The 71,798-nt window shown below is 46.0% G+C and overlaps 2 protein-coding genes across 2 annotated transcripts in view; one reads left to right on the top strand and one right to left on the bottom strand.

Annotated features, from left to right (window-relative positions):
* Positions 1-21,058: 21,058 nt before the first annotated feature.
* On the bottom strand, positions 21,059-48,421 carry CB1H8orf74 (chromosome B1 C8orf74 homolog). Its single transcript, XM_043565107.1, has 4 exons — positions 48,328-48,421; positions 46,593-46,785; positions 23,951-24,354; positions 21,059-21,433 (listed from the first exon to the last, which is right to left on the bottom strand). Exons 1-4 carry the CDS (start codon positions 48,373-48,375, stop codon positions 21,197-21,199), a joined length of 882 nt encoding a protein of 293 aa, XP_043421042.1. The 5' UTR covers positions 48,376-48,421; the 3' UTR covers positions 21,059-21,196.
* A 15,269-nt stretch (positions 48,422-63,690) lies between these two features.
* RP1L1 (RP1 like 1) overlaps positions 63,691-71,798 on the top strand; it is a 50,643-nt gene continuing 42,535 nt past the window's right edge. The window contains exon 1 of the mRNA XM_043565093.1: positions 63,691-63,931. The gene's annotated coding sequence lies outside the window, so the exon portion shown is untranslated. The remainder of the gene's footprint in view (positions 63,932-71,798) is intronic.

Raw genomic sequence — 71,798 nt, 5'->3', positions numbered from 1 at the left:
CATTTGATCTGAGAGTCTTCTAGAAAAAGGGATCTTTCTCTCTGGAAGCTAGTCTAACAGCATCCACCATCAGAAAGTTCTTTCTCCTACCTCACCTAAATCCTTCTTGCTGCAGTCCAAGTCTGTGTGGGCTTGGCATCACCTGTGGAGAGGGACACATTTGTCCCTGTCTTGCTCAGCTAGTCCTCATCCTGCAGGCTGGTGGCCACACTCTTTCACTTGCTGTGAGGCTGTATCTGAGGCCTGGGTAGGGTGTGGTTTCCTTCAGGTCCTCCCTGAGGTCTGCATTCCCCTTAATCAGAGAGTGAATGTTGTAGGGATGTGGGAGGGGCAGGAGGAGGAAAGTCTCATTGTAGGTTCCTTGTGCGAGAGAGGTGGGGAATTTCACCAAGGAGTGGGAGTGTGAGCTCTGGGCACTTGATGAATGTTCCGCATGCAGGCATAGGGTGTGGGCAATTCTCAGAGGGTCACACAGCTGGGTTGAACGGTGGGTTCCCTGGCCCTGCTCACCATCTTTCCACTGGTCACTCATCTCCCATTACTCTGAGGAGCTGCTCAGTGGGACAGTGGGTGGAACCTTAAAATAACAAATATGGAGGTGCCGGGGTGGCCCGGCTAGGTTCAGCCTCCAGCTCTTGATTTCGGCTCAGGTCATGATCTCATGGTTCGTGGGATTGAGCCGTGCGTTGGGCTCCATGGTGGTAGTGCAGAGTCTGCTTGGGATTCTCTCTCCTTCTCTCTCTACCCCTCCCCTGCTTGCTTTCTCTATCTTTCAAAATAAATGAACTTTAAAAACAACAACAACAATGTTCCACTGGATTCTGGAAAAACCACTGGATTCTGATGAATGAAGTGTTTGCAAGCTCCAGAGGCCTCAGGGTGCTGGCTGTTAGGTCTTAGAGGCTCTGAGGACAAAATCTAAAGGTGGGGCTGTGACTTCCATGGGTAACGGGTCATGTGAAGAGGTCAAGTAGCCACAGATGTCCACCTACTCCAGCCCGTGTCTCTCCAAGCTGACTAGTTCTTAGCATGTCAGAGAATCCGGAGAGCTGCATAGATGGCTCTTCCCTTCCTACCTGACAAGTCCGAGAATGTGCTTTTTCTTCATTCCCTTCCCTGAAAAGCAGAAGCACCACCCCCACATCCCAGGGTGCCATGAAGGTCAAGGAAAGTGTGCAGCTTTAAAATCTGCAACACAGAGTGTGATCAGCTGATTTGTCCTCATGATGGCCGTCAGTCCATCCAGGTACCCTCATATAAACAGAATAGTTCTGTTTTACTGGAAAGAACATGAGGCTTGGAATTAGGAGATTGTTGCCCCAATTCTGTGACCTTCAAAAAAAATCACTGGAGGTCAGAGCTGGAGGGAATCATTGTTATCATGTTGTCAACCCCCAGGTTTGATTAGAAAGGAAGCCCAGAGAGGTTAGGGGACGGGCCTGAGAGCAAAAGCTGGTGCAGGGCTGTGGAAGGGAGAGCTGTAAGGGGGGGGGGGGGCAAAACCCTTTAGGACTGAGGTGGTCAGTCTTCCTTAGACAAGCAGGGTGGCTGGGATGGGGCTGTTGAGAGGCTACCCCCATGGCTCTCTCTGATGGATCAGGGGTTTTGGCAGTGGTCAGGGGCTAGTGGCCTAGGTGAAGGGATGCAGGGTAATGGGAAAAAGTGGCTGTGGGAATGAACATGTCTTTAGGAGACCTCCAAAGAAGTTTCTTCTTGTGCTTCCTGAAACCCAGCAGGTCTTGATGGGTGCTGGCCCAGGAGAGGAAGGCTGGGAACAAGCCTCCCACAGGACAGAATTCTGGTGCACATGGCTTTAGGGTTACCAGACACTTCAGGGAACATGTGGTGGCTTCCGAGGGCCAGGTGCTGGCCCAGAGGGGCCCAATGAGCCTACCCAGATATCTCTTGGAGACATTGGAGACCTGTGCTGCGTTTCTGCCATCCCTGCCTTCCCTACCCTGTGTCCAGGTTGTAGGGACCCCGAGAGGCAGCAGAGAGGTCAGGGGCAGCAGACGGGCTGGAAGCCAAGGTGCCTGGGCAGAGCTCTGAGGGCAGCAGAACACAACACTCAACGCTACCTCTCCAGTGGGCTGGAAGATGAAGAGGCGAGCAAAGGCGTGTAGGAGGGGCCTTGAGAGGGCAGAGGAGTAGCCGGCTGCTGAGTGTTTTCCTGCCCATGGGAGCTGCTGAGACCAGGAGGAGAAGGAGGATGTGGCCGGAGCCCAGTGTTTCCTGACTGATAAGCCAGCCCCTCCCTGGGAGCCCTGACTGGCCCTACCTTCTTGCCCAGAGCCCTGCCCAGGGAGGGACTGGCTGAGGAGGAAAATCACTTCTCCAGATTAGCTCGCCCAGGCTGAGCCTTCCTCCCCCGCCCCTATCCCTGCAGCAGCCACAGGAAATGAGGCTGGGGCCCAGCAACCCAGAGGTCCCCACCTTCAGAGTACTCAGGCTCCAGGCCCAGGGACTCCGGTCTGTCTCGGGGCCCTACCGTCCAAGTCCCCCAAGAACGGAAGCCTTCTTGCTCCAAAGTCAACCATTTCCAAGGGGGGCAAAGCTTTCATGTGTTTGTCAGATCTCATGCCTGGAGTTTGGGCCTAGAAAACTGATCAGTTTATTCACAGTCAGTCCACAAACCAGCCCCCTCCCACCCGGCCAGCCGTCCAAGGGCAGAGTGCAGAAGGCTTGGGAGGCAAGATGTTGGGCTGATCTCTGAGACCAGCCCCTGCCCTGCTCTGCGCCAACAGGCTGTGTGGCTGGGGTGAGTCTCTGACCCTTTCTAAGCATTGCTCCCCACCTGTAACCAGGAGAGGAGAGTCACATAGAAGTGAAAGGCCTCCCTTCCTCCCAGCATTCATGATTGAGGACTGGATTTGGGGTACTTCCGGAGCAGCAGGGATGGTGGTCATCCCTGAGAAAGTTTGGGCACCCTGAGGGCAGTCCGTCCCTACCGAGGTGGGGAGGAGGCCAGAGGGAGAACACTCACCCTTCACTGTCTTCCTGGCTGATCCCACTTCGTGTTCCCCTCTCTTTTGCCCATAAAGAGCATCTTCTTCTGGTTTCCTACCCACCATCTGGTCCTCCCAGGGCTAGACTCCTCCCTGGGAGCCAGTGTGCCTTGACTCCAGGTTGGGGGCAAGGGTTGTGTGTAGGATCCCAAGATCCCAAGGCGAGGGAGAGATGCTTCTCGGAGAACATCGTTTCAAAAGGAGGACAGAGTCCCAGGCTAGGGCACTTCTCAGAAACACGGTCACAGACACAAGGCCCACCAGGACCTCAGAACACCAGTAGCAGCTGAGCCCCCACCACGAGGGGCTGTAAGCTTATGGCCCAAGCATTCCTTCCTCACAGTCTGGACCCCAGACCAGCTTCCCAACCCACTCCCTGGCCCCTGCCTTCATTGGGAAGCTGATTTTTGGTAACTAAAGTGTACAAATGGAGTATTTAATGCCCAGTACAGATAAACATGTACTTGCTTAGGGGAAAGCATTTACACAGGTGTGGACAGATATCTGAGTATGCACACTCATGTGGATGACCAGGAAGCCCCTCTACCTTCACATTTGGGGGTGTTTTGCCATTTATAAAGCACTTTTGGGGCACCTGGGTGGCTCAGTTGGTTAAGTGCCTGACTTAATTTTGGCTCAGGTCATGATCTCACAGTTCATGAGATCGAGCCCCTCATCAAGCTCTGCGCTGACAGCATGGAGCCTGCTTGGGATTCTCTCTCTCCCTCTCTCTCTCTGCATCTCCCCTGCTCACACACATTCTCTCTCAATAAATTAACATTTAAAAAAATTTTTTTATTTAAAAAATTTTTTTAATTATTTATTTTTGAGAGAGAGAGAGAGACAGAGCATGAGCAGGGAAGGGCAGAGAGAGAAGGAGACACAAAATCCGAAGCAAGCTCCAGGCTCCGAGCTGTCAGCACAGAGCCTGACATGGGGCCTGAACTCACAAGCTGTAAGATCATGATCTGAGCCGAATTTGGATGCTTAACTGACTGAGCCACCCAGGCGCCCCAGTAAACATTGTTTTAAAAAAGCACTTTCATGTTTGGTATTTCATGTGATCATCACAGCAATCCTGACATAGGAATGATTACGTCCCTTCACAGGTCCTGGAGCTGATGCTCAGATGGGGCAAAGGGGCTGAGTAAGGTCACATCACTGGTAAGCAGACAGAGACCCTGCTGAAGGAGCAAGAGACAAACTTGCTCTTTCTTGGTTCCTGCCCAGGAGTGTGGGCTGTTTCTCAGCCTGCTCCTGAGGTGAGAATCCACACAACCACAGCTGAGCCTGAGTAACCCAGGTGCAACACAGGGAGGTAAGGAATCCCCTAGGCAGCGAGATCACCAGCATCCAAGCTGCCAGGCCTTTGCGGTCCTCTCTGATATGTGGTCTGGTCATGGGATACCTGGAGATGAGAGAGGTGGCTGAAGGCAGGGAGACTGGGATTTACACCTTTTCATTTTATGCTCTGCAGAGCTGGCCCAGCCATGCACCTGCTGTGTGACCTTGGGTAAATCACTTTCCCTCTCTGGGCTTCCATAAATTCAATTCAACAGTTTTCACAAGCTAGAATACCCTGCTTCTCTGAGCCTGTGAAAGAGAAGCAAAAAAAAAAGGGGGGGGGAGTTCCCCTCCTTTGTATTCCTGGCCTCAGCCCAGAGTCGTCTCTAGGGAGGTGGCAGTGGTGGGGTGTCACCGGGCAGGGTCACCCTGAGCAGAGCTATGGCTCTGACATCCAGGCCCTGAACACCTCCTACCACATCATCCAGTCCTGTCTCAGCTGCCTTGCACTGCTGCCCACCCTCTGTCACCAGGCTACCTCATGAGGCCCCCAGATACCTGGTCTGGCCCCATTTCCATGTGTCACACAGCCCTGGCCCCTCCTCCTTGGAACTTTGCCCCACCTTACTCACATCACCTGATCTTTCTACCTCTCCACACAGGGTGCTGGGCCAGACAGGATGAGGTAAGAAGCCTCTGTCATCTGAGCCTAGCCTGGCAGGTCCTCATGTAACCCTGACACTGAGGAGCACCTCCCTGTCAAGTCTGACCTGGTACAAAGGCTACAACTGGTCTCCAGAGGGATGCTGGGATCCCACCATAGTCTGTAGAGACTCCTGGATGCTGTCCCCTCAACCCCACTCTAGGCCCTCACCACAGCCACCCACTGGCTATCCTCCTGAGACTCTCCCCCTTCAATCCAGTTAGAGGTTCCATAAGTTAGATAGATCACCCTTTTGCTTACACTTTGGCCTACAGGGTGAAGCTCAAACTTTTCAGAAGACATTCAGGCCCTACTCTCCTGGCCAACCCCTTCTGCCCTGACTCACTTCCCATAGCACAGCTTATGTTCTGGGCACAGCACATTTCTAAATAGGACTTGTTTCCTCATACCCCAGTGCCTTTGTACAAGCTGCCTCCTCAGGCTGGAATGTACTTCTCCACATCTTGGCTCTGTGGATTCCTCTTCACATTTAAGGACCCAGCTCAAATGTTCCCCCTCTCAGAAAGCCTTTTCCACCCAGTCCTCACCCCAAGTGAGTTTGCAACCCCATCGTCTGCATATTCCCACAGCCCTCTCACACAGCACCCATGGTGTGATGAGGCAATCTCTCTGTTTTTAAGCCTCTATCCTCCCACTAGTCTGGGAACGTGTTTATCTGGGAAGACATCTTATTTATCTTTGATTCCATGGGACCTATTTCATGTCAGGCACATAGTAGGTGTCCAATCAATATCTTTTGGATGATAGAACAGCTACTCAGGGTTCAGACACTTACAGGTCTGTCCTCTGCTCGGTGTTCTTAGACAAGCTGCTTCATTTCTCTGTGACTCAGTTTTCTTGCCAGTTAGTGCTGGTTTATGTCAAGGGTTTTCAGAATATGGTAATAAAGAGAAGCCATGAGAATAGTTCAGGAGATGATCAATGGTGTGGTACAAATTTCTAAGACAGTCACCTTTTGATGATCCCTGGAAAAATTTAATTCTACACTGGCTCTCTGCCACCTCCTAGCCCGCATTCAGACCCCACCCTTGGCCATGGGTCAGGAATGAAAACTATTTGTAATATTGTCCCCACAAGGGCAAATTAGGAAAAAAATTGGTGCCACATGTGGGAAAATGATATATATACATATATATGTGTGTGTGTGTGTGTGTGTGTGTGCAGAGCTGGCTGCTAATTCTATAGTAAGAAGGATGCTAGATTTGTTTTAGGAGTAAATTTAGCTCTTTGGTAAGTTACCCTCTCCAGGCCTAATGAAAAAACCTTTAATTATTCCCTTTATGAACCATGCTATAGAAGTACATACGGAAAGCTTGGAAATGCATAGACGCAGCAACAGAAAGAGAGAGAGAGAGAGAGAGATCACCCCTATAATCTCCACGCAAAGGACACCTTCTGTTAACATTGTGTTGTATTCCTGTCAGACATTTTTTGTTCTAGGTGTATGTGTACACTCACATGAATGTGTTTTTAAACTTTATTTTGGAATATTGGGATTACATTTCTTTGTAAACCATTTTAACCAGTGAAAAGGTAACCCAAATATGTTTGTGTATCAACGCGTGCCTCTAAATGGATGATACACATTCTGGTGTGGGCTCTTGGAGCGCTTCTCTGTTCCCTATGCTATCAGCCCCCCATGAAGGCCCCGTGGCTTGCTGAAGTCCGAGTTGCCCTAAATGAGGACCCATCTCTTCTTTCAGAGAGCAGTTCACCTGCTCGTCACACCTGATGAGCAGAGTGTACAATCCTCACTTTTCAGGCTTTCTCAACCTTTAGCAGGACCCCCTTTCCAGAAGTAGAGCCACCCCTAGGACTCCCTCCTGTGCATGTTCCCCAAGAAGTGTGCAGAACTTTCTTTCCAGTGGTGTGTGTTATGAAAACAAGTCAGCACCGGTTTCACTTTCTAAGTGTGGGTTATATCTTCCCGTTGAATGTCAGTTTTCAAACATCACGTTCCCTCCTCTCCCATATCATCCAGCCCCCTCCCCACTCAGCCAGCTGCCAGTCAGCTCTTGTGGGAAGGGCTTCTCTGGTGCAGGGAGTGTAGGCTCGGATCTGGGCGGTGAGGGACACAGGGATGCCCACTTTCAATGCCACGCCGGTGCCTGGGAGGGAAGTGACTTGTCTGAGGTTTGCTTAGTGAGTCAGCAGCTTGGCCCAGCTGCCCTGAGAGTGCTGGGAATCAGCCCCAGGCCCAGGGCTGTGAGGCCTCAACCTCTGACGTGTGCTGTCTTGCTCAGGGCGGAAACCTCTCTTCCTGGGAAGGAGGGGCAAAGGCCCTGGGGTGCCCCTGAGCCTGGAGATGCCTCCCTCTGCTAGAAACTGCACAGGGTGCTTCTGGGTGGTATTTTCCTGTGTGCGTCTTCTTTGTCCAGCCAGACTGTGACTGTGCAGGACGTGGCCTTCCTGTCTCCTGTACCTTTCCAGGTTGAACTCCTTCCAGCCCATTGCTGCAGGGGAGAGAAAGTGTGCACAGAGGGCAGAGACTGGGACCCGGCTCTCAGCTCCTCCACTCACTAGCTGTGAGAGGCAGTGTGAGTCACTGCATTTCCTTGAGCCTCAGTTTCCTCAGCTAGAAGAATGGGGACCCCCTCCACTCCGCCACAGGGTGGATGATAGGTGGACTGAAGTCTCATGCTGTCATCTAGTGACTCAAAGCAGGCGCTTAACAAATGAGCACTGTTCCTTTTGTCACTGCCCATCTGGGAATCACAGTGGTTCCCCACCCTGGAAACATGGCTCTAAAGTCACAGCCTCATGTTGAGTACCCTTTCCCGTATTCTCCTCCCAATCCTTGTCTGCACCAAGGCTTTGTGAAGGGGTCATGGTGCCCCAGGGAGCACACAATTTATAAAACAAAGAGCTTGCTATGCAGATGCAGCTTCTGGACAGGGTCTCTAGTTCCCCTTCTTGAACTTGGAGTACAGGAACCCCCCAGCATTCCCACACAGTTTTCTGAGCCCCTGGGATTCCAGCAGCCAGCCTTACCTCAGACACCACTTCCTCCCATCCACCCTTCCTCCCAGCAATGAGCCTTTGCTCAGGCTGCTGCTATGCCCACTCATGTGGCCTGCCCACCTTCCCACTCTCTGAACCCTTGCATCCCTGAGGCCTGCCCTCTGGGGCCCTCCTGGGCCTGCATCCTGCCTCTCCTGTGATCGGTCCGCCCCTGCATGCCTATGGGCCTGACGCCTTCTGTCACATATTGCCCTGTGGTGTTTTGGCCTCTCCTCCAGATGGAACCCTCTAGAGGAGAGAGATCAAATCAGTGTGATGGCTGATTTAGAGGAAAGGGTGGACAGTTAAGTTTAAGTCAGGGTTTGAATCTTGGAAAGTTACTTAATCAGCTCAGGTGAGAACTATAGGGCAGTTCCCCATCTCCTTGGAACCTGTTTCCTCATCTGTAAGGTGAGGATAATGAGATAAAGTGCCTGGCACTTGGTAGGTACTCAGTATTAAGGTAGAGATGACTTTTATTGCACTATTTTGGCATCCCCTCTGGTCCTTGCACATTCCAGGGGTTCCTCAGCTGCTCCAGAAATGAGGAAGCAGCAGATTGTGGATGGGTGGCAGCTGGCACCAGTTAGGGGCTGGGGAAGTCGTGATGGGCACAAATGCACAGGGAGACCTGATCAGATCCAATCTGAACTCCTCCCCCACGTTAGCACCCTCAGCCCTCTCACGGGCTCCCCTCCCTGCTCAGTTTGGAGAGTTTCCAATAGCTGTTCACACAGATTGGAGTGTGGCATGTCCAGGGATAGAGACTGGATAGGGATCATAGGCAGAGTTTCCTGCACTCTCCCAGCCAGCAGCACAGTGTGGTAGGAAGAGCGGGCCTGGAGAGTTGAGCCTTGGGTTGGTGTTTTCCTTGTCAATGGCCACGATAGTGACCTTGGGCAAATCCCTTCCTTTCCCTGGGACTCACTTCCCTCCGCTGTACTGTGAGGTGGCTGAAGTGGCTCCCTTCAGCTCTGGCATTCTATGACTCCTAAGTCAAAAAAACCTTCTAGTCCCAAATAAGTTAATGTCAAGGTAATATTATATTCTAAAATTTCAGATAGAGTGACAGTGGCTGTATGGGTGCAGGGAAGATTATTGTTGAGTAATGGTTGACAGCATTAATTAACCATTTATTTAACCCTCATTTACCTAGTGTTATGTGCCAATGTGGCAGATCAAATAGGACTAAAAATGCTTTGTCACTCCCTGCTCAATTTTCCTACTCCCTCGATTCTGGGCTGGACCTAACACTGCTCTGGCCAGTGTAATACAATGGAAGTGATGCTCTGTGTGCCCCTTTCATTTTAAAAGGGCTGTCAGCTTCTACTTCCTCCTTCTTGGAGCCCAGCCACCATGTTGCAAGAAAATCCAGGCAACCACATGGAGAGGCCCATGTGGAGGAGAATCAGGGCTCTGTGTCAACAGTCTCAGCTGAGTTCCCTGTCAGCTGATCATCAACTTACTGGCTATGGAGCTCAAGCATCTTGGGAATGGATCCTACAGCCCCAGTTGAGCTGCCCTAGCCGATGTCACGTGGAGTAGAGAAAAGCTGTCCACATAAACCTTACTCAAGTTGCAAAATCATGATTATTTTTTTGAGCCTCTAAATATGGGGTTAGTTTGTTATGCAGCAATAAAGAATAGAAATAGGCAAAGCTGGTGCTGGTATATGGGGATCCAAAGATGAAGACGTGTCTCAGCCTATGCAACTCCCCAAAATAGAACCCAAGACAAAGGTTTGCTGGAAGCATGTAGTGGTTTGGAAAGTGATCGTAGAGAGCAGGAATGAAGACAAAATAGAGGAACAGGAGGGAAAGCCAATCTAAGGTGTGCTTCTGAGTTGTCCACCATTGTGGGTGACTGATGCTTGATCCCCCTGGGACTTTCTGAGGAGTCCTACAGGTTGTGTCTCAGAATTGTCTGCCTGAGATGGAAGAAAGAGGCATTTATCCACAGCTCCTACTTCCAACTGGCTGGGTTGTTCCATGGATGTTAAGCCCCCTGTACTTCCAGGATGTGCATGCATGAGTGCTGTGCTGGTTCCTGACGGTGCCCCATGCAGTGACATCAGAGAAGTCCCCAGGCAGGAAACAGGAGACATTTGGCATATGCTGGCGGTAAGGTGTTGTGAGCACGAAGTGGACAAAATCTGTATGGAAGAGGTTTTTATAGCCCTGGCTCAAATCAGAGATGAGACCATAAGAAGAGGACGTAGCTCATAAGAGGTATCCAGGATAACAGGACCTTTGAGGATCTGTCTAGTGTCCCTTCTCAGCACATGGCAGTGGCTACTCCATGAAGCTGTCAGGCTATCTCAATTGCCCCTGAAGGCTGGGGTTTATTCTGGGCTTTGAGTCCCAACCACCAACTATCTCCTGGTTCAGATTTTGAAAGTAAGTGCCTCTAGACAACTAAGATGGTCAAATGGTGTTGTCATGAAGACAGACAGCACTGACTCAAGTTAGCGCTTCTTGCAGAGTCTTGAGCAGCACTGCTCGACTTGCACCAATAGCTCTATCCTTTTGCTAGAAAAGTTCCAAAACCTTTGTCTACCTGTCTGGCCTAAGTCATTCGCAAATGCATGAAGGACATTTGGAATCCTCCATAAGAAAACACCCAAGGCTGGTTTACATGAGAGGCTCTGGGCCGGTTTGAGCTGTGCCACTTCCTTTGCTCTGGGGGTCATGGAGGTGGCATTTCCAAGTTCTGCTAGAAGCCTGAAACCCACAGGAAGAACAATATCCTGGGAAACTCTTTGGGAATGATGGGGACTGGGTAACATAGTCTTACTGTATCAGGTTCAGAAAACTATTTCTCTGTTCTCACTCTGGCCAAGGTGCCCTGGAGCCTTGACTGGGAGCCATGTTGCCATGTTCTTAGAGTGTTAGAGCAGGAAGGAGCCTCAGAAAGGATCCAAGGGTTACCTCTCTCCTCATTTCAAACATGTGGGTACCGGGAGTGGCCTCTGGCTTCTCAATCCTTTGAATAGGTTAAAAATGTTAGAAATGTTAGAAAGCCCTTTGAGTTCTTCAGAGGACATTTTACAAGTACCACTGTGAGGAGGTATAATAAAGCATTTACGGTTGATAGAAGTTTGGATGTAATGCATTTTGTGGTAGACACCCTACTGAATGAGTAGGGGGTGATGACACTGCTGTTGGGGTAGACATTTTCTGAAGAGGGAATAATGGTGGGGTAAATTCTGTCCAGTGTTTCTCAAATCCTCCTTTTGACTTTGTGTGCACAAATTCCAAGGGCAGAGGTTCTGTCCCCTGGACCCTGAATGGTTTTCCAGCATCAAAGAGTGGATGCTGTGGCCTCATTCCAAGTCCAGAATAAAGAGTGGCTGTCACTCTTACACCACTACACATTTTCGCAGAGTAGTATACATGTGTACAGGGATGGTGCCCTTTGAGGCAGCGGATGAGACAAGAGTTCTCATTTAGAGGGTAGAAATTCTGGTCGCTTCTGCTAAGACTTCACCACGTGACCTTGAGCAATCATTTCACCTGTCTATTGGCTCCGTTTCCTCATCTGTCATGGGGGAAGCATTCTCTGTCCTGCCTGTCTTACTGACCTCAGTCAGATAAAGGGTGTGTGCAGACTGGCTCAAACCACTGACGGGGAGAGATGACTCTAGGGTGACTGGATAAAGGAGCAAACCCTCAATCAATCTCTCCTCTTTCTCTTCTGGTTCCCTGTGTATATTGTCTTCCTTCTCTCAGGCTGGAATCACAGTTACTGCTGCTCTTATCAGAACCCTGCTTGCCCTCTAAAAAAATCCATGAATCACTCACCAAGGCTGGGGGCATGGTGGGTGGGGTGAGAATAGAGCATTTTGATTGGTCCAGCTTGAGTCATGTGTCTATGCATGGCTCAACCATTGTGGCCAAGTGCAATGGAATACTATGTGTTCATCCTTTGGCCCAGAAGGGAGGCACTGTGTCTAGGAACCTCCATCACAAACACTTGATTGGAGTAGCAGGAGGAAAATAGTTCTTCAAAGAAGGAATTATTGATTTGGGCAGTCAAAACTGTAAATGCCCACTGAGGTGTGGAGCTACTTTGTAAGCTTACTTGTAAGCCAGGTAAGTGTAAAGTGCCATCAATGTTTCTGTTGTTAGTCCTGTATCTGACTTTCTATGAGGAGGAAGAGGGACCGGGGCCCTGCTCCACTGTGAGTACCTTGGCCAAGAAGGATGGGGACTTAATTTCTTACCCATCACTGAAAATGCTGATGTCATTTAAATAAAACCGTTCTCCCCTTTAAAACTGAGAGCACAGGATGAGTGCTTCTCCTCAGGATGCTTCTCCTTTTCTACTCCACCCACATAGTCACTTTTTCCTGAACAGGTGGTCTTTGGCAACGCTCAAGTCTATGGGTCTGCAACATGCCCAAATGTGTGAGGTGGAAGAAGACATAACAGAGGTACAATGGCTCCTGGCTCTCAAAGGAGTTACAGACTAGCTGGAAGCACAGCTGGCCAACAAGCAACAACAGTGCAGAAGGATGAATGCTCAAGAGCTGGTGGGGGAGAGGAGCCTGGGATGCCTGGTTTGGGGAGACGAAGGTCTCTGCTTTTGTGGACTTCCCTTCCCTGCTCCCCTGCCATTGCCAGACCACATGGAAAAGCAGTAAAACTTGGAGGTGAAGAGGATGAGCTCCGTCTATCCTGCCTGGTGTTGTTTAACCCCTGCTCATCAGCTTTCTCATTACACAGTGGGGATGATAATACTAGTTCTTACATCATACGATTGTCATGAAATTATAAGATGTTGCTACATAACAGTGTTTACAAGAGTGCCTGACACACAGTATATGTTCAGTACATGTCACCATGTGTTACATTCAATATTTACTTGTTCACTTTCTCTCTCTTTCTGTCTTTCTCTCTCTCTTTCTCTCCCTCCACTAAATTATAACCTTCATGAGGAGGGATTTTTTTATTGTTTAGTGTAACAATCTCAGGGCTTGGAAGAGGTGCTAGCACACAGGCACTTACTAAATACCTGTGTATTGCATGTAAGGTGGCTAATAGTATACTTGGCTTGAAATATTTTAGTAACCTCCTCCCAGCCTCTATATCCCCCCAATAATTTTGCTCTCCTGCCTAAATCTTTTAAAGGCTCTTGGTGCTCCTGGGTGGCTCAGTTGGTTAAGTATCTGACCCTTACTTTCAGCTCAGGTCATAATCTCACGATTTGTGCAATTGAGCTGTGTCAGCTCTGTGCTGACAATACGGAGCCTCCTTTCACTCCCTCTCCTCTCAAAATAAATAAATAAATAAATAAATAAATATTAAAAAAGGATAAAGTCTCACAGATGAACATAGGGGAAGGGAAGGAAAAATAAGATAAAAACACAGAAGGAGGCAAACCATAAGAGAATCTTGATTACAGAGAATGAGCTGAGGTATGCTGGAGGGGAAGTAGGTGCGGGGATGGGTTAAATGGGTGATGGGCATTAAGGAGGGCACTTATTTGGATGACCACTGGGTGTCACATGTAAGAGATGAATCACTGGGTTCTACTCTTTAAGCCATGACAACACTGTATATTAACTTTAATTCAAAAGAAATAAAGTCCTCTTTCTCCTCATCCTTGCCAACATCTGTTGTTGCCTGAGTTGTTAATGTTAGCCATTCTGACAGGTGTAAGGTGGTATCTCATTGTGGTTTTGATTTGTATTTCCCTGATGATGAGTGATGTTGAGCATTTTTTCACGTGGGCATCTGGATGTCTTCTTTGGAGAAGTGTCTATTCATGTCTTTTGCCCATTTCTTCACTGGATTATTTGTTTTTTGGGTGTTGAGTTTGGTAAGTTCTTTATAGATTTTGGATACTAACCCTTTATCTGATATGTCGTTTGCAAATATCTTCTCCCATTCTGTTGATTGTCTTTTAGTTTTGCTGATTGTTTCCTTCACTGTGCAGAAGCTTTTTATTTTGATGAGGTCCCAGTAGTTCATTTTTGCTTTTGTTTCCCTTGCCTCTGGAGACATGTTGACCCAGCAATTGCACTACTAGATATTTATCCAAGGGATACAGGTGTGCTGTTTCAAAGGGACATATGCACCCTAATGTTTATAGCAGCACTACCAACAATAGCCAAAGTATGGAAAGAGCCCAAATGTCCATCGATGGATGAATGGATAAAGAAAATGTGTATACACACACACACACACACACACACACACACACACACACAATGGAGTATTACTCAGCAATCAAAAAGAATGAAATCTTGACATTTGCAACTACGTAGATGGAACTGGCGGGTATTATGCTAAGTGAAATTAGTCAGTCAGAGAAAGACAAATATCATATGACTTCACTCGTATGAGGACTTTAAGAGACAAAACAGATGAACATAAGGGAAGTAAAAATAATATAAAAACAGGGAGGGGGACAAAACATAAGAGACTCTTAAATATGGAGAACAAACAGAGGGTTACTGGAGGGGTTGTGGGAGGGGGGAGGGGCTAAATGGGTAAGAGGCACTAAGGAGTCTACTTCTGAAATCATTGTTGCACTATATGCTAACTAATTTGGATGTAAATTTTAAAAAATAAAATAAAATAAAAAAGAAATAAAGTCTCCTTTTCCCACAAATCAAGAGTTCACACTCTTTCCCTATTCTGTATAATTGGCTTCAGCCTGTGTGGACAGCTTTGTAACTTTCTCTTGCTCCAATCCCTACAACCACCTGGCACAGTCTACTCACTGTCCTAGCTCCTGCTTTTTCTCCTCCAACCTGAGCCTTTACATATGCTTTTATTTTCTTTCTGTATAACGTGCCTTCCCCTATTTCCCCCTCAATTAGAATCCTAATTCTCTTTCACAGTCCATTTCACACTGTCTTTCAGTTGAGAGCCTCTCCTTGACCTCTCCTATAGTACTACATTTCTCCCCTTGGTGTGTCTATTTTGGCATTTGTCTTGTTCTTCCTTGTGTTAGCATTGGTGGGGTGGGTATACATCTGCCTCCTGTTTAGACCCGGAGCCGGAGCTCATTCAGGGCACTGTGTCTTTTTTGTATCTTCATATGTACTTGTTGAAGAACCTAATATGTTCTTCATATGTGCTTAATATGTGCTTGTTGAAGAACCTCAAAGTTACCCCAAATCCTGTCACCTCAAAGTTATTGGAGTCCTTTACTTGCTATGGCCTACATATTTCACATCCCAGCCCATGAGTATCTTGCTTATTTACTTGCTTATTCATGTTCTGCCTTATAACATGAATTCAGAGGTGCCTGGGTGGCTCACTCAGCTGAGCATCCAACTTTGGCTCAGGTCATGATCTCACTGCTCGTGGGTTCGAGCCCCATGTTGGAGTCTGTGCTGACAGCTCAGAGCCTGGAACCTGCTTCAGATTCTGTGTCTCCCTCTCTCTCTGCCCCTCCCCCAGTCACACTCTGTCTCTCTCTCTCAAATATAAATAAACTTAAAAAAAAAACCACAACAAGAACGTGAACTCAAAGATGGGAACCTTGTCTATCTTGTTTACATGTGAGTCCCTAGTGCTTAACAGTGTCTCGTCTGAACAACTGGTCAAGTGATATTTGGGGGATGAATAAGTTCCAACTGGCTCTGACATCAGTGTCTTTGTGGGGGGAGTCTGACTCTGTCCAACTGAATTGCTCATCACTTTCCCACATCCCTCCTTCTCCATCATTTCTGCTTTCTGACTCTCTCAGTGCAGGTCTGACTTCTATATGCCCAGCAGCCAATTCTAGGTACATTTCTGTTCCATAGTTTTTTAACGTGGTGAGAACAGTGCTCTTACCAACACTTATATATTTCAAATGATATCACCTCAAAATCAATTACTTTTGTCTTTCATGTGGAACTTTAAAAAAAGCACATTCCCAGTAGTATTCACAATATTGAGAGATGTTTCACCTTGAACAGAATGAACTTCTAAAAGCTTTACTTTGTCTGGATTAGATGAAAAAAAGTGAGTTGTTATTGGAATTAACAGATTTTTTCCCATCAACACATCTGATTACAATAATATAAAACTGGCATCATTTAATCATGTTTACCATTCTTCCCTTGGTGGTGGTTATCAGGTAAACAGCTATCACTTCACTCCTAGCATGTGTGCAAGAAAACTTGGAATTGACAAATGTATTGGCAGCGTTGTCTAGAAAAACACAACCAATCGATAGAAGATTATATATGTTTATTTAAGAGTTGTATGGTAAGGAGTTGGCTTGCATGGTTATGGAGCCTGGCAAGTCCAAAATCTTCACAGTTGATGTCTCAGGCTGGCAGGCTGCTGTAGAAACAGGAAGAGCTCACGGTCCATTTCAAATGCTTCCAGGCAGGGAGAATTCTCTCTTACTTGGGGAGAAGGCAGCATTTTATTTTATTCAGGCCTTCAACTGATTGGATGAGGCTCACCCACATTAGGGAGAACAATCTACTTTATTTAGTCTGCTAATTCAAATATTAGTCTCATTCAAGAATGCTCTGACACACACCAGAGTAACATTTGACCAGGATTTAGACAGTGTTCTTAAAATCACTGATGACCTTGGAGGTAGATGCTGATGCTTCTGGAGCAGATCTGTGTCCTGCTTTTTATGTAGTCAGTGCTATCACCACGGTTCTCTGGGAAGATGGTAAATGCTGATAACCATTTTGTGCATGTTACAGTTTTATCGTTAACTTTATTGAAAAAAGATATTTACATTTCCATTACTCATGCAGTTTCTTTTTTGTTGAACTTATTGCTACTGAAGGTTTATTGTAAAATGAAAACGCCATAGCAAACACTAAAATAAATAGTTCTAGATTTATACTGCACAGAATGTGGAAAAGTTGCCGCAGCAAGGCTGCTCCCATTACTGTCTATGGGCCCTTGAGCAAGACCACTGCCTTCTAGCTTCTGCACATCATACCTCTCACCCTGACTTTCCCCACTGACCCGGGGGGCCTGGTGGCCTGTGGTTTCCTGCACCTTGCAGGGCACGGCACAACTGGCAAGAACAGAAATACTGAGTCTGTATCTTAGCACCACTCCAGAGGGGGAATTACTCTCCTTAGTGGCTTGTGTCTATGTGCATTTCAACGTCTAGAGGAGAGCTGCACGCAGTGTCTCTGAGATGGCTGCACTGAGTCAGGAAAGGATTGGGAAGGAGAGGCAGGTCAGCCCTCATTGTCTTCCAGATATATCCTGGAGTTGAAGTGAGAACTCACTCACTGCACATGTGACTCCCACTCCAAGAGATGCAATTGTGGCAGAAGCCAGAAGTACAAGTGAAAGGGCACCAATCCTATCTTGGCTTCTTTTAAAGCAATCATTTTTTTTTTACAATGTTTTTATTTTGTTTTTGAGAGAGAGAGAGAGAGAGAGAGAGAGAGAGAGAAAGAAGGAGAGGGGCAGAGAGAGAGACACACAGAATCCAAAGCAGGCTCCAGGCTCTGAGCTGTCAGCACAGAGCACAATGTGGGGCTTGAACCCACAAACTGTAGGGGCATGACCTGAGCTGAATTCAGACGCTTAACCGACTGAGCTACCCAGGCGCCCCTTAAAGCAATTCTTAAGAAGAGTCCATTACACAATAACAAACTAGGCAGGGCACTAGGACAATATGGGTCAACAGTCACCATCCATGACAGAGCATTTGGTCACCCTACCTATAGGTGCTTTATCTTTGGGCTCTAAGGGATGCTCTGATCTCAACTCAGTTTTTAGGGTCGTTTCTCTGTTTGGAGTTTCCACATCTGTGTGGTGTCAGTGACCAGGACTTGCATGAGTGTGGGGGCAAGATGGGGATTCTGCCCTCCCGCAGACTTGGGGTCCTCCAAGAATTGCTGCCGAAGGCTGTTCAGTGATGCTTCCTAGGTTACTGGGAGGGAAGGGCTTCCCAATGGGACCACCCATTCTCTGTTCTTACCTTGATGTAGAAAGCCCAATTTTAACTCCTGGCCTATATGGGGACTGAGGCCTCCACTCTTGTCCCCACAGAGGCCTTAAATCCACTTGTTGTTGTGGCGTCTCTCCTCATTTCTGATCCTTGTGACTTCCCTGTCCCAGCTTCCTTCATAAGTGCAACTCAGCTACCCATGAAACAGACATGTACTGAAACCAGAACTTCTGTATGTTTGAGTAGGAGCTGAAGGGGGAGGATTGCTTAGGATGTCCCCTCCCTCTCAGACATCAAACCTCTAGGCCTCCTCTGCTTGTCCTTGAATAGAAGGCACCAAATGACTGTGGAAGTCAGATGGGCATAGGGGTGTTCCCTGCTAATCGGAGACAACTTCTTAAAGGCAGAAACTTCTAGCACAAGGCTGAGCCCGTGGAAGATTCTATAGGGAAGGCCAGGGCAAGAGAGTTTTCTACCTCTGTCATATGGTAGAGGCTACAATTCTGCTTTTGGCCTTGGAAGGAAGGAGGACTGTTTTGTATCTGAGGAGTTTGATAAGATAGGTTCTCCATACCTCTTTGGGCAGAGGAAGTAAGTTCCAGGATTTTCTTAACATTTTCATTCATTCATTCATTCATTCTTCCTTAACTCTCAAAACATTTATTAAAAGTGTATTTATTTATTTTGAGAGAGAGAGAGAATGTGGGGGAGGGGCAGAGAGAGAGGGAGAGAGAGAGAATTTCAAGCAGACTTTACAATGTTAGCATGGAGCCCGATGACAAGATCATGACCTGAGCTGAAAGCAATGGCCGGATGCTTGACACCAAGGTGTCCCACCCCCCAAATACTTTTTTAACATCTACACCTAATGTGTGGCTGAAATGCTAGCTGTGATGCCAACCCTTCAGGTTAAGGAGAAGAGCTGCCCCTGAGGGCAAAGGAGGGCCCTGCAGACTCACTGTGTGGACACAAGGCTCTAAGAACCACTTCTTCCCCCTTCACAGCCACTACAGGAAACTCTTATGGCTCCCATCTCTTTGCTAGAGGCCTGACTATTGCTGGGAGGAGGACCCTTGGCCAATCTGTGGGCCCACCAATGGGGGTGGTGACTAGGGGCTCTCTTGGCAGGAGAGCTGGGGAAGGTCCAAGTCCAATGGGGGCAACAACACCAATAGAACCCTGTCAACAGCTCAGGGTCCGAGTGGCCAGAAACTGAAAAGGTTCAAAGCTTCAGGGGTCCTGAGGGTCGGTTGGGGCACTGGCAGGACAAGGCTGGGACATTGGGTGTGGATGGGATGGTTGAACAACCCCCCTTGACCTGGGAGAAAGGCAAGGCAAGAGGGAGATATTAATCCTTTTATACTTGATTGACCCAGCCTAGTGTTGACCACTGCTTCCAGCGTCTTCTGGATACTCTAACAGTACTCTCAGCAAAGCTTCTTCCCAGGCTGGCCAGGGTAGCTGATTCTCTCCTGCTCCAGCACTGTCTCCAGCGTATGACCTGGAAGAGTGCCCATCTGCCCCTTCCCCCTCCCCCCAAACACACATACATACACACACATACACGCACACACACACATATTTTAAGCATACATACACCCACGCATGCACATGTGGGTGTGCACGCACACACACATGCACAGACACACACACACATCTCATCCACACAGGCTTCAGGAGTGTTTTGCAATTCTGGTCAGGCCTGGGCAGGATAAGATGGCAGCTCTCATATTTCCCTCTAGGTCATAGTGGTTTCAGTCACATAGTAGATGTGGATGTTTAAAAAAAATGTGAAATATGAGTACATGAATAAGTGAGTGAGTGAACGGATGGAAATTTAAGAAGAACCTGGAACCTCCTTCCTCTATCCAAAGAGGTCTGGGAAAGCTTACTGTATTTCCGGTATAAGGCACACTCCCAGTGGCCTCAACGTAAGATGGAAAAGAGTGGGGCAGTGCTCCTTGTGAGGCGGCTTCTCAGCTGGGGCACACCTGTCTCCTGGACTTCTCTCAGAAGGTGCTCCAGGCCAGTGACATGCCTGCTCTGGGGCTCCCTCTCTCTACCTGAATCCAGCTTGACCTCCAAGAGCAGGCTGACTGCATGGAAACACATGGAGCCAGGCACACTTTGGATGGCAAGACCCAGAAGGGAGCAGTGGCAATGGTGAGGTGATGGGTGTGATCCACTGTGGCCCATCCCATCATCAACAAATAAATGGGGCAGACCACAGAGGTGGGAGAGCAGACCGCTGGCCTGGGAAGAATCAGTGAGTGGTAATGTCTCTTCTGTCTTAATCCTGGGGGCCACAGTCCCTTGTCAGTTACACAGCTGTGATAAGCTGACTACTACAGGATTTGTGCCACTGTGTGGATGAGGCATGAGGCTGTAGGGGAAGCAGCACAGAAATAAGAATCCAGGTACCCGAGTTCTAGTCGTGATTCTCTCATTGCATCTTGTGTGACTTTGAGATAGGTACTTGACTTCTTTGAACCTTGAACTCCTTGAAAAATGAGTATAGCCAACCTTGTTTCATCTCTCTTCTAGGGGAGATGGGACCTCCCAGGGTTAGAATGAGAGAGAGACTTTAGACACCAGCCAGCAATGCCCTCACCTGACACAGAGAGCTGAGGTCCATAGACAGAAGGGACATGGGCAAGGTCACACAACAGACCAGAGGCAGAGCTATGCTCCCAACCATGTTTCTGGCCTCTCGGGCAGCGCTGGTTCCCCTGCCTCAGTCTAAGCAATGTAGGTCCTCACAAAAGGAAGAGTTTTCTATAGGCTCTAGGCAGCTCTAGGTCTTCTAGCAGGGAGACCAGCACATGAATTAACAGGCTGCAGGAGGTCAATCCTATTGTACAAATTGCAGAAAGGAAACAGAATCCCAGGACCTGTTCCCACACTAGCCAGAGAACCACTTTGTTAGCTGGAAGTCTTTCCTGGTGTCTGGTGTCACCCTCACCCTTATTCATTTAAACCCACTGGTGATAGTTCTGTCTTTAGTGTCTAAGCTCAGCCTTAGTCAACAAGTGATGTTTGCCTGTCTGAGCATAAACTCTGTGCTTAGCAGAGAAAGACAGCTTTCTTCCAAGATGCAGGGAAAATTCATTTGGGTTGGATTTTCAGGGGGTAGAAGGTGGTTTCCAGAAAAAAGAGAGAGGAGATATGATGACTGCCATTTTATTTATTTTAATCACTAGAAAGCTCTGATCTACTGGGTGCTGAGCACATCACATAATACTTTCATAATTGTCAATGGCTTTTCCTCAATCATAGTCTTTAGTCAGTGGACACCAGGAGCTCTCTACTTCTTCTTTGCTTTTGCTTTCTTTCCTTTGTTTGTTTTGTAGAAGTTAAGAGATTCATCTTGGCCTGGCTGGCCAGTGATAGAGAGAGGGGAAGGGATAGGAGCATTGAGGCTCAAAGTCTTCTGAAGTTTCAGGTCCAAAATATCAAAAGTTATCTGTATCTCATATTGCAGCAGCTCCTTCAGGCATTCAATCTGAATGTGAATGACCTCATCAATGAGCTTTTCTAACTCCTGGAAGAAATATAACATGGCTGGTGATCAGAACTCTGGGGAGACTGAGGCTATCTGCAGATATCCAATTCTGAACACGTCCACTCCTTTTTCTGTGTTCTAAACCTTACATTTCCCCCACCAGATCTCTTGGTCACCCTTCTCACCCCTACTCTGTTCTCTGAGAGGCTAACTTATAAGGGCTGCCTCAACCAGCTACCTTGACCTATGGCTTTAAGTTGAGTTCAGCCAATGGGAGGTACTGGCAGGAGATCTGAGCCTGGGAAGAGAATGAAGTCTCTCACCTCCTTCAGGATCCACTGTAGATTGGCCATGACTCTAACCCTCTGCCTACAGCCTCCTAACCCACAGCCCTCTCCTACAGCTCTCTTTTTGGATTCCAGTGACTGTTACTTTCCTTCTCCCATCAGGCCTCCTGTGGCAACAACCCCGTTGGACTGTGTCATTGACTACTAACATTGTTCTGGGCCCATAGGCTAGTCCCATCTTCTCCTATCTTCTGGTCAATGAACTTTCCATTTGGATATCATCCCCCTTCCTTCCCCTCCTGCCCTCATCTCATTTTTACATCTCAAAGTTCTAGTAGCAGCCTAGTAGCAGAACTGTCAGAAGGGACAGTGCAAGTTGCTCAGAGAGTGGGAATGTCCTCCAGCCAGCCAGCCATGGAAAGAATGGAAACTCAATCACCATCTGCCATGTTAAAATGAGACCCTGTCTGTCATCTCAATCAGGATTATGGCACCATGGGATCCTGGAGACATGGACCATGTAACTGTGTGTCTCTAAATTTCCTGCTTGAGGAACCAAACAGCAGAGGAGAGTTTGTGCTTGTCTTGAGGGTGTCAGGGGACATACTTAGAGTAGCTGATGCCTAGACCATTTCTTTGAGATCTCTTATTTTAACTAAAACCTAGTGTAAAATCTTATATTTGCCCCAGAATATCTCCTTGGTTGTTTTATATAAAAGTAATGTTCTTCCCCTAAGTCCTTGGGGAGGACTGTGCTCCAAGAGGATGTACTGTGCTTATCCTATGGTGTTCAGTGTCCCCACCTCTGGCACACAACCAGGGGCACACAGTGGAAGGGACTCTAGTCCACGAGCTCCACCAGGCAGGGACCAGCAGCAAAGTAATGGGGGCTGGAAGAGGACCTGGGAGGGGCAGGGAAGGACAGCAGGAGTGGGAGGGAAGGCAACACCTCCCATCCATCGCCTTGTCCACATGTTCTAGAGCAAGGCCCCCCAGAGGAGACAGGCTATTGCTTAAGTTCTTTTTTTCCTTAAAAACATTTTTTGATAGAAAGCACAAGCAAGGGAAGGGCAGAGGGAGGGAGGGAGAGAGAGAGAGAGAGTGGCAGAGAGAGAGACTCTTAAGCAGGCTACATGCTCAGCATGGAGCCATACGCAGGGCTCGATCCCATGACCCTGGGATCGTGATCCAAGCTGAAATCAAGAGTCAGATGGACACTCAACTGCCTGAGCCACCCAAGAGTCCCTGTTGTCTAGGTTCTGTTGGGTCTTTCTTTGCTGGACATCTTACTGCACTAAGATTATCTGGCAGCCCAATGTGCTATTTCTCTGGGAGACTTGACTTAACCTTAGAAGAGTATCATTTATTCTATTGTGTTAATTGCTTTTTAGAGATTTTCCCCATGTTATAATTCACAGGGCTGTTCACTCTTGGCTGACTTTGAAACACACAGGCCCTGTGACTCTCCACCTCCACCCCAGCATATACCAACATACGCCCTCATGTGTACACATATACAATACTTGTCTCTGTGTTCAAAGATAATGCAACAATGATGATATTAGTGCCTATGTTTAGTTAAAAAATAAATTTGGACTCTTCCAGGCCCTTAAGAAGTTGATTGCCCTGGGGCCAAGATAGTCACCATTTAGTAAAGAGCTGGTCATTGAGACTCTGGATCCTCGAGCCTCTGTGGCCTTAAGACTGGTCAAGAGGGCAGCCCAATTTCTTCTATCCATGCCAGACTCTTCTAGGTTCTCTCTGGACCACTAGCCCCACCCCTTTGCCTACCTCAGCATATCACCCACATTGGGCTGTCCCCAGTGGACCTTCCTTTGTCATCTTCCCCCACCCCCAGGCCTCAATGGATGCCAGCCCTGCAAGTAGATGAAGGGCACTGAGACCATCTGTGGTGGTTCAGATCCTGGGCTCTTCATTAGATGTTGGGATCCACCAGGCCTCAGTCCAAATGTAAACAATTCTACTTGCTAGCTTGGTGACCTTGGGCAAGTGGATTAAATTCTCTGAGCCTCAGTTGTCTCATTACTAACATGGGGACAAGAATTATACCTCACAGAGATGTTTTGTGAAACATGCATGCAAAGCCTGTGGCTAAAGCTCAGTGACTGTCCCCTTCTGCCCCGTCCCATGTGTGCAGACCATGGAGTCCTGTCTGTGAGTCTGACTCCAGCTTAGATGTGCTCTTGGTAGGAATGCGCATTTGTATGTGGTAGGTGAGCATCCTCCCACTTCATGGGTCCAGCCTTACCTCCCTCTTTAGAACCCGGCTGGGCTGCTCAGACACCTCAGAGAATGTTTTCTGTAGCTTGTGCTCCTGCTCCAGGTGCAGCGCCTCCTTCAGGAGCAGTACATTGGTGCGTTTCTGCACCTCAGCCGTACGGAGCTCCACCATCTGCTGCTCAAGCTGCCAGATGTCCTTGTCCATGCCCTTGGCCAGCGGGAGGGGCTGGGGCGGTGCACATACTTCCAGGTGGTTGACAGTCAGGTTGACTTCCTGGTCCTGGCCCAGGACAAACTGGTAGAGTTTGTAGTGGCGGATGAAGGTGTTGTGGAAGTAGTCACAGAGGGCCAGCAGGTGGGTGGTATTGAACTGCCCCTGGTAATCTCTGAGTTTGTTCCCTAGGATTGTCACCGCCTCAGTGATGGAGCAGCCTGTGGGCACAGAGGGGCTGAGCATTGAATGTGAACTGAGGTAAAGCTGCATTGATAGGTGATCAACATAGGTTCTGAATCTAGGCACCATCCACCCATCCACCCATCCATGCACCCATCCATTTCCCATCTGTCTGCCCATCCATCCTCCCATTCATCCCCCTACCCACCCACCCATCCATGACACCCATAACCCCAGAGCCCATGTCCTACTAGTTATTCTATATTACCATTTATCAGTTCTTAAAAATTATGGAGTAGAGGCACCTGGGTGGCTCAGTTGGTTGAGAGTCTGATTTCAACTCAGATCATGACCTCATGGTTCATGGGTTCAAGCCCCTCATCAGGCTTACTGCTGTCTGCACAGGGCCTGCTTCAGATCCTCTGTTCCCCCCTTTCTTTTCCCCTCCTCTGCTCATGCTCTGTCTCTCAAAAATGAATTAATATTTTTAAAAAATCTTTAAAAAAGGCTATGGAGTATATCACATTTCTCCTTTTACCTTGGCTTCTAGGAAGTTCAAAGCCAAATTTAAGTAGTAACTTACCTTTATCTCATTTTTTAATATGATTATCTCACCCCTTACCAATATTTTGACCTTTAACTCTTATTTTGAAGGTTTACTTCAGCTGTTCTTTATGTTGTTTCCACTTGAAACCCTTTGGAAAGGAAATGAGGGTGTAAAAAAAGGGATTCTTATAAGAGTAGGCTATGAGATGGCTGGAGAGACAGATGTCCAGACAACTGTTATGTGTGTCACAGATTTAGGCAAATATTGCTTCTATCATGCAAACAAAGATCAGCTCTGGGGTTACACCATGGGCAATGCTACTGAGCAAGCCATCTTTTCTCACCCCCTCCCATACACTCCTTTTGCTCATAACTTTATCAAAAGCTCAGGGTAGTGTGATCAAGGAGGAAGGATTCTTCCCAGCATGTGATTGGGTCTTAACACAGGGGGAGGTTCAGTAAAGGGTCATGACTGAATGATGGGTATGCCTTGATGAACAGACGTTGGGCAGAGAGAGGGGCAAGAAACAAGGGACAGAGAAAGAACATGCTTTAGCGTAAGGAGACCTGGGTCCTCACACAGATGCCATCCCTGAAGTGCACTGTAAATTCAGTCAAGTGTCTCTTGCTTCCTGACTCAGTGTCTACCTCTGTAGAATAGGAGCTTGGGCCAGCTGACCACCAAGTCACATGATTTGGGTGATTCAGTTTTATCTACTGAAGGGAGAGATCAAGTATTGCATGCAGGGAACCTAGCTTTCCTCTTGGAGTGGAGGCCCAACCTGTCTGTAGATCCCCCTCCTCGTCTCTCCTATATGAGGCTCCCATAGGCCCTAGTGAAGTCTCTTACCTTCCTAGCCAGAGGGCTCCTTTCTCCTTTAGGAGGAGCTGTCTCAGTCTTGCCCTTGTAGTTGCTTGTAAAGTCCTCCACACCCCACCCCCACAATGAACATTGTATGTTCATTTTGGCTTCTCACTCTTGGCTCTGTATGGGAATATTTACCTCAAATCTTCCCAGAGTGCTGAGATGGTAAGTTATTGCTGTCTTAGAAAAACATTAGTAGATGGAGCACTACTCCACTTTTAGCCTCATTTAGAATGTGCTTGGGAGTGTCACTTGGATTTAGACTTCAGTCTTCTGGGCGAGGGATGAATAGAGGTCTCTCCAATGTGCAGAACAGGAGGTTGGTAGGCTGTGTTTTCCCCTTCTTTCAAGGCAAATCATCAGGCTCAGAGGTCCAATAGAGTGCTTCTGTTTCAGGATGGTGTAGAGGGAGGGCACTGGATTTGGAGGCCTGAGACAGTTCTGTCCCGTTTTAGTTGTGACATTGGGCCTTCATTCCCACAGATGTAAAATGAGGGATAATATTTAGTTGATAGGATTTTTTGAGGATCAAATGGGATGACTTGTCCAAGTGCCTGATACAGAGCCTGCTACAAGGTAGTGATCAATAAACAGTGTAGGGAAAGAAGAGTTTGTTTCTGCCCTGTGAGAAAAGTCTCTCCTGGCCACATATATCTTTCCTTCTTTCCATTTCTCCATCTACTCATCCACCTATCAATTCACCCATCCATGCATCTATCCATGAATGCATGCATGCATCCATTCACCCTCCATGCATTGCATGCATGTATCCACTTTTCCATCCATCTTCCACCCATCTATCCACCCATTCATCCACCCATCCAACCACTCATTCATCCATTCATCCATCCATCCATCCACCCATCCATCCACTCATTCACCCACCCATCCACCCATTTATCCATTCATCCATCCATCTATTCCCCCTTCCACCCATCCATGCACCCATCCATTTCCCATCCATCTGCCCATCCACCCTCCCATTCGTCCTCCTACCCACCCACCCAACCATCCACTCAAGATTAATTTGTCAATTGTTACTGAGTGCCTATTAATTACTAGGAACTATGCTAAGTCAATACTATGGCACTACTGTGACAAATAAGACACATTCTTTGTTTCTAAAGTGCTCACAGGAAAGACAAACAAGTAAATGTTATGATATGTGTGTAAAGAGAAACAGAAACAGGTGGAGAGGAAGGTTCAGTTGAGGATAGGGATTCCCCTGGAGGAGATAATGCATGAGCTACATCTCAGAGGCTTAGTGGGAGGACTGAGCCAGTGAAGATGGTGAGGGAGGCATTTTCTGGGTACAGTCTGGGTGAAAGCATTGGGGCAAGAAGCTGTATGGCATGGGTGGGGAACAAACCTGGGTTTGTTATTTTTGGCATATAAAAATGGAAGCAGAAAATGGCAAGTGTTGTGTGGAAAGGTAAGCAGAATACAGATGGGAGGGCCTTGAATGCTGCATTCAGAAGTATTGCATTGTAGGAAGTGCAGAGTCTGTCTAGCATTGTAGGAAGATTGTACACATGGCCATGCTTGCCTTGAGCTAAATAACATTGATGGTCATGTGGTGTTGGTGCATCACATTGTCCGGTCCAGATGGGATTGTTGTGGCCTGAGAATGCCAAGTCAGCAGGTGCGGGCAGATTTGAGTGGCAGGACTGATGGTCCGATGTGGAGTGTGGTAGCGACCTGCAGATGCTTACATAAAAAGAGTGGTGGGACCACCAATAGAATATGATACAGGTGGCACATTCACCTCTGACATGACCCCTGCCCTCAGAGAGATTCCAATTTGTAGAAGAGGTGACAAAAAGATGACATTCCCCTTTTTATGCTCAGTCCCCAGCACAAGGCTTTGTGCACAGTTGGAGCCAATGGGTAGCTAGTGAGTAAATGAGCAAATTCTGATATTAAGTGCAGTGACAGAGTTATTCATTTATACATCCAAAAAGTATTAGGGAATTTTCATGTGTTAAGACCTGTTCCAGGTTCCAGGGAGGCAGTGAAGGGCTAGGGAGAAAACACACAGAGTATAACTGTGTTCAGGGTTCTGCAGTCTGGGCGGACACGGAATAGGAAGAAGTGACTTTGTTAGGGAAGTAAAAGAGCAGTTCTCTGAGAGGGTGATGAAGAATCTGAGATGAAGAGTGTCAGAGGAGTTACTGGGCAAAGAGAGGTAGGAGAGAATGAATCAGGCAAGGGCAACATCATGTGCCTGCAGTTGGAGAAAGCATGGCCCATTTGAGAAACCAAAAGACTGGGGGTGAGGGGCTGGCAGGCTAGAAGGCAGCTGGTGAGAGATTCCCTGGTTCTAGAAAAGGTTGGGTGGTGGACAGCAGCCCAGTGGTGCAGGACCTCCTAAGACCCTATGGGAGGAATTTGGTCTTCAGCCTAAGAGTGATGTTAAAACAATGACCCTTTCGCAACATGAGTCAGATCTTGGTCTTCCTCTGCATAAAACCCTCCTTTCCTCTTCTCCTTATGCTTCTGCCTGGCACACTGGCCTTCCCTTATTTTTCCACCATACCCTGTATTCCCTTGTGCCAGGCCTTAGGCTCGGATGCCATTTCTGGCTGATGACGTATTCTTCACTCCCAGGATGCCACCTTCTCACAGACACCTCTCAGACCACCCTACCCCCAGCCCATCCTCCAAATATTTAATGTATGAAGGAAATTTGAAAGTTAAGCTTACTGAAAACAGTTTAAAAAATTAATTTTGTAAATTTTTTGTCAAAGAAATGGCAGTTTTGAATGACATTTTAAGATTTGATTGCATTGCTATTATCGTTATGCATCTACATAAATTTCTTCTTTGCATGTGTAATTTGACAATTACAATTTACATAAGTGAATAAATTATATTAAAATTACTTAGAAGTTACAGTTGTAACATTAAATTAGATGTTGATAGCTTTTTAATTTTGAATTTAACTTAAAAATTTTCTTTAGTCATCTTTAACCCTGCATTACATACAAAGAGTAAGCTTTATATGTGTATAAAGCAGACATACATACAACACAAAATCAGATATACAAAATATTTATGATATTAAAACTAGATACTAGGTCATTAAGGAGTAGGTCATTAGGGAAAAATGTCTAGAATGCCTCCTCAGTATGATCCAGCAATTCCACTTCTCAATATATACCCCAAAGAAATGAATTAAAGATCTTTAAGAGGAATCTGTTCTCCCATATTCAAGGCAGCATTATTTACAGCAGCCAAGATATGGAAACAACCTAAGTGTGCTAATGGATGAATAGTTAAAGACATTGTGAGATATATAGATATAGAATATACATAGAATTCTATTCTATGATCTATATAATCTCTCTATATATAGGATATGTAGAGAGAATATCTATCTATCTATCTATCTATCTATCTATCTATCTATCATTTATCTAGAATATTATTCAGCCTTAAAAAAGGAGGGCACTTGTTGGGATGAGCACTGGGTGTTGTACATAAGTGATGCATCACTAAATTCTACTCCTGAAATCAATATTGCACTATATGTTAACTAACTAGAATTTAAATAAATTGAAAAAAGAAGTAAATCCTGTCATTTGCAACGACATGGATGGGCCTGGAGGACATTGTGCTAATTGAAATAAGAAGGACACAGAGAGACAAATACTGCATCATCCCACTTATATGTGAAATCTAAAAAAAGTGGAACTCATAGAAGCATAGAGTAGAACGATGGTTGCCAAGGGCTGGGGGGAGGGAGAAATGGGAAGATGTTGATCAAGGTATATAGAGTTCCAGTTATGCAGGATGAATAAGTTCTGGGGATCTACTTAGATAGTGCTTAGAGCTAGCAATACTGTTTTGCATATTTGAAATTAGCTAAGAGAGTAGATCTTAAATGTTCTCACTACAAATAAAAGTGGTAACTATGTCAGGTGATGATTATGTTAATTAGCCTGATTGTGGTAATTTCACAATGTATATCAAAACATTATGTTTGTACACATTAAATATTTTTCAACATTAAAAAAATGTTTATTTATTTTGACAGAGAGGGGGAGAGAGAGAGAGAGGAAGGAGTGGAGAGGCAGAGGGAGAGACAGAATCCCAAGCAGGCTCCACACCAAGCATGGAGCAGATCCTGATGCGGGGCTCGAGCCCATGAAACATGAGATCATGACCTGAGCTGAAATCAAGAGTTGGATGCTCAACTGACTGAGCCACTCAGGTGCCCCTATTTTTCAATGTTTTTATTTGTCAGCTATACCTCAGTAAAGCAAGGAGGGGGTATTTCACACACACACACATTCAGGAAACAAATAAAACAGCTTCTAAGGGAGGCAATAATGGCAAGAAAAGAGATGCTGCTTTTGCATGGTAGGGTGTGAGATGCATTCTCCCCATTTTCTGCTTTGCTTCTCACTTGTGTCACAGATACTCTGCAGCCACCAGGACAGCGACCTAGGCATTGCTTGACTTCTCTCTTGTGCTGGGAAATATCTGGCTAGGTGGCTGAACCTGAAGACCCTTTCATTACTGAATAGTGGGGAGGGGCCCAGGGCCAGTGGAAGCCCTGTGTTCCACAATCACCTGGATCTTTCTAAAAATACAGAGCACCCCACATCTCAAAAGAAGGAAGTGCTGATTCCAGGGTGGGATTGGCTTGGGAATTGTTGCTCCTCAGTTATGAACCAGATTGAGCCGAAAGAACTCAGATGTTGACACACGGGAGCCATGGAGTTATGAAATGCCCAACTTGCAAAAGGATGAAACCAAAGCCCCCAGATGCTCTGTTCTGCTGAGTGACCTTTACACAAGACACCTGTCTCAGGACCCTCTCACCTGTCACATGGTTGCCAGGTCCCTTCCTGCACAGATGTGAGCTTTGTGCTGCTGGGATCCTGTGGGCATTTTGTTCTTTTCTCTTTCGCTTTTGGAGAGGGTTGGTTAAAAATGACACAAAACGTACAAGTCTCTGTTGTTGTTGTTTTTAAGGTGCTCAAATACATTACATAACGACATAACAAGAGTTGAAGATTCCTCTAAAAGCAGCATGCAAGCAAGTACCCATGTTTAGAATAAAACTGGGCACCGAGGTGCAGAGAGGAAGAAGTGAAAGTACAAGGAGATGGGGTAGGTGCTCTCATGGGGAAGGCATCCTGACGCAGGATGTGGGGGGACAAGGAGCCAGGGAAGGTTTCCCACAGAGAGGACATTGGAGCCCAAAGGAAGAATGGGGAGTTTGGCAGAAGATGGTAGGGAAGGGCCCTCCAGGTGGAGAGCCTGCAGAATAAAGGCTGGAAGCAAATAGGGTACAGTGTGGGCATGTGCTTGATCCACATGGTTCAGAGTTTCTGGGAAGAAAAGCTGGAGTCTGGGGGACTCCCCCAGGGGGACAGAAGGGCTTGGCATCATCAGTTTGCAAAGGGCAAACTCGTATATGTCACATGAAAGAGCTGGACTTCAAAACAGAAACCGGGCTCTTTAAAGAGGATTCATGGACCCCAATGTTGGGCTTCAGGACCAACTGGCATCTTCTGAAATTATATCCAGAATTTCACATGAACTTTTTTTCCCCTGGGGGTGGGGTGTGTGCATAGAAAGAATCATCAGATTTCTGAAAGGAAAATTAAGAACCGTGGCCAAGAGCTGCAGAGCCACTCAGAGGTCTTAAGCCGAGAAGGGAGAGCTCAGATGGGCATTTAAAAGGGATGGTGGTGGTGTGTGACGGCAAAAATAATCAGTAAAGGAATCTCAGAGACTGGGGGACCAGGGTTGGTTTCTGATAATCAAAGCTGGACTCCAGGTTGGTGTTGAGCGACTGTGTGAAATTTGTGAGGTGAATCGTTGCCTCTTCTCTGGGCTCTGCGGAGCCGAACAAACATACTGGAAAATGCCGTCCCTCCTCCAGCCTGGCTTATGAGTGGACGGGGCTGGGATCACCTGCATCCTCCAGATGTGGGTGGCCACAACTGCCTCATTTGTCAAGGCCATGGTTTTCTCTATTCAGCCCCTGGGCAGCCATGCATAGAGGCCAGGTTTGAATCAAGAAGTCTGAGGGCCCAGTTGTGCTGAGTGACCTCAGCAAATGTTGGCAAGTGCTCCCAGCTGCCTGTCATCCTGGCAGGTGCCCAATTATGGGTGTGAGCTATGGTCTTAGTCTCAAGGTCATAAAATGCAAGAGTGGACCTCATCCAGGGTCACTGGGGAAGGAGTCCCTGGGCTGGTTTCTAACTTCCAGCCCCAAGACTACTTGGCCAGCTCTGGTTTTCAGCAAAGATCATCCTAAGCTGGCTCATGAGACACACTTTCTTGGCCCTCAGACCATTCTCTATTTGCCGCAGGTTGAGAAGTTCCGATGACTCAGAAAGCCAAGGATTAAGTCTCAGAGAGAAGCCTCTGGCTGCCGGGGACAGATCTGTACGTGCAAGTTGCTCTTCAATAACAGGGAGTGGCTTTCATTTGCATTGGCTGCTGGGAACTTCCTGAAGACAGTCCCCAAGCCCCTGGAGGCCAGCACCTGCACGGGGACGCAGGCATGGGAGAGGAGGAGAGCAATGAGGAGGGGAAGAGCAGGGGGTGGGATGACAATACCAGATGCTCCAGAATCAGGGTAAAAAGGCACTGGGCTTGGACCAAGCACTCTGTGTGCCTGCCTCCCGCTGCCCCTCATGTTCGGGGTCTGGGGCTGGATGACAGCAAGGGAGATGTGCCATGTCCTGGAAGTGTTGGGAATGGTGAAGAGGCATTGTTCCTTCTGGGTGGGTGTGAGGGGGAGGATCCAGGTGCCACCAGTGCCCCCTGACAAACCAGTTTGGTTGCCCCCGCCTCGGCTCAAAGGGGAGGAACAAGTCAGGCTGCAGCCTGGCTTGCTTACCTTTCTGTGCACCTACCAGGGCTGACCTGGGATGGTGGAAAGCAGATGAAAGCACAGAACCTTCATCTCCACCCCCATCCTGCATCCTGAAAGCTGCCCCCTGCCCATCTTTCTGCTCATGGTAAGGTTCTGCCAAACTCATTTACACCAAGGTGCCAATAACAGTGACAGCTCACGTGCTTTCCTTGAGGCAGCGGAGGACTCTTGTTGAGGGAGCTCCCGCTGGGTGCCGCATGCCCTGGGTCATCTCGTTCCACCCAATCCCTCCTAGCTCTGTAAGGCAGGGGTACAGGCACTTTACTCATGAGAGAAACTGAGGCTCAAGGACTCAAGGGATTTGATTAAGGACACACAGCTGGTGGAATGGGGAAGCCAGAATTCAAGCCGCTGCCTGGCACAGCCATCTAGTCCCAAGCAGGCTTGGGCTGTCTTTGTAGACCCTTAGAGATGGACACTGGAAGGGGCCCCCAATCCTTTCGGATACAGTTTTCCAAAGGATGTTTTGCAATAGGTATTACATAGAAACCAGTACTTCAAAGACAGAGACCTTGAAGATATGTTGGATCAAAAGATATGAAATAAGGCCCTTAATATGCTAGTGGGCTCAGCAAATGGCCCAAAGGGGTTGAGCATCTGCAATATTTCTCAAATTTATTTGAGGTAAATGGTCTTTCAGACCAAGGAGCATATTTGAGCAACTATTGAGCTAGTCTAGTCCTTTCATATTAGAGATGGGAAACTGAGACCCCTCTCTGCCTCTATGAACCTGACTGCTCTAGATACCCACACATAAGTGGAATCATAAGGTACTTGGTTTTTTGTGGCTGGCTTATTTCATTTAGGGTAATGTCCTCAAGGTTCATCCGTGTCAGAGTTTCCTTCCTTCACCAGGCTGAGAAATATTTCATTTTATGCATAGATCACATTTTGTTTGTCCATTCATCTGTTGATGGACAAGTAGCCCATACAGATGGGTTGCTTCTGCCTTTCGGCTATTGTGAACAATGCTTCTGTGAGCACAGGTGTGCAGATATCTGTTCAAGTCCCTGTTTTCAGTTCTTTATACAAAGAAGTGGAATTACTAAGTCATGTGGCAGTTCTATGTCTAATTTCTTGAGGAGTCTCCCTACTATTTTCCTGCCCATGGTATTTTGTTTTTGTTTTTAAGATAAACCAAGAGTCACCTTAAAGAAAAAAATCTACTCCAACAGCAGGACTGGAAAGATTATGTTGATCTTTTAAAGATTTCCTTGCTATTCAAAGTCCTGGGACTCAAAAAGGGCAAACACAGGGCCATGTATTTTAGATTGTCATGAACTTTGGCCGAAGCTCTTCTCATTGCTTAAAATGGTCCCCTGACCTTGTCTGTTTAGTAAATGCACCCCTCACTGTTCCTCACTTCCATTCCTCAAGAAGTTTGCATGATTTTTTTTACTTTAAAACATTTCTTAATGTTTATTTATATTTGAGTTAGAGACAGAGTGTGAATGGGGGAGGGAAAAAGAGGGGGAGACACAGAATGTGAAGCAGGTTCCAGGCTCTGAGCTGTCAGCACAGAGCCTGACCTGGGCTCGAACCCACAGAATGTGAGATCATGACATGAGTTGAAGTCAGATGCTTAACCAACTGAGCCACCCAGGCGCCCCTGGAATGCTTTTTTTGTTTTCATTGAAAAGGAAGTGTTTTTATTTTTTATTTTTTTAAGTTTTAATTTTAATTCCAATTAGTTAACATACAGTACTATATTAGTTTTGGGAGTCCAATATAGTGATTCAACACTTCCATACACCACCATGTGCTCATCACAACAAATGCACTCTTTAATCCCCATCACCTATTTCACCCATCCCCCTTCCCACTTCCCCACTGGTAACCACTAGTTTGTTCTCTATAGTTAAGAGTCTGTTTAAGAAGTTGGCACGCTTAATGCTACAGAGCTTTGGCAGGAAGAACAGATCTGGGGCCAGAAGGTCTCAAGGTTAATGCTGGTTCTGCCCTTATACTGTGTGATAATTTGCAAGTTACCTAACCTCTCTGAACCTCAGCTGCATCATTGCTAAATCCACCTACAGTTGCTGTGGACTTTAAAGGAGATGATTCATGAGGAGAGCTCAGCACATAGGGACTGCTGAGTGGATGTCTCATCTTCTTCACCCCCTAGCACAGTGCCCTGGAAATGTTTGCTGGAGGATGGCTGACTGAGGGCAGTGGATTAGGCTGATTCAGGGAGGAAGGTTCAGAAGGCAGAACAGAAGTCTTCAGATGGAAGTCTCAGACAGGTTTCAGCTCAGCAGCAGAACATTCTAGAAGCAAAAGCTTTATTAGCAGAGCAGTCTAGCTTGAGGAGTTAGGAGGCATTTGGCTGGTAAGAGGATTCTCGAATAATGTGTTTGTTGTGGTGGTGGTAGTGGGGCTTGGATCAGGTGAGATCTTGGGTTTCTTTTTGATTCTCAGATGTTATGGTTATTTCCATGGAGCTGACGGTCCTCCATAGCCACATCTGGGGCACTGTGGGTACCTCGTGGCCAAGCTCTGCAGCTGTCTTAAGTTTAGTGAAAGGAGTCCTGACTTTTGATCTTCATCATCCCTGTTGTCATCATCCCTGAGTTGAAAACGACCAAGGAATCCCACTGTCTCAGGGACTTAGACTAAAAATAGACTATATTGTATCTGTACCGTGTCCCCTCTAATGTTGGGGGCTCTGAGACTGACCAGTATGTCCAGCTGACTGAAGAAGGACATGGGAAGTTAGAGGTAGAGCATGAGGTCACTCCAAAGGGCCAGAGGTTGGGTTTAAGGCACCAGAACCACCCACCCGCACACAGGTGGCACATCCAGGCCAGAACACATTACCCAAAGGGCATGGCTCCTCTTTGCAGCTGGGCCTGTGCCACCCACCACATTGGAGCCATCCTGTTGAGGGTCAGGATCCCAGGTACATGCTGTAACTCCAGGTGACCCACTTAGGAACCCCACCCCCAGGTGTTCCACACCTGGTTCTTCCAGGTGTCTCCCTCTTCCTGCATGCAGGCAGCCTCATTCTTCTCATCGCAGGATGCTTTCCCAGGCTTCATGCTTCTCAGAACCTCATGTGCTCTGTGTACAGATCCCTTTAGTCAAGATAGAAGGGTCACATGGCAGGGCATGTGCTCTGCTGTCAGACAGACCTGGGTTCAAATCCATTTACTGGGGGTGTGACTTAGGGCAAGTTACTTAACCTCTCTGGGCCTCAATTCATCATTAAAATAATGGGTATGATGCAAGATCATGGTGAAGATTATAAATGCTACATGCAAAAATGCCGGGATCATAAAGTCCTCACTGTTGCTTCCTCTATAGGATGTATGCTCCTCCAGGGAAGTTTGGGGAAGGTTTCTATTGCATAGTCTTGATTTCTGGCTTACTAGCTGGCACAGTCTCACCTGGAGAGCTTTGACCTTACTTAGCGTTATGGGCTGAATTAGCACAGCATCCCACACAATTCATATGTTCAAATCCAAACACTCCGTGCCTCCTAATGGGACTGCTCTTGGAAATAGGGTCTTCAAAGAAATAATTAAGATTAAACGAGGTCATGTGGGTGGCCCTAATTCATTATGACTGGTATCTTTACAAAAAGAGGTTAGGACACATACATCCACACAGGAAAGGCCATGTGAGGACACAATGAGAAGATGGCCATCTGCCAAGGAGGGAGGCCTCAAAGAAACCAACCCTGTTGACACCTTGATCTTGGACTTCCAGCCTCCAGAAATGTGAGAACAAAAATGTTTGTTGTTGCAAGTGCCCCATCTGTGGTATTTTGTCATGATGGTCCTCACAGACTGATACGCTCAGGCAGGTATCTATGAAATGGCAGTTGCCCATTTGCCCCCACAAAATGCTCTCTCAGGATTTCAACCAGTGGCCTCTGTGGCAGCTTCCATTCTCCATCAGCAAGGAAGTTGCTGCCAAAGGCCCCTCCTTAGAGTCTAGTGGGAGAGGCATTGAAGTCAGGCTGCCCCAAGGAAGTTACCTTCCAAGAAGAGTGAATGTGCATTTTCTCTCTGGGCTGGTCCTGAATTGCTGGAGGCTCTCCCACATGGGATGCGGTACTTGGGGGCTGGTGGAGTAGACCCTGGGCATGGCCATGAGTATTCTGGTAGGAAGAACTCACACAGATGAGCTTAGGCAAGTAATGCGTCCTGCCAGCCCCAGGCTGCTGGGGGAAGGTGGGGTGGCTGCCTTCCATGCTATGGCTGCCCAGATGCCATTTTCTGGAGAATCAGGAGTGGCCATGGATGGAACTACAGATACAGTGCTATGACCCACTTCCATGGCCACCTCATACCTCTACCAACTGGCCAAGGCCCACTTCCTCATGGCTTCAGGATATGAGGGCCAGGACAGAAGGAAAGAGGTACTTCTAGCCCAGAAGTCTAGGTAAAGTATCAGAGAGACCAGGGCCTGCCAGACACTGCTGATGACAGATGCCACAGAGGCTGTTCCCCTCCAACCCCTCACCTGCTGCTACATGTGAGTCAGAGATAGGATGTGCAGAGCCTTCTGGGCACCCTAAATCTCTGCCACTCGTGTATGCAAAGTGGGAGACCTCAGGGTTCCCATATGTCCCAACACCTCTCTCCAGACACTCAACAGGGTGTGCAAAATCTGTCCACTTCCTGCAATTTCTTCCCACCAGGACAGAGTTGGCAGTCTTCTGTTCCTCTGTGTTGTTCCTGGTGACTTCCTCCTAGGCCCTACAGAGACAGAAGGATGGGATCTGCCCAGGGCTTCCTGGAGGCTGGCAAAGGAGGTGCAGTTGACAGGACTCTCACTTCTAGCTTGGAATTGAGACCAGAACATCCTGGTGAGCCATTTGCCAGGGCAGAATCAGCTTATGCTTTTGAATTAGGGCCACTCTTTCCCTCCTGGTACTGAGGACTGATTGGGCCAGGAAATAAGCCCAGCTGGCAGCTGGCCTGTCAAAGCTCTGAATCATTGTTGTACAAACATGACCCTCCTTAAATACTGTCCACCAGCTTTGTTATCTAGTATGCAAACAGAACTCAACCATCCTTAGCCCCAGATTAACAAAAACCAAACAAATAAACAAATCCCTGGAGAATCTCCCTTCCAAGAAGAGTGACAATCCACTGTGGAAATCAGCTTGCGCATAAGTTGGCTGGTCAGTAGGACCCTGCTGTCTGCATCCTGTATCCCATGACCTATGAGGAACTGACTTGCTGTCTTACCAGCTCTTCCTGCCCCTTGCTGTCTGGGTCCCCTAACAAGGGCAGTGAACAGATGCCTTCTCCCCTATGCTGTTGGGCAGTGGCACTTCCTCACATATGTGCCCAAGGGCAGGTCATGGATGCTGGGTGTCTCCATTAGGGGCCAGGTTTGAGGTTCTCTGGACCTCCATTCTGTTGGCCCATGATTTGAATGCATCTGCAATCCTGCCTGCAAGGTGAGGGGAAGACAATAAATGGCACAGACAGCGAGTTCTCCGAGGGGCAGCATGTAGCAGCTTCTAGCCCTGGACTTCCAGCACCTTCTATTCATCTCACCTCCCTTCCATGTGTGATGGGCACACGGGAGCTAACACTTGTTGAGCACTCACTATGTGCATGTTACTGTGCTATACATTTTGTAGGCCCTGTCTCGTTTAATCCTCCCAACTGCTCTATGAGTTAGAACTATTATGCCACTCATTCTAGAGCCAAGGAAATGAAGGTGTAGAGAGGTATAGTAACACATTAGTAAGTGGTAGAGGTAGGATTTGAACCCAGATCTTCTGACTTCAGAGTTTGGTGCTAATCACCCCACTGTGCAGCCTCTAATATCACCTGGACATGCAACTCAGTGAGGTCACCCTGGATGAGTCAAGCACCCTAACTTCCTCTCTGCATACAGGGCATATCATCTCCATGGGCATCAAATATCTATTCATTCATTCATTCATTCATTCATTTTCTTCATTTAGCACCCACTGTGTGCCATATACTGTGTTTGGTATGGGGGTATTAATAGAGGGAAAAAAGTGAAGTGGGCATAGACCCCTCTCCAGGAGATCCAGCCTCCCCAGGGTCTAGCCTTCCTTGCTGTCTAACTATAGCTCTTTGGGGGAAGAGTTTAGATCTGAATAGAGTACGAAGGAGGACACCTTGATATAAACAGCGTTTGAGAAGGATGAACAAGGTGGCCACCACAAGCAAGAGGGTGCTTGCAGGCATGTGGGTGCCCAGAGAGATGTAGCCACAGACATCCAGGTATAAAGTGTTGAGGGCATTGGGAAGGTGTGGCCATGGCTGGGAGTGGGCCTGACGTGGGAGGTTCTAAGGATGGCTCTGGGTGGCAAAGTCTGGGTACCTGGAGGGTGAGGGGATGGGATAGCGTGTGAGAGTGTGAGAAGGCCCTGGGCTGATCTCAGCGATCAATGTAGGGGGCATCTCAGAGGTAATGGACAGCATGGGTGGACAGGGCCTGGGGAGGGGCAGGTTAAGTTGAGAAAGGATTTGGAAACACCCTCCAGCAAGTGGGACTGATGTCAGGTGCCTCTTTGTTCAGCTGGACACTTATTCATTTGGCCCCTACTGGGGTTGGATCCAAGGTTAGGAGAGGAGTTTACCCAGAGCTGGTAGGCACCTGAAGGAGCAAAGTGGGCCAACTCCTTAGAGAATATGGTCCAAACCTGGGTAGTGTGGCTCAGATAACACCAGATAGGAGAGAAAGAGAAGATCAAGATTGGGTTAGGAATTGGGTAGAATGGGAACAGAACTAAGTAAGCAAAGGCAGGGGTTTGGGGAGCAAAGTCAAGAGGAACAAACCAGGCGCCCTCAATGAACAGGACCGAATGGCTGTCTCCTGCTGCAGGTGTAAGACCTACATTTCTGGAAGGACAGCTGAACCCATGGGAGTGCCTAAAACCCCCGAGGAATGGGTATTATAATATTAGCGGTCAACCCACTGCACGTTCACAGGGCTTCCTATGTAGCAGTCACCGATCCAAGTGATTTACATAAATAGACTCATCTAATCCTCGCAAAGATCCCATGAAGTTGGTGCCATTTTTGTCCTCATTTTACAGATGAGTGATCTGAAGCACAGAGAGGTTAAGGGACTCTCACAAAGTCACACAGTGAGGAAATGGCAGAATCAAGCCTTGAAGCAGGGCCCCAGCAATGTTGAGGACCAGTCCAGCCTGATACTGGGGTTGACTACAGACTGAAGAAGAAAATCCCCGGGAGTAAGGAGGCTTCAGATGAAATTCTATCTCCTGTTTTGGGGGTATTGATGAACTTGTTCATGCTCTCGCTAGTGTCCCTAGGCTGGATTTCCGGGAAGCAGTGTGGGCATGGCTGCCATGGAGATGCTATCTGGGCCAACCTGACAATCTTCAGGTGCAACAGCCACCATCCTGAATGGCACCATGAGAGGCCCAAGGTGAACAGGACCGAGCTCAGGAGACCTGGTTCTAGTGTGGCTCTGTACCCCTGGGTGCTTCCACTGCACACCGTTGTCTACTCCCTGCAAACCCACAGCCAGCCTGGCGTTGCTCTCGAGTCAGCTCTCACAATAAGTCAGTTACCTGGGAGCCAAGCTGGGAACAGTCTTGTCTGCCTTTTTTCCTGCGCCCCCACTTCCTGGACAAGCTTGCCAGTTTACTTTACCTCCGGGGCCTGCCTCTGGCTGAAGTGCCAGCCCTCTTGCTTTCAGTCCATTGTCCTGCCCACTCCCCAGGTCACAGGGTCTGCCAGGCAGTGCTGGCAGCTGGGTTTCTCTGCTGCTCTTGACAGGAGCTGATGCTGCTCTTGTACATCTGGAGGCTGATCCATCGTGGATGCTGCATAAAGTACATGCAGCCACATCTGATCATGCCATCTCTGAATCACATCCTGTTCTCTCAAGCCTTGGGTCTTTGTCCCTGTGGTCCCCTCCTAAGAACAATAGCTGACTCTCACTGAGTACTTACGTGGCACCAAATGCCATGCTATGGGCTTTATGTATGTAACCTCGTTTAATCCTTAAAACAACCCTAGCAAGTGGGTGCTCTCACTTTTTCCACTTTCTAGATATGTAACCAGAGGCTCAAAGGCGATGTGACTTGACGAGGACCACACATCCAGTAAGGGACTGAACGAGGACTTGAATATTTGCTTTGAGTGCTGAATCTCCTGATGGATTCTATCTTCAGTGAGTCAAATTTCAGGCATGAGGGGCCCACTTAAGTGCTTGTTCCCACTCAGTGTTTGTACCAACCATGTTTCTTAAATTTTGAGATGATTTAAAGGTAAGAGAAAGAACTTGTAAGGTGGAGAGCCCAAGACCAAGATTTAAAAGTTGTTAGGAAGAAAGAAAGATGGGCCAACACTGACAAGATGGAATCCATGGAGATAATTGTAAAGTCCTGCAAGTTCACTCAAAACTGCCATTGCACAAGGGCAGGATGGGAAAAATCATTCACATGTGGAACTGCCTGCCCAATATAAATCAGTGTGACTTTGATGTTGATAAAGTAAGTGCACCTATATACTATATAAACAGGAGCATCATCACCAGGACAGAGGAGATAATAAAATCCCCGACCACTTCACTGACCAATTTTCAGGTTTTTTTTTTTAATTTTTTTAACGTTTATTTATTTTTGAGACAGAGAGAGACAGAGCATGAACGGGGGAGGGTCAGAGAGAGGGAGACACGGAATCTGAAACAGGCTCCAGTCTCTGAGTGGTCAGCACAGAGCCCGACGCGGGGCTCGAACTCATGGACTGCGAGATCATGACCTGAGCCGAAGTCGGCCGCCCAACTGACTGAGCCACCCAGGCGCCCCGAGGTTGTTTTGTATTTGTATTTGGATGACACTTTAAGAACAATATTGACAATCACAAGTATGCCCATAGAAGGACAGCAAGAAAGAGAGCAGTGATGGGAAGGTAGGAGGAAAGGGCCTGTGGAAATGATGTCACATTAAAATGATAAAATTGGGCTGCCTGGGTGGCTCAGTTGGTAAAGCACTGACTTTGGACCAGGTCATGATCTCTTGGTTCATGAGTTCAAGCCCCGCATCGGGCTCTGTGCTGATAGCTTAGAGCCTAGAGTCTGCTTCAGATCCTGTGTCCCCCGCCCACCCCCACTCCCGTCCCTTCCTCACTTGTGCTCTGTCTCTCTCAAAAATAAAATAAATATTACAAGAAGTAAAAAAAAAAAGTGGTAAAAGCAACTGGGAGTTGATAGTCACATTAGATAAAGTGGATTAAATATATGCAGGACTTGCATTCTGGGTCCAGGCGACAGACTTTGAACATTTTAGTAAAAGGTGCAGAAGGCAGATGTAGCTAGATATAAATAACACTTTCAAATAATTGGTATGGTTTTACAAAGGCATGAGTGGCCTTGGAAAGAGGGAGCACCCTGTTGCTTGCAGGGTGTCTGCAGAGGCTGGAAGAACCTTGCTGGCTGGTTGAGGGTCTCCCTACAGTAGAGGGAATTGAGTGTCCTTCCAACTGCAAGGTTTTAGGAGTCCACAAGACATATATAGGCTGCATTGGCTGCATGCACTAACCAGATATGATGAAAGCTCCAGGGTGTTCTAATCTCCTCAGTGTGAAGATGGGTCTGCATCGTCATTGACTGTTTTTCACGGGCTCAGCCTGTGGAAGGCTCTGATGGAAACTTGAAAGAGCCCGAGTTCCCACCTGCTTGGGGCAGACATTCTTCTTCCCGCTCGTCAGTGTTTGTTCTGGCCACAAGCCACTGCAGAGCTCAGCCGAAGGGGATGAACTCTGGTACCTGTGTATTGCTGTGAGCAGCAGGGAGTGGGACCCAGAGGGATTCCAGGAAGGCCCCAGGGGTGGGGGTTAGGGGGTGGCTAGTGGGAGATGAAGTTTCCCAAGAATCTCTGAAGCCAGCCCAGGAGCAATGCCATGTCTGGTTCAAGCCTTCAGACAGGGATCACTGGTTTGGAGGAGAGAAGTAAAAGGGCACATGGGCAGCATAAAAAATAAAAAGAGGCTGATCCACATGCACATAAGATGTGCGATTCAGTGGCAGCCACTAAATGGCTTGAAGCAGAGGAGTGATGGGATTTTATTTGTGCCTGAAAAAAAAATCACTGGGCAGTTCAGTGAAAGGCTGCAGAGGTATAAGATTTGAAAGCAGTGGGCTGGTCAAGAGACGGAGGTGGGTTAGAAAGGGTGGCAGACAAGGAGCTGGTGAAAAGTGGTGAGCTTAGGGAAGGACACTGAGGCACTGCTGACTGGACTGGTGGATGAGCTCTGGGCACATAAGGGATGGGGACCTGATGCACAAGGGACAAAGCATCATGTGTCCTATTTGCTTGGCAGCTGTTGGAGACCTTGGTCAGAAGTCCAGAGAATTTCAAATGTGCCACATGTTAAAGAAAATATTATGCTTAAAAATTCTCAAAATAAAGAATCACAGAAAAGTTTCAAAAAGAGTTCATCATCAGGGCTGTGTGGTATTGGCAAAAGAAAAAACAAAGAGATCAATGGGGCAGGCAGAAGAGAGTCCAGAAATAGACCCACACAAATATAGGCAACTGATCTTTGACAGGGGAGCAAAGACAACACAATGGAGCCAAGATAATCTTTTCAACAAATGTGCTGGAACAACGGGGCATCCACATGCCAACAAATGGAGTCTAGATACAGACCTCATACTCTTCACAATAATTAACTCAAAATGGATCACAGATCTAAATCTAAAATGCAATACTATTAAACTTCTAGAAGATAACATAAAAAAACCTAGATGACCTTGGGTTTGGTGACTACTTTTTAGATACAACACAAAGACATGGCCCATAAAAGAACTGGTTGGGGCGCCTGGGTGGCTCAGTCGGTTAAGCTTCCGACTTCAGCCAGGTCACGATCTCGCGGTCCGGGAGTTCGAGCCCCGCGTCAGGCTCTGTGCTGACAGCTCAGAGCCTGGAGCCTTTTTCAGATTCTGTGTCTCCCTCTCTCTGACCCTCCCCCATTCATGCTCTGTCTCTCTCTGTCTCAAAAATAAACAAACATTTAAAAAAATTAACAAAAAAACCCCCATAGAATGCATAAAACCAAGAATGAATCCTAATGTAAACTAGGAACTTTGGGTGATAATGATGTGCCAATGTAGATTCATGAGTTGTAACAAATGTACCACTCTTGGAGGGATGTTGATAGTGAGGGAGGCTGTGTGTGTTGGGTGGGCGGGGGTGGGGGAGACAAGGTTTCTGTGGGAAATCTCTGTACCTTCTGTTCCATTTTGCTCTAAGAAATAGTCTACTAAAAAACAGCACAACTGAAACCATAAAACTCCTACAAGAAAACAGGGGGAAACCTCCTTGACATAGGTCTTGACCATGATTTTTTGGAATAATACCTAAAGCACAAGCAACAAAAGCAAAAATAAACAAGTAGAGCTACATCAAAGTAAAAGGCTTCTGCCCAGAAAGAGAAATTTTGTAGAAAATTAAAAGGCATACTATGAAATATGAGAACATATTTGCAAAGCACATTTCTGATAAGGTGTTAATATAAGGAACTCAAACAATTCAATAGCAAGACTCCCAATAATCTAATAAAAATGGGCAATGGATCTAAATAGACATTTTCTCAGAGAAGATATTCAAATGCCCAACAGATCCATGAAAACAGGCTGAGTATCACTAATCATTAGGGAAATGAAAATCAAAACCACAATGAGATATCACCTCACACCTGTTAGAATAGCTAGTATTAAAAAGACAATAAATAACAAGTGTTGGAGAGAATGTGGAGAAGAGGGACCCCTCATGCACTGTTTAGTGGGAATGTAAACTGGTGTAGCCACTGTGGAAACAGTATGGAGATTCTTCAAAAAATTAAAAATAGAACTACAACATACGATCCAGCAATTCCACTTCTGGGTATATATGCAAAGGAAATGAAACTGCTCTCTTGAAGAGGTACCTGTACCTACATGTTCACTCCAGCATTATTCACAGTAGCCAAGTCAAGCCATGTACACAACCTATGGTCCATCAACAGATGAATGGATAAAGAAAATATGATATTTTTTGGCCATAAAAACGAAGGAAACCCTACGTTTTGCAACAGCATGGATAAACCTTAAAGGCATAAAGACAGACACTATATGATCTCACATGTGGAATTAAAAAAAGAAAACTAAACTCATGGAAATGAGACAGACAGGTGGTGGTTCCCAGAGGTGGGGCGGGGGGGGGGGTGCAAAATGGATTAAGGTGGTCAAATAGTACAAACTTCTGGTCATAAGAGAAATAAGTCCTAGGGAATTAATGCACAGCATGGTGATTACAGTTAACGATATCATGTTGTATATTTAAAAGCTGGTAAGAGAGTGGATCTTAAAAATTTACATCACACAAAAAAATTGTAACTATGTGAGGTGATGGATATTTACTAAACTTACTTTGGTAATCACTTTGCAATATATACGTATATCAAATCAGTATGCAATACACCTTAAACTCATACAATATTATATGTCAATTGTATCTCAGTAAAACTGGAAAAAAATAGTACAAAGAAATTTTTTCCAAGTACTTAAACGATCAGTGGCCCACAAAATGCTCCATCATCTCAGAATGTTTTCATGTAAATTACCTAACATAGGGCATTCATAACCACAGCCATGGTTCGGGAGATCTCCCTTGACACACCACTACTGTTTAACCTCCAGACCTCATCCAAGTTTTTCCAGTAGTCCCTTATATCCCTTCATAGCAAAAGGACCCAAACTGAGGCCACATGTCACGTTTAGTGGCCACATCTCCTAGGTGGCTTTCAGTTTAAACCAGCTCCTCCGTCTTACCTTGGCTCTCAGGACCTTAATGTTTTTGAAGCTCACAGGAGAGGGACTTTGTTCAGTGACGCTAATTTAATGCTTTCTCGTGATTAGATCAGGTTCTGAGTCTTTGCTAGAACCATCACAGAAGGATGCTGGGTTCTTCTTTTGCATTCTACCAGGTAGAACGTGATTCTTAGTGTGTCCCTTTACTGATGATGTCTACTTGGATCGTTTCATGAAGGAGGTGTCTGTCAGGCTCACTCATATAGAAGTAGTCTTTTCCCCTTTGTGATCAGTAAGAATGTTGTGGGGAGGGAGTATGTAAATGTCCCATTTCCCATCAAGCATCTACCTACTGGTTGTGGTATTTATTGATTATTCCTGTCTGAGTATTACTATGATGTTGGCCAAAGAGGGGCTGCTCCAAATATTTGCTTAAGGAATGAATCTGCATCTCACAGCCCAAGGTAAGGATGGGTGTGATCACATTCCCTTGTGCCAGGGAGTCACAGGGAGAGATATTCTTCCTCTTCTCATGAAGCCCAGCACAGGGCAGAGGTGGGAGAGATGCTCCCTCTACAAACTCACTTTACTGCTTTTCCCCTCATCCCTGCCAGCAAGCTGCTGCCTGTAAAGGATTCCTCCAAGACATTCAGTAGACCAAAACCTGATACTTTTGTGTACCAAAACCTGATACAATTGTGGTCTTTCAGGAATGCAGTGGGGGGGGGGGTGTCAGTGAACCAGTAGAGTGACACGTTTGATTTCTGTTAAGTGAAAACAAAACAAAAATTATGAATCTTGGCCCCTCCTCTTTTCACTAAAATGAAATCTGATTCCATTCGGAGCCTACTCTCAGCTAGCTGCCTCAGAGGTACTGATCAGATAAGGAAATTCATATTTAAGCATAAATGACTGACTGACCAAGAGACAAACATCCTGGCTGCTGTGTGAACAGCTTGAAGTTGTGCGAAATTTTAAGCCAGGGAGATAAAAATAAAGACGCAGCATGGACACTCAGTTTGCTTCAATTTCCAGAAAGCCTAGACAGGAAGTTTGTTTATGAGCATGGGAGGATGCTAAATGTCAGAGAAAGAAAGAAAGGGACTTCCAGCTCTTCACAGGGTTCCTGAGGCTGTGGACTGCAGGGGGGTCCTGTGCCCTGCATTCCCCTGCAAGCCTCGCTGACCCCTGCTCTGGATGCCCCATACCTTTGGTTTCCTTGAGCAGCTCTTCCGTGAACTTGACCACCTTGGCCACTTCCACCCATGGGAAACCTTTGCCCACGGCAAAGATGATGCTTTCATAGAGGGTATCCAGCAGAATGCTTCTGCGGGAGTCTCTCACTTCATCAAACTCTTCCCAGTTCAACAGTCTCCGTAGATGCTCCCTACCTTCTGGTTTCTGCAGGGCATGATATGAGGGATGGAGAGTGAGACTGAGGAATCAAGATGCCATCCTCACTGAGCAAATCACCACTGGGGTCCTCACAGGGCTCTGCATTGTCCTGAAGAGTGACCAGAAATATGAGTATGCCTGGGGAGAATCATGCTTTCAGTTTTGGACAGCTCTCCCTCCCCTTTCTGGGAATGCGCTTTCTTTCTAGCACTGCTCCTTCCTCTCAGAGTTCTCATGCTAGTCATTGCAGCTTCAGCAGGCTTCAAGTCCTGAATTATGGTTCCTCCTTCCTCTTCTCTAAAACAAAAGTTGACTTCCCTGTGAGTCCACTCTCAACTAACTGCCCCAGAGGTATTGATCTGATAACAGAATTCATACTAAAGTGTAAATGACTGCAAAGAAGCTTGGTGAGCCTATGTTTTAAAAGAAAGAATACGCCTTACTTGGTGAAAATTTGGGCACTCTAGCAGGTCAGGCAGGGAAACCTGATCAGGGAACTAGCCAAAAGAACCCATTTCACACTTGAGAGTTGGTCTGGCCTTTCCAGAAAGATTCTTATAGGTCATCAACAGATGTAGGAGAAGCAAGTGTCATTAAAGGAGGGAGTAAGAAAAGGTGCGGCATGAAGTGGAGAGCCACTGAACATGGGAACGTTGCTCCCTTGGGGTGAGGGAGGTCCCTGGATGGGGGGGGTGGGCATTTGTGGGGAAACTGTTCTCAGGGGAAGGTCCAGAGCCCAGGGATTCCTCTCTCACCACCTGACCCAGGCAGCCATTCCTTGCAGCGCTCACAGATCCCCAGGTTGGTGTCAGCTGGTTGGGAGATGTAGAGCAGCCAGTGAAAGCACATGTCCCAGGGCGGGGAGGGAGGCCCCACCAGGAAAGTTTTGCCTGGTGCCTGCCCATCAGCTCATGGCTGAAGGTCAGAAGCTAGCCTGTGCACATAGTTGCATGACTCCTCTTGCCTGAACTCTGTAACAGTGCCCTGACACCGCTCTGTGGAAAGCCCTATTCTGGAAGGAGCCCTATTCTGGAAGGTCCAGGCCCCTCCTTACTCACACCAGTCACCATAGAGTTGGGTCTAGGAAATTGATGAAATCTGCCCCCTCCCTGCCTTAAAGCAACAGCCCCCTTCCCCCATCCCCACAACCACACACATTCCCTACACACCTTGGCATATAAGCCCAAAGGGCTCACAGGGCCCTGAGGCTGACTGATAAGAGGTAGCATCCCATGGTGATCAGCCCCTAGGGCTTTCCTGGCCCTCCTCAGAGTGGAGGCAGGCACAGTGCCTTTATGGCCATATCCTCCTTCCCATCAGGCAGGCTCTGTCCCTATAGGTTGGGAAAACAGCCTCCAAGCTCCAAGGGCTGGTAAGCCTTTGGCCTGGCATTCCAGCTGGCACCCCCCTGCTCCCGGGCCTCCTGGGCAAGGAGTCATGTCCAAGGTGTCTATCTGAAGAAGCACTGTTGAGGGGCCACTTTACACACACACCTCACTCTTACATCACCGAGCAAACTCCTTTTTAAAAGTTGGGTTTTCTCTTCACCTGAAATTGGAAGACTTTTTTTACTCCCTGGGGTGTTAAGAGTGCCATGCCCCCTGCATCCAGTTGCTAGGAGACTTAGCCAGTACTGACTCAGATTTTCTGGAACCCTGGGGATGAGTGTGCCAGCTTTGTGAGGTCATAGGGTCTGCTTTGAGGTGGTTTCTTCCAGGTTTCTTTTCTCCTGGCCCCTCATCTCCAGCTGGGTTCTGGGTCTCATCCCCCAACACCTGCTTCAGGGGCCTTGGTCCCTTTCCTTTGTCCCACCTCTCCTTCACAGAGGTGAGCTTTCTCAGGCTTTCCTATAAACACTCACGAATGCCCCTATCTTACATATCCTTCTAACCCAACCCCCACTTCTCTCCTTCCTTTCAAGGTCAAGAATTTATCTCCATGAAAAGACGGACCTCCATTTACTGTCTTCATGTGCTTTTGGACTTTATTCCCACCAAGGTCTAGTTTCATCCCACTTCTTCACTGGCCTGTAACATCTGTGACTTCCTGTTCCCTGTATCCTGACTTTGCTTTGGGGTGCAGGAAACAGCTCTGTGGGGGTGTCCCCTAGCACGGTGCCCAAGCATCCACATGCTGAGATTAGTAGGGATCGAGTCTTCTCTTGGCTAGCTTTGCCCTCTGCGTCCTGGAAGCCCTGGTGCCCACTGACAAGGGTGAATCCTGCTTTCCCTGCTTCCTTGACTGTAAGCCATGACTCCTTGCCCAGGAGCCTCCATGAAGAAAACCTTGGATGCTGGCTTAGGTTGGTGGCTGAACTGTCTGATCCTGCAGCCGCCTCCATTGGTACCTTCCCAGGTCTCCTTGTCTCTTTGCGTTAGGGCCTACCAAGGGAGTTCCTGGCCAGTAGTGACAGCTCCCAGGTTATAGCTTTTCCCTGAGTCAGGGAAGAAGTAAGAGAGCCCAAGCCCCTAGCATCTACCACTTCAACTCCTCAAAGTATTATTACCATCAGCCCAGTGACTCCATCAGGCTAGTTCTGTTCTGTACCACTTTCGTTACCCTCATGGTCATATTACTTCAGGGCCCCTTGCTATCTTTCCCGCCATGAGGAAAAACTTGGTTAGGGCACTTTGTTCCACTCCTGCAAATTACTAGGGTTAAAGGAATGGGGAGGGGGTGCCCTTCCTTCCCACGAGGGCCTCGGGCTCCTCATTCCAACTTACCCATTCTCTTTCTGGCAACCTTCACACTCTTGTTAATCTCACAGAGGGTGTCATTTTGCAACATGTGGTTGCTGCATCATGGATCCCTTTCCATCCTTGTCATCCTTGGCAGATGTTTCTTGGTTTCTCATAAGCTGCTTTCTCCTGAATGACCTCTCTCTCCATGCATTCACTCTCTGCCTTCTGTGAAGACTTCTCTTCCTCTATTTGTCCCTGACATGTTGGTGTCATCCATTGTTCGATCCTTACCCTCTTCTCTTTTTAAACTACATGTTCTTTTTAAAAGCTCTATTATGGGGGCGCCTGGGTGGCGCAGTCGGTTAAGCGTCCGTCTTCAGCCAGGTCACGATCTCGCGGTCCGTGAGTTCCAGCCCCGCGTCAGGCTCTGGGCTGATGGCTCAGAACCTGGAGCCTGTTTCCGATTCTGTGTCTCCCTCTCTCTCTGCCCCTCCCCCGTTCATGCTCTGTCTCTCTCTGTCCCAAAAATAAATAAACTTTGAAAAAAAAATAAAAAAAAAATAAAAAAATAAAAGCTCTATTATGGTAACACTTAACATGAGATCTATCTTCAATACATTTTTAGGTGCACAGCACAGTCTTGTTAACTACAGGCAATCCATCATCCAGCACGTCTCTAGAACCTATCCATCCCATGTAACTGAAACATTATGCCCATTGATGAGCACCTCTCCGTGTTCCTTTTCTTCCAGTCGCTGGCAATTACTGTTCTACATGCTGGCTCTACGAGGGTGAATACATTAGACATCTCATATAAGCAGAATCATACGGTATTTGCCCTTTTGTGATTGGTTTCTTTCACTCAGCATAATGTCCTCAATGGTCACAGGTCACATATTCTTGAGGGATTTTTTTTTCTAGCCACATGACTTCAATGTCCATCCATTGCAAATGACTTCCAAATTTATGCAATGGATGTGTCCTCTCACCTCTACCCCCAGCCTGGGGAGTGTTAAAGTGCTCAGTCTTCTCCCATAGAATGGATGACTGGGGAGCTTTGCTAGGTTTTTGGGGTCCTTGGGGGCTCAGGATTTTCATGGGGTGTTTTGCCAGGGGGAGTGGATCCTGACACAGTGGTTTGAGGGGGTGAGTCTCCGAGTCTAGACCCACTGGGTGGGAGCTGTCCTTGCCCACAGTCCTGGGGTAGGTCCTACAGGTCAGTCACTGTGTATGGAAACTCATGTGTTCTTTCTTGACTTCTCTCCTAAGTGGCATTGATCTGGGGCTCAACACCCTGGACCTAGAGGCTGCTCTCATCTCCTTTTCCATCCCTCTCAATTTTCTCCTCATAACCACAACTCTCTGTTACATCAGAAGCTCAAACTAGCTTAGACCAAGTGAGATTTTATTGTTGCACAGAAGTAAAATGTCTTAGGGTATATTTAAGGTGAGGCTAGATCCAGGTGCTCTCATCTGTATTCGTTCCCAGGATCTTCCCTGAGATTGTCCTTTGCCACCCCCTTCCTAAAATGCACTTTTCACTTCCCTCATCTGGCTAACTCTCATTGATTTTGCAAAACTCAGCCTGCACATTAGCTCTTCTGGAAAGTCTTCCAGATCCTTCTTCCCCAGGGTGGTTAGGCATCCCTCCAACTACTCCAACCAGCAACTTGTGGGTCATTCCTGACTGCCCCTCCCCTGTTCCTTCCCAGACATTCCAAGCTCTACTAATGTTTTCTTCTATTTATTGAGCTCCTTCACTTCAATCCCCATTGCTACTACCCAAGTATATCCCTCATCAGTTTTTGCCCCCACCCCCATCACCCATTCTCTACACTATTGCCAGAGTAAATAAACATACAAAACAAGTCTGATTATGGGATGGACGCTGGCAAGAGGGAACTTGCTAAAGTGATCATAACGTCCTGCATCTTGTTTTGAGGGTTGGTTACTCCAGCATGTATCCTCACTTAAGATCTCTGAATTTTATTTTATGTAAATTCTATCTTCCCTTTTTTCTACACACAAATATATAACACACATAAAGTTGAACTATGTCAGTTTCTTGCTTCAAACTTGCAATACAATTGTTGCTCACAGAGTAAGCCCCAAAGACTTCATGAGGCTTAAAAGGCACTGTAATGATCTGGATTCTTCTTTCTTGTCCAGTCCATCCTGGTGGCTATACCCACTGCCTCCGGGCCTTACCCATCCACACTTTTCCAGTCCTCCTCTGTCCTCCCTCCAGAACTTTGCATACACTGTCTTCTCTCCTAGAACAGTCTCTCCTCCCTCATTCTGCCTCCATCATTCTGGTTCATGTCTCAGCTTAATCATCTCTTGCCCGGGGAAAGCTTTCCTGAGCCCTTGTGACATGGTCTATGGCACTAAATGCATCACCAGCAGCACTTTGCACATTGTAAGTGTTCACTTAACCATTTGAATGATTAGTTTTAATGACTGTTTCCCCCTAGATTGTAAGTCATGAGAGTATTTCATTTTATTGATGACTATTTTATTCCCTGTTCTCCAAGCCATAGTAGGCTTGTTGAATGAATGTGACTATCTTTGTCATAATGACAGGACATTTCACCTGTTTATTGAGGGCCTCTCCTTATAGCTTGCATGTCCCACAAAGACATGGACAATGCCTTCTTCCTCTCTGGGGCCCTGATGCCTTGTGTAGGGCCTGGATGGTGGCTAGTACTCAGTAAGTGTTTGTTAGTTGAATAATTGAAAGCATCATGAGGTGATATTGACAGGAGAGAAAGAGGTTATGGACCTACCTATGAACGTGGCTCATTTTGGCCACACCCAATGTTCTTTAGTTAAACATGGACTTTTCTCAGATCTCCCATGAGATCCATACAAAAGCCACAGAGTCCAGCACTCTTGAACTTAATGGTACTTGATGTGCCTTTTCTTATTTACTGTTTGTGGAATGAATGTATGCATCTCAGCTCATCTATCTTACAGGCCTGTTTGGTCATAAAAACAACAAAAAACAAAACAATTTCATGTACTTACCAAGGAATGCTGAAGAGTACTTTCTGTTAGTAAATAGAGTTATATTCCAGGAGCTTTAACTATCTCTTTTTAATCCTTGCAATAATTCCATAGGATAGATATAATAATGGTCATTCTCATTTCACATATGAGGAAACTGAGGCTTAGAGAGACTAAATACCTTGTACAAGATCACAAAACTAGTGTTGAAACCTTGACCTTAACAGTTGGCCATACTAACAGCCATTGCAGATTGCCGGATTCAGTAATTTTCTAGATAAGACCTGGATGTTTATGTTCACAGACTCCAGTTAGTGTTCGAGTAGAGTTTACATAACTGCTTCCTTCAGAAGACTATGATATACAGTATAACCTGGAGATTTCAGCTATGTTTGAGTGATTCAGGGCAGATATGATCATTATTTTTCTTTTCATCCTTTATCACCAACTTTTTTTTGTAGTAGTTACCATGTTACATTAGATCCTCAGACCTTATTCATCGTATAACTGGAAGTTTGTGCCCTTTTACCAACTTCCCCCTATTTCTGTTTCCTCAACCCCAGCCCCAGAAACCACTTTTAAACTCTCTGTTTCTATGAGTGTGACTTTTTTTTTTTTTTTTTTTTTAGATTTCACATATAGTGAGACCAGGCAATAACTGTCTTTCTGTGTCTGGCTTTTTTCACTTAGCATAATACCTTACAGTTTTATCCATGTTATCACAAACAGCAGGATTTCCTTCTTTCTTATGGCTGAATAATATTTCATTACACACACACACACACACACACACACATCATGTTTTCTTTATCCGTTCACTCATCAGTAGACACTTAGGTTGTTTCTATATCTTGGTTATTGTGAATAATGCTGCAATAAACATGGAGGGGCAGATATCTCTTTGATATCCTGTTTTATTTATTTTGGATACATACCCAGAAGTGAAATTTCAGGATCATACATGGTAGTTCTATTTTTAATTTTGGGGGGGAATCTTCATATTCTATAATGTTGATCAATATTGTTTTTATCACCTTCATCATCATACTAAGACATGACTGTGGATCCTAGAAGTACAAAAAAATACACAGTAAAGTCATATTTTAACATATCAAATATTAAAATTAAAATATTTAATATTTAAATTAAAATCAGAATATTTAAAATATTTAATATTTAAAAATACTACATCTGGAAGGGAACACAAAGGTATTCTTGTCCATGCCCTTAAATTTCCAGATAATGGAATGAGGCCCAGAGCAAAGGGAACATCACTAGATATCAGAGTTCAGACTGGAACCCAAGGCTCTGACCCGATATTAGTGCCATTTCATCTACGTTGTGTTACCTGTCTATGATGGTCAGTTTTATGTGCCAACTTGACAGGACTATAGTACCCATTTAATCAAACACTAATCTAGGTGTTGCTAAGGTATTTTCCAAGAGTGATTGACAGCTGTAATTAGTTGACTTTAGGTAAAGGTGACTATTCTTGATATTGTTGCTGGACCTCTTCTAATCAACTGAAGGCCTCAAGAAAAAAACTGAAACTTCCTGAAAAAGAAGAAATTTTGCTTTAAGACTGCAGCACCAACTCTTACCTAAGTTTCTAGAATGCCATCCTGTCCTATAGATTTTGGACTAATATACTAACATACCATAATCATATAAGCCAATTTCTTAAAATAAATTTCTTAATATCTATCTATCTATCTATCTATCTATCTATCATCTACCATCATCTGTCAATCATTTATCAATTTATCAATCTATAAATCTACTATCTATCACCATCATTTATCAACTATCTATCTAAAATCATCATCTATCTATCTCTCCTCTTGGTTCTGTTTTTCTGTAGAATCTTGACTGGTTCCCTAAAGGAACTTACATGGCACACATAACTTTTATTTACATATATATAGCATAGGTACATTGGAAGAAAATACATAAAAATAAAATTTTCTAAAAACTTTATTCTACCTACTAAGAATGACCAAAGTAAGGTGAAAGCAGTCTAATAGGGCAGTTGACAGATTGGCTATGAGATGCTGGCTTGTGGTTTCAAGAGAACTTGAATTTCGTCAGTAGAGATACAGAGAATTCTCGTTGTTCTCCAACATTTACCTTCCTCTGCATTACTAACAGAATTCTCATGTTTGGAGAGGGCTGGCTGTTTGATAAAGTTTGTCCCCAATAACATATAAGTAGCAGTTCTTAGCTGGTATATCAGGGAAGTGTTTTAAGAGGAGCATATCCACCTGAAACACACATTTTATAAATTCATTTACTTATTTTGAGAGAGAAAGAAGAGAGAGAAAAAAATGCAGAGAATGAGAGAGAGAATCTCAAGCAGGCTCCATGCTGTCAGCACAGAGCCCAGTGCAGGGCTCGAACTTATGAACTGTGAGATCATGATCTGAGCTGAAATCAGGAGTTGGACACTTAACTGACTGAGCCACCCAGGCACTTCTGGAACACACATTTTTGTCTCTCTTTATCATTTGCTCTTCCTGCCAAGAAGATAGATGACATGGCTGGGATCTCAGAAGCATCTTGGACCCTAAGAAAAAGGCTATTCAAATCAGAGAGGTCTTAACCTTTACACACCAAACCAACACCATCAGTTACCTACTTCTAGACTGTTCATCAGACAACGAAAACAAACCCATTTCTGTTTAAACCGCCATAATTTGGTGGCTTCTACCACACAATTCTACCAATTCCTACCTGAGGCAGACAGGTACCAGGAGTGGGACTGACAACCTAGTATTTGAAAGTAACTGAATGAAGAAAGTAGGTAGAGAGATATTAATATATCAGATATTACAGAATAAAAACTAGTAACCTCATGATGCATTTGAAGACATTTTAAACTGTCACCTACTGTACCTTGGAATGTATATCATATGCCAAACAAAGCTGTAGCATCAGGGAATATGGTAAGAAAAATACAGACTTCTGACAGCAAAATACAGAGAGAAAGAGAGAGAAATTCAGACTGGAGTAGGGCAGTCTGCAAGCAGAGATGGATGAAAATACATCTTAGAGATATACCCTTCACCTACAGTCTACAATCTATGCTGAGAACATTGCAATTTTTTTGCTTATAAATTTATTAAAGATGATTTTTTAAAAATTATGGCAAATGCACATAAGATTTACCATTTTAATAATTTTGAAGTATACAGTTCAGTGACATTAAGTATACCCAGATTGTCATGCAGCCATCAACACCATCCATCTCCAGAACTTTTTCATCTTCCCAAATGGAAACTCTGTACCCAGCAAACAATAGCTCCCCATTCTCTTCTCCCCAAAGCTCCTGACAACCACCATCTTAATTGTCTATGAATTTGACTACTCTAGGCACCTCATATTATTAGAATCACTTGTCCTTTTGTGATGAGTTTATTTCATTAGAATAATGTCCTCAGAGTTCATCCATGTTGTAGCTTGTGTCAGAATTTCCTTCCTTTTTAAGGCAGGATAATATTCCATTGTATGGATAGACTATATTTTGTTTGTCCATTCATCCACTGATGGACATTGGGTTGCTTCCACCTTTTGGCCTGCTATCCACATGGGTGTCCAAAGAGATCACTGTAATTTGGAGTCTTACAGGATCAAAAAACCCAACTCTTTCTATACTTCAAACTAAACAATTTATAAATAATGACTTGAGAATGACAGCCACAGTAAGATAAGACTGGACTGCTATCCCATCAGGCAAAAGTATTGATCTCCTAATAAAGTTAGGATTAAACCTTCTGATTGGAGCTTATTGTTAGAAGTTACCTCAGGTCAGTAGTCATATTTTATGGGCTAAGGGATTACAGAAAAAGGCAAGCAGCCCTAAAAATTAAGTCTAGATAGGATCTTTGGTTCTGTGTGGTTGTTTGCATATGGAATTTGCTGGAGCTAATTAGAACCAAAGTCAAACCGAAGCAAACCAAACCGAAGCAAATAGGAGGTGAGCTTTAAAAGCTGTGAATTTCTAAGGAAAGTCATTCTTCCAAAGACCATTCTGAGATGGAGCAAGGGGAGTAATGGATGAGGAAAAACCTCCTAGAGGGGAAACAGTGAGGAAAATGCTTAAGAGAAATTCTCCCAGAGGGTGAAGCAACTGGCCAGGAATATAGTCCATGGTCAAGACAAACAGTCCATGCTTATTCTGTGTTCTGTTTAGAATATTCCAGAATTGTTATGGACCAATGACTGCAATGAGTTTCCCATTATTCTCTTTCCTTGATGGGAGTTTTAAAGACAGTTATCTTCCTTTTCTGTCATTGCATATGGGGGATGCTAAGGTAGAATCTTTGACTTTTAGTTTTTAGACCTTTGGGCTACAGGGACCACATTTAGACATAACAGAAAGAAAACATCACTCTTAGTGGGCATGAATATGAATATGAAAAAGGATATTCATGGATGATGGGTAGCTCAAGAGGGTTGATTCTGAGAGAGACTCTTTGTCGTCTATCCAAGATTTATTCTCCCCTAGTCTTACCAATGGGACCTCAATTTTCCCAGAGGGGCAATGTACACAACCGAAAAACATTTCCCTGCCTCCCTTGCAGATTGGAATGGTTATGTGACATAGTCCCTGGGTAGGTTTTCTGGGCTTTGGAAAGCCCATTTGCCCATTATCCCTTTCTTTCTTCCAATTGGGAATGCAGAGATGATCACAGGAGCACTATCAGTCCTGTTACAAGCACAGGAGTGAGTATCCCATCTTGGGATCCCTGATGACAGCTAAGGCTACTGCACCAGCCACTGACTACTGGACTCCGGACTTGTGACATGAGAGAAAAAAACACCCACTTCTTAAGCCACTGGTATTTGGGTTTAGAGTTATGTGTATTGACATTCAGTCTCTAACTGTTATAGAAACTAATTTCTGAGGCCCAAGTTGGGTCAAATCAGGTCATGAGATGGACCAGGCAATGGGGGTTTCTTGTTCACAGAAATAAAGCGATTTGCCAGAACCAGGAAGTGGGGGAGTTTAGGTTGCAGGATATCTCCCCTGGTCACCAATGTACATTGCAAGTCCTACTTCCTGTCAGGGCCCTGAGAAAGGGACAGTCATCAGTCATCTTGGGAAACTTTTTTGGGCCTGGGGAGTGGGGGCAGGAAGTCTGCTCATTAACATAAAAGGAGCTCCATTAAGGACAAATTATCATGTAAGCCAAAGGTTTACCCTATAGGGGACTTGTCAAAAGGTAAATTTAGGCTTTGTGAGCATGCAACCTGTTAGATGGGTGGGAACCCTTAGTCTCCCTGGGCAAGGACCCCTGAAAGTAGGAGACATACACAGTAAGCCTCAGCATGTTTCTAAGCAATCATTCATTTACTCAAAAAAATGTTTATGAAGCATGTGAGAGAAGCCATTCCACTGCAGGTGTGAGATACAGATATATCCTATAAAATATCCTATGATGTGCCCCATGTTCCTTGCACTGGCTTTGGGACAAGCTCATTCTTGGGGATTTTGAACATTTTCTTGCCTCTGTCCAGAAAGCTCTTCTCCCACGTACCTATCTGACTAGTTCTTTTCACTCAGAACTCAACCAAATGTCACATCCTCAGAGATGCTTTCCCTGACCATGTCCCTAAAAAGGCAGTCCTTTCTTCTCACTCTTTGTATCCTCATCCTGCTTTATTTTGCTTCACAGCACTTATTACCACCTGTCATGTATTTATTTGCTATGTGTTTTTGTTCCCCTCACTAGAATGAATGTCTATGAGAGCAGGATCTTTGCTCTGCTCACTGTAGGGACCATGTCCCTAGAACAGCATCTAACATAGAGCAGAAACTTCATATATATTGACTGAATGAATGAACACACAGGCCTTGTCCTCACAGAGTCTCCAGTCTAGGAGAGGAGCAGACCAATCACAATAGTGCTGTTTGAAGATAAGGGCAGAGCACTCAGGAGGAGAGGAGGGACACCCAGTCCAGACAGGGATGGATGCCTGAAGAAAATGACTTTGTGGAGACAGAGCAGGACTAACTGGGGACTGAGGGTCAAGACAGAGAAAGAGGATGGAGTCTGGTAGATTAGCCAGGTTGGGGACCACTTCTCCCTCTAGGTCAAGAGAAGTGGGTGGATGATGAAACGAAGAACAGGTAGAGGTGTGGGGTCATGATAGAAAGTTGAGAAGGGCCATTATACAACAGGACCCTAACTTCAATGTGGGAGAGACAGATGTGGAAGTTAGCTTTGGGGCCAGGGGAGGCATCATCTTGGGAAGAAATTTTTTAGAATAACTTAATTGGCTTCTTTGGTTGTGCCAAGATAGCTCTTGGGGAATACTGGAGCAGAAGGCAGAAGGCCACATAAATGGCTTTGCATAAGAAGTGGACAGGACATTCAATATTCAGCCTCAGAAAGTGGGGTCCTATTGGCAGTGAAGAAAGCAGACATGGCAGTTAGGTAAGCAACTGATCTCACCTGCCCCAACAACAAAGTCTTTTTGCCTGAGGATAATAAAACATTTGTTGGGGAAAAAGAAATAGCAAAGCCTTAGGGGTAGAAGAGGTGAGGAATCTGGGGAGTTCCAAGGAGGAATTTGAAGAAGAGGGAACAATGGAGGAAGCTAGTGTCCAAGAGGAGGGGCCACTATGAAAAGTCCTCACTGGCGGGAAGGGGTGAGGACCAAGGCATACATCCCTTTTGGCATACAGGGATGTACCAGAGTCACTTTAAATTGTCCTTCTTCACTGGGCTGTGACATAATCTGAACTGCCCATCTTTACCCCCTACATCACAGACATCTAGTATGCACAATGATCTGGTTATGAAGAAATTAAGATCAATGTAGGACAGAGAAAAGTAACAAATCAAAAGCTACTCAGTGAGTGGGAATTTGGCAGCAGTAAATGAGATTCTGGTGCACGAAGATGAAAGTTCTAGTCCCCCGAATCCCTTCAGAGACATGGGGAAGGGTACTGAGTTTCCCATCTATGTGGGATGGGGTTGGAACTTGTTTAACTGCTTATTTGAGAAAAAAGTGACCACATTATGATTTTTACTTTACAATAGTAGGGCACAGATGATGTTGTTGCTAAGGGTGAGGGGGCATTAATGGGGTTTGGGCAGGTGGGGAAAGCAGAAGTTTGGACGAATAGCTGTACAGAGTAGGACAGTGATAGATACAAGGATAACCTTATATCCCCTAAACCCAAGCTGTGGAAAACGTAATTCAGTCAAAGACTTTACCACACTTGGCGAATGCATATTGGTCCAGGTCTAAAGCTTTCCTGAGGGTCTTTCTTGGAGAGGAGGGAGTAAAAAGAGGTCAACGCCTAGAGAGGGACAAGTAGCAGAGGAATGATTTTAATCCTATGGACAAAAAGCCCAGCTCCTATTATCTTGGTCAGAAGTCTGTTGAGGCAGTGACCTGGAAAAATTGGTGATGGTTTGGAGTAGATAGAGTGAGGACTGGACCTGACCAGAGAAATGTAGAAGCACTGAGGAGTAGCACTGGATGCCCAGATAATGTTGATACCAGGAGTTGGAAGAAATTTCAATCCACTGGAATGAGTGAATTCCTCCAGAAGCTTCCAAACCCTGAGGGTGGAAAAGAAGAAGGAGATGGCTGGATTGATCAGCAAGACAGTGGCTGAAAGAATGTCCCATGGGCACTGGGCTGGGTACAAAGTGATCCAGAGATAGGAAGGAGGCAAAGGAATCTGAGGAGAGTGACTAAGTTCAGCTGAGCTTCCAACCCCTGAGGGTGGAAAAGAAGAAAGAGATGGCTGGATTGATCAGCAAGACAGTGGCTGAAAGAATGTACCATGGGCACTGGGCTGGGTACAAAGTGATCCAGAGGTAGGAAGGGGGCAAAGTAATCTGAGGAGAATGACTAAGTTCTGCTGAGCATGTAGAACACTTGTAGTAGGGGGAAGAGAGGAAGAGAGCCAGAGATAGAAGGCCATGGCCTGAGACTGACATCTTAGAGTTGAGGTTTCCAGAACCAAGCATGTCTGGGAGAGAAGACCTTGGGAATGGACATGGGAGTGAGCTGGTGACGTGGGGTATAGACATAGAGTATTGATTCAAGGGCATTTGAAGCCAGCTTGTGGGCTGGGTGTGACAGAGACATCTAGATCTCAGAGAATGTTGGCTGGAATGAAGCAGAAAGGGAGATTCTGCATCATTGGGTGCCAAATTCCCCAAGACTGAGGAAGACAGAGTGAGTCCATGAGATGATAGTAATGAGGAGTGGTGGGTAGTAGCTAAGCCTGATGGCAAGCCCTTCAAAGGGAGAAGGGACTTTGTATGACAGTGAGAAATGGTAGAATAGCAGTTTTTGTGGAAAGCCAGTTCCATTCCTAGGAAGGTGTGAGAGGTGACACAGCATTCCCTCAAGGGCTGCAGAGGAAGTGGTGAGATTAGGAGGGTTGGGCTTCAGTTACAGCAAGGAAGCAGAGGCAATGCTCCATGAAAAGGTTGATAGTGTAGATTTCAGAAGACACAATGCAAGCACCAGCACAGACAAAGCAGTGAAAGAAAGAATAAATGCAAAAGGAAACACAGAGTGGTATGAACAATGCTAAAGGTGAAAGATAGGTTGACTAGAGAGTCCCAAATTTTACTGGGTCGCTGGAAATCATAGAGACAAGACTCTTGGGAGTGATGACTGTCCATAGGCTACAGGTTTCCTTGTTTGGGTGATGTGGAAACCTGCTGAAGTTTTTACTCTGTGTCTGAATGGCTGAATTTACATGCCAGTCCCAAGTCCCATAATGAGCTGTGACCCCCCCTCCCCCCACTCTCCACTCATTGTCTCCTCTCTCCTGCATTCTCCGTGTCCCCCTGCACTGGCTTATCTCTTCTGTCTTCAGGCACACACAGGCCATCTCCTCTGGTTACCATCTTCTCTCTTTCCTATCTTTCACTGCAAACTTCCCAATAACTGCCTCTATTTGCCTACCACGCTCTTACATACAGTCTATCTTCTGATCTCACCTGTCTACTAAAATAGCTCTTGTGAAGCCACCAAGCCTCTCTGCACTGCCAGCAACTAGGGGCATTCATTTCCCCACCTTTTCTTCCTTGATGTCTCAACAGCCTTTGGCTGGATTCCTCCATACTTGAAACATTCTTTTCTTGGTTTTCTTCACTCTCTTGCTTTTTAACTCTTCTCATTCCCTTCTTGACACTTCATTATCTTTCTTATTCCTTTAATAAAATCATTCCTTCTCTGGGCCTATGCTGTTCTCCCCACAAAAAGTACAGTGTAGTAGTTAGACACATGGAAGCTGATGCCAAGCAGCCTGGATCCAAATTCTGACCCCACCACATGCCAGCCAAATGTCTTTTGGAAAGCTAAGTTTTCCAGGACTCAGTTTCTCCATTCAAAAATTGGTATGATAATAATATCTACTTCATAGGGTAGATGAATTGGCATTTACTGAATACCAATGAATGTTGTACACTTTTCGGGTACTCAATGAACCAATACATACCATCTGAAATGTGTTTGTGCTTCTTATGTTCTACAGTTGGCATAAAAAAAATCTGGATTTCAGCCAATGACTATTGTATTTGACAATATTTGTTCTTATTAAAATTACCTGGGCAAGCCCAGTGTGACTATTAACTTTATGTATCAACTTGACTGAGCTAAGAGATGCCCAGATAGCTGGTAAAACATCATTTATGGACTTGTCTTGAAGGTGATTCTGAAAGAGGTTCATATTCAAATCGGTAGATTCAGTAAAGCAGATTGTCCTCCCCAATGTGAGTGTGCACCATACAATCCGCTGAGGGCCCCAATAGAAGAAGAAAGTGGAGGGAAGGTGATTTTTTTCTCTCTGTATAAGCTGAAACATCCATCTTCTCCTGACCTTGGACATCATTTCTCCTGGTTCTAGGTGGTTCTTGGGTCTTTGGATGCAGGCTGGGACTTGCATCATCAGATGGTTTTCACACCTTCTGGTTGGGATTAGGGAGGGGAGGGTGGGTAATGGGTATTGAGGAGGGCACCTGTTGGGATGAATACTGGATGTTGTATGGAAACCAATTTGACAATAAATTTCATATTGAAAAAAAAAAAGAACTATATCACCAGTCCTTCTGGCTCTCCAGCTTGCAGATGTGGGACTTTTTAGCCTCCATAATTGCATAGTCCAATCCCTCATAATCTATTTCTACATATCTATATCTCTAAATATTCTATTGGTTGTATGTCATTGAGGATCTTGACTAATACACCTATATTTCAAATACAGAGTGATCTCCACTCTGTAACACACATCTGTGCACATCTAATTGGACTAAACCCTGTATCTGTCAGCCAGAAGCAAGCCTTGAGGGATTTCATTTGTAGAACTGATCAGTCATATTTATATTGAACACACATTGGCTAAGTCTTTGTTTCTTGATGGCAATTCATTATCAGTTCCAGTTGTTTCTGCAGGTGACTCTTTAACCTCATTAAATTCCATTGAGGAAACCACCAAGTTTCAAGTTACATAGTTCATTCCTGCCTCTAAGCAACCCTGAACCTAAACATGAATTTTCTAAGAAAGAATAGTTTCCTGCTCTCAGAGAGAGAAAGAGAAGGAGGAAGGGAGGGAGGGAGGGAGGGAGGGAGAGAGAGAGAGAGAGAGAGAGAGAGAGGATTTGATAATTCCAGGCTTCAAAATTTCACCAGAAGTGTTGTCAATGTAAAGCCAAAATGATCACTTCAGTCTAAAATGAGTAAGTAGGGTCTTACAAGGGGGAAACTGGTTATTCAGCATTGGTACAGAAAACAGCTGATGGATATGTGTACTTGTCAGATTGTTCTTTTAGGACTTCATACACCGAATTCCTATGTCTTGCAATGACATCATATTTCCTTTTCTGATTTATTCAGGGAGATGGGAATCAGCTAACCATTTCTCCCCTGGTGTTTCTAGCTCAGTACTTGTGTTTCCATGGAGCACCCCCTGTCCACACAGCCTGCTCATGGCCTACCCAAGCAGCTGGAATCAGGTGGGAGCCCCTGGTGCTGGGAGGGCTTCCCTGAAAGCCCATGGGGGCTGTATTTAACAGTCTTGAAGAGTGAAACCTTGGGCAGAGGGTCAGGAACAATCTGTGTAACCCACTAAGCTAATTATTCTCTCTGCAGATGGTGTCCTCCACTAATCCTCTCTCAGTTTGTCATAATCCAGTTCTGTTCTGAGGAGAGCTGCTGGGTGTCTGGCTTTCATGTAAAAGGACTGTCTGCTTAAGCAGAGGAGGTAGGTCACCTGCTCTGTGGGGCTGGGGCTCTGGGCTCTTAAGCCAAGGAGAGCAGCCGCAAGGGCTGTCCAGAAGAAGGCCACTAGTCCTGTGGCTCCGGGAGGCTGAATCAGCTTCAGAGAGAGGGGCAAGCATCCACAGTGGTCTGGCTTTCCTCCACTGGCCACTTCCCTGGGGTCTCAGAGGGCTCAGAGGAGCCGGCCATGCTCTTTTGCTCTGCAGAGGATGGTGAGTCTTTTTGAGTCTCAGTAGGTCTGTGTCTCTTAGGGTCAGCCGCCCCAGGGGTAGACTATCTTGGCTCTGGGAAGTCACAGCCAAAAAGGAGGTGTTTCAGCCTGAGACTCTGGGAGGGACGTCTTGAGCAGGATGCATGTGGTGATGCAAGATTGGTTCTCTTCCCCCAGCTTGCTGGGCTGTTTGGTGGTAGGTCATGTTTAAACACGGTGCTGCTAAGATTCAGGTTCCTGCTCGTTAATTTACAGGATGTTAATATTATATAGCCTGTCTGGTTCTCCCACCTGCACCGAGGGGGTGGACAATGCAGTCACTGGAGCCAGAGAGGGAGAAATCCCTCCTGAGGAACCCCCTCAGTCTCTTAGGGTGGGGGGGAGGTGCCCCTCCACTCCTACAGGGTGAGGATGGCCCACGGCAGGGTGGTTCAGGGGCCATGTTTGCTTCTCAGAGGATCAAGACTTCAAGAGAAGGCTATAAAGAGCCAGGGCGAATATAGAGATTGGCAGGAAAAAGGGTCAGGAGTCCCTAGGAATTACATTATTGAATTTCCTCTACTGGCTTCAGGGTTAGCATCGTTGCACCCATTCCTACAGAAGAAAATGGGGCATGGAGATGTTAAATTATGGAAGCACCACTAAGTCAAACCCAGGTCTGCCTCAAACCTCTTTCCCCCTTGTTGCTCTTTTTAGTCATCCCTGGTTGAGGCAAATGCCATCCTCCTGTCCCAGGTTTAATGACAAAAAGACTGAGACTTGGGGTAACTGGGTGATTTGCAGAGGGCACACAGCCAGTGAGGGCAGACTCTCAGCCAAGTCCAGCATGACTGACACTAATTATCTCTGTGCTTCAGTTCTGCACCTTCCCATTGGGCTCCACCCTACTGCAGACTCATCCTGTACTTGGAGAAGGAGGTCCACTCCATAGTGATGGGCAAGGGGGCATGAGCCACTGCCTTCTGGCAGTGTAACCATGAAGGAGGCCCGGGAGGGCATCTGGTTCCTTCCCACAGCCCAGAAGTACACCTCAGACAGTGAGAATATCCTCTGCTCTGGGAAATTTCTAGAGAAGTATAACCTGCATTATTCTTTGTTTATGCTCTTAGATATGTAAACATCATCCAGAAATCCTCTTATTATGGTGGTCTCAGACAGGTCTGCTTTCCTTATCTAAGCTGGGGGAAATAGGAGAGCTCGTTGCCATTTTCAGCACCAACGTGCTTAAACGTATGTTTGTGTATATGTGTGTGGGTATGCATGTCTATATGTGCGTGTCTGTGTGTGTGCATGCCTGTAATGTGTGTGTATGTGACTGGGTGTTTGTGTGTTTGTGCATGTGTATGCACATAGGTTTGTGTGTGTGTGTGTGTGTGTGTGTGTGTATGCATGTGTGTGTGTGCTGATGCAGGGGACCTGGTTTTGCTGAGAGACCACCGGACTAGTGGTCACAACGCCTAGACCTGCTGACTGCATGATAGCCCTGCTCTCTGGGCTTTGGTGTTCTAGGTGGAAAGCTAGCAGGATGGAGTCAAGGAGCCAAATCTTCTTTCCAGTGCAATAGCCTATGCATGCAGTGTTCAGCAGCTTTCTCAGCTCCAAGTTAAATAACCCCAGTCCCCATAACCTTTCCCTGTAAAGCACATTTTCCAATCCTTTAATCATCTTGGTTATTTTCCTCTGAACTCCCTCCAAGATACCTATGTCATTGGATAAGTATGTCGTATAAATTAGTCGGTAAATCAATCTGTCAACAATATCTCTTGAGCAACCACCCTGTGGCTTGCAGGAGGTGCTGGGCTGATACAATCCAACCACACAGGAACAGAAAGATTTTTTTCACTGTTGCTCAGACCAAGGGTTCATTTGTCCAGCAGTGGCCTGAGGCATAGTAGACATGCTGGGAAGATATTGTTCCTTCCAATGCCATCATCTCCAGAAGCTCAGGGCTGTGCCTCAACAGCAGTATCTGAGAATGTTTTCAGTAAACACTTAAGGGCACCTGTTCTGTTCTGAGCCCTGTGCTAGGCAATTTGAGGGTTATAAAAATGAGCGTGATGCTCCCTGACCACCTGCACAGAGTACAGAGTAGGGTGGATTCAGAAGCAAAGAGGGGTAAGTGGGTCCTGAGGACCTAGCCAATCTCTCAGCTGCAGATAGGACATTGGTGCTCTATGTGGGCTTCTTTGAAAGCTTTTCTCCCAGATGCAGCATAATCAACAATAAAGCGAAATAGCCAAAATATTTCAGAGTTTGGAGGAAACCAGGCTTTTATCTGAACAATGATTTCATTCCTCATTAACTGGGTGAACCTTGGGCGAGTTAGTTAAGTTCCTGAGTCTCAGGTACTTTACGTGGCAGGGTGATAGCTACCAAGAGGGATTGTTTGAGATGAGACAACATCACATTTGTCAAATGTCTGGTGCATAGTAGGTGATTGATATTATAGTCTGCCTTCCCCTCACCAGCTCATTAAGGATCAGTTTCTGCAGTCTTCAGTTCCTTTGGTTGGATCTTGGCCATCCCACTAGTTGGGGTTTTAAGTTCTATGAGTTGATCATGTGATGTATACAGTATACAACAGTATCATCTTTGCTTATTGATCCTAAAATAATTTTCTTCAAGGTTGAAGGGAAATATTTTACTTATAGTATAGCATATGCTTCATGATTTTATAGCCTGAGATCAACTGTGATCTTAGCTTTTATCTTTATGGTTGGAGTCCATATTCTTTTTTCAGTTTAGCCTTGACTTTTTGTATTAGAAAGAACACTTAGCCCTTGACCAAGAGCTCTGGCTAACCTGAAGGATAACTTTGGACAGGTCACTGAAGAGACAGCTGTAGTACAAAGCAAACACTTCTCAAATATAAGTGTGCACCAAAATCATCTAGAGGTCTTTGTAAACAAACACAGATTGCTGAGCTCCATTCCAGAGTTTCTGATACAGTGAGTCTGGGTGGAACCTGATAATTTGCATTTCTAAGACATTCACTGGTGATGCTGACTCTGTGGGTCCAGGGCCTGCACTGTGAGAGTCACTGATGTAGGAAGAACAGCTTTGGACCTTAGCGGAGCTTGGCCAAGTTGACCCTTCTGAGCCCGTTTCTTTATTTACAAACCTCTACCTTACAGATTCGATTTAAAGGTAATAATTAGAGAAATTATGATGAACAAAGAACTGCATAAAGCTATAAAACACAATGTAACTATTAATAGTTTAATATTCTACATCAGCTTTAGCTTACTCACTTATAAAATGAAGATAATAATAGTAATTTTTATAATGATTAAGTGAGATGACCAATATAAAAGCAATTTATGAAATATAAAGAACTACGGAATTTGGTTCTTATAATTTCCCTAAGCCTCAGATTCCTCATCCATAATATGACAAGGTGCTCAGTAAGTTTATTTTATGTGCCAAGTCATGCGGTAGCTCATTATTCTACATGTGGATAATGCAGGTTTGTAGTTAATACCCTGCTGATGCTGCCTTGTGTCCTGTTGGATCCTTTGGTCAAAGCTCCATGTTGGGCCACTGTTGTGTTAGGATGCTTTTGGCTAAAAGAAACGGAATTCCCAGCTAAAAGTGTTTTTAGGTTAAGGATTTTGTTGCCCAGAGGCAGAGTGATTTCATGGTTGATTAATTCAATGGCTTGACCAAGTTAAGACTCTAGAATTCTTTTGGCTTTGTCCTCGTGGTCACATGGTGGCTGTAGAAGTGCCAAAACTCATATCCACAAACAACAATCAAAAGCATGAAGAGACGAATCCCTGACTTGTATTCTTTTTAATGTATAAAAAAAAACCTTTTTAGAAGCCTCTTATTGGCCAGGGTGATATCACATGTCCTTTGATAAGGGAAACAGAATTACATGATTAGTTTAGACTAGTCAAATATTCAACCTCTGTGGCTGGAAGAGATTCATGAAACATGTGGTCACCCAATCAGGCGTCTGTCAGCAAGTGAGAAAGTCAGCAAGTGTGAAAGAGGAGGTGACCAGCAATGTCCCTTTCCAATCAGAGTCATGTCCATAAGGCTTTACTTGCACACCTCCCCACAGCATTATGAGATTTTCCTGTACCTGGGGCACAGCTAGGAAGGCCCCTCACCAGAATATCAAAAAGAAGTTTAAACAGGTATTTGCCATCCTTCATAAGAGAAACGGAGCTCTCTGGGAGTCAGGGGAGCAATCCATCCCACTTTCCCACCAGGGAGGTTACTGATCTATAAGGACAGACTCAGTGGCCACAGAGTCTTTCCCAGGCAAAGTTCTTGACCCTGAGAATTCACAAATCAGCACTGCAGTGTTACTACAGTGTGTGGTGTTTCCTCCTGAATCTAGCATAGTGCCAGTACCTAGAGCATGTGCCTGACAGACACCTAAGGGCTTAAGAAAGATACTCTAACTGCCACAATTAAAGTAGTTTGGTCAGCAAGCAGGTTTGGGGAAAGTGAAGGCTTTCATAGTGGAATAGATTTTGCTAGCATTCTAAGACAGTCATGTCTGTGGAATTTTAAAATCTCATTCTTCTTCCTCTATAAGAGCTTTGTCAACCCATTGGAGTAGTGAATACAAGGGTTTTATGAGGGAAGGGAAGCCCCCCCCCCCAACAGGTTTCTGTTTTAAGGAACAGACTCCTATCTAGGCTCAGGGATGGCCAACAGCTCTGAAAGGAAACAAATCCTGGATGGGAGCGGTTGGCCACAGCCTTCACTGCCCTCGCTCCTTCTGACCATGGGGTGGATGCTCTTGCTCCTGAAGCTCCCCACTTAACCCTTAGTAAGTGACATAGGAAAGCTGTGAGGTTGAGATCCCCAGGGGTGTCTCTAGGGGAGATATGTGCAGAGTTGAGGAAGATAAACACTGAGAAGGTGGAAGATTGTGTCCAGTTCCCCTGTGTGTGTAATGTCTGTCCATGCTCAGCAAAAATGATTTCTCTAAATGAGATCCTACCTGGAGCTCTAGCACAAGAGTCAGATGGACCTTATTGCTTTTCGGCTTTGAGGGTCTCATTTTACTGGCAAAGACATGGAGGTCACTTCAAATAAGACAAAGAACCCAGGGCTTTGGACATCAGGGTCCATGCCCGTTACACCATTCTTTGTGATTTGTTTTAAAATTTTGGAGATGTGTATCAATCAGATCCATGCAGGAGCAGGATGGTGTGGCTACTAGATTTCAGAACTGTGGTTCTCAAATCTATTTGTTGTAAAACTGCCCAAGGCATTTAAAAAACATGGCTCCTCTAGGAGGAGGCCTGGAAGCCTACATTGAAAAGCAATTAATGACAAGGGTTGGTGAGGATGTGGAGAAACTGGAATTCTTGTGCACTGTTGGTGGGAATGCAAAATGGTGCAGCCACTATGGAAAACAGCATGGCGGTCGCTCAAAAAATTAAACATAATATCAACATACGATCCAGCAATTCCACCTCTGGGTACATACGCCAAATAATTGAAAGCAGAGTCTTGAACAGCTTTTTGTACACTCATGTTTAAAGCAGCAGCATCCACTATACCCAAAAGGTGGAAGCAACTCAAGTATCTATCAATAGATGAGTGCATAAAGAAAATGCGGTATACATATACATACAAGGATATTATGACACCTGCTACAACATGGATGAACTTGAGGATGTTGTGCTAAGTGAAATAAGCCACCCATAAAAAAGACAAATACTATATGAATTCACTTATATTAGATTCCTAGAGGAATCAAATTCACAGAAACAAAAAAGGTGGTTCTATCAGAAATGGTAGAGAGGAGGTTTCCAGGGGCTAGGGAAATGGGGAATGGGGAGTTAGTATTTAATGGGGACAGAATTTAGGTTTTGCAAGATGAAGAGATCTGTGAGTGGATGGTGGTGATGACCACTCAACAATATGAATATACTTTATACTTTATATAGTTTATGGAACTATACACTTAAAATGGTTAAGACAGTACCTTTTGTGTTATGTATACTTTACCACAATTGAAAAAAAAAAACTGATAGCAGCAACAACAATGAAAATATGCTCTCAGCTGCCACAGATTGGGTTCATTGGGAAGCAGAATCTGAGAGGCAGGTTAGGGTACTGAGGTTTATTGGGAGGTGCCCTTAGAGGGAATAAATAGGACTGGCAGAGGCAGAAGTGGGTTGCCATGGAGTCTTGGTGGAGACTCAACCAATTTTGCAGGAAGTTCTGAAAGTAGACAGCTCTTGACTGCTTCCTTGACTAGGGGCAAGATGACCAGGACTTTATGGCTGGGCTTGCACAGATGCATCATCGGAGGTACACTACGTTGCAAGAAATGTAGTCCAGGGCCAAGCTGCCTTCTGCTGAAGCAGTACCTAAGGGGGCTAACCACTGAGGGCTGTCATTTGAGAAGAATAGGTGCAAAGTGCCTAAGAGCATACATACCATAATAGGCTTCAACACCCATTTTAAAATTTTCATTGCAACCTTCCTAGCACTTTCTGAGGAAAGCATGTCTCCTTGTTTTGTATGTAAGGCATTGAGCAGTTAAGTCACTTGCCTAGCCACATAGCTGGTAAGTAGCTGAGCTGGTTTAGAACTCCAACTTCCTGTCTACGTCCAAGGCTCTGTCCACACCTGCCACCTGTAGATGCAGGTAACAGAGGCTCCACCTTGAGCCCTGGACATTAGAGGAGCTGGCCCTGGCCCATCTCCATTGACACTCCTTCCTAGGGCATGAGGAGTCCAGAGACACCAGGGGATGTGCCCCACCCGGAGTGCATACTGGGGACTCAGGATTCCTTGGAAATTTCTAGAGCCTGCATTGCCTCTTCTCTGGGTCCATGCTCCCAAGGCTCCTAGTAAGGTATGCAAAATCCTTACTAGGTTAATAAATGAAAGACAATATCTTAACACAGCACACACAGGTAAGATACTTAGCCATTCAGAAAACCAGTACTGGTGTCCATGCTTCTGGGTTCAAACCCCAGCTTCCCTCCACAGCTTCTGCCTGTCTCTATGTATTTAAATCTCTTTATGTATTTATGTATTTAAACTTCTCCATTTTCCCACCACAAAATGGAGATGATAGTGGTGGGTCCCACATGTTGTGTGGGGATCAGACTGTCAGGGAAAGTGTAACATAAACAGGTGCTAGTGTTATGAGATCCTCATTACAGCAGGCTCTCCCAGTGACATTGCTGAGTCTGATGCACCCTCTGCTTCTCCTGACCCAGCCTGGTTCTCTCCTGTCTCCAGATGAGGCTCTAAGCTCCGAGGTGCAGGATGTCTCCTGTCATGCTCTCTGGGGTGGCCTCAATGCCCAGCCTGGGGTGTAGTCCGTATCTACTGAATGACAGAATGAAGATGGGGCAGGGTGGCCAACAGGGTATTGAAGGAATCCAGGCTTTATGAGTGAGACAAAATGCAAGCTGGAAGGAGGAGAAAGCCCACATCAGCAGTTGCCTTTTGGGTTCACAGTATGGAATCTTGCACTGGTGACCAATAATGAATGTGTCCTCCACCTGGCCTGGTAGTGACATGGGAGTTGCACTCCCTCGAACAGTGGGAAACAGCCTGTGGGTTATGTTTCTGAGTACTTCCAGAGCCCATAGTTTTATAGTTGGGAACATGGAGACCCAGTCAGCAGAGGCTGAAGGCTCAAGGGCACATGACTGCTTCCCTTCCTGGAGGCTTTCTTTACTGGCAGGATGTGCCCATCCCAGAATGTGTTAGCAGTGATTCTCTAACCTGGCTGTGCTTCAGAATCACCTAGAATGATGGCTCATACCAATTCCCACCCTCAAAAGTTTGGATTCAGTTCTAGGAAGTGATGTTTGGAAAATCTGGGACTTCAACCCAAACCTCTGATGGTTTGGATGATTTGGTGTTGAAGACAGAGG

This window comes from Prionailurus bengalensis, chromosome B1 (assembly GCF_016509475.1).
Source record: "Prionailurus bengalensis isolate Pbe53 chromosome B1, Fcat_Pben_1.1_paternal_pri, whole genome shotgun sequence".
Taxonomy (NCBI): Eukaryota; Metazoa; Chordata; class Mammalia; order Carnivora; family Felidae; genus Prionailurus; species Prionailurus bengalensis.
This window is presented reverse-complemented; position numbering and strand designations above follow the sequence as displayed.

Bases quoted from the DNA above. Each gene is read 5' to 3' on its own strand.
- CB1H8orf74 (XM_043565107.1), bottom strand. From the start codon at position 48,375: ATGGCACTCTTAACACCCCAGGGAGTAAAAAAAGTCTTCCAATTTCAG. The intron at 24,355-46,592 runs GTATGGGGCATC...CTGTGCCCACAG, and splicing joins GCTGCTCAAGGAAACCAAAG to GCTGCTCCATCACTGAGGCG. The intron at 21,434-23,950 runs GTAAGGCTGGAC...TATTTCTTCCAG, and splicing joins GCCGGGTTCTAAAGAGGGAG to GAGTTAGAAAAGCTCATTGA.